This window comes from Aegilops tauschii, chromosome 5 (assembly GCF_002575655.3).
Source record: "Aegilops tauschii subsp. strangulata cultivar AL8/78 chromosome 5, Aet v6.0, whole genome shotgun sequence".
NCBI classification, from domain to species: domain Eukaryota; kingdom Viridiplantae; phylum Streptophyta; class Magnoliopsida; order Poales; family Poaceae; genus Aegilops; species Aegilops tauschii.
The window spans coordinates 93,909,900-93,981,988 of NC_053039.3; positions in this window are offsets into that span (position 1 = coordinate 93,909,900).

Genomic DNA, 72,089 nt, shown 5'->3' on the forward strand with positions numbered 1-72,089 from the left:
GTCGTCGGGCCTGCCTCCTCGCCCCTGCACCCTCTGTAAACCCCCCCAGCGCTCCTCCTCTCTCTGCTAGCTAGGGTTCTTCGGTTAATTTACTTAGGTTTTAGTTAGGGCAGTAGGTTAATTAGGTTATCTATTTAGTTATGAATTTATCTAGGTTTTTGTGAACCGTATGGTTTAAAATAGGACAGAAATTTAGGGCTAAGCAATTGTAGTTAAAAGAAAAGGCAGCATTTAAGAAATTGTCCAAATCAACATCCCTTGTTAAAGCAAATTTAGGTAGGCTGAATTTATATGCAAATTTGAACTGGACATGTGATGTTTTGGACATGTCATGTTTGGAATTTGGACATGTGTTGTTTTGGACATGTCATATTTGGAAAATGATGATTATGTGCAGGGTAAATGATCCGAGTGGCCTATGTTACGCCGGAATGTTGATTCATTTCCGTTCCGGTGAATTTCAGGTGCTCGATATGTCCATTTTTTAGCAAAGGTCATGCCGAAATTTTCCGTGAATTTTGGCATGATTTGTGCTAGATAGTAGGCATATCGAGTGCTGGGAGTTGCTGGGAAACGATATTCCGGCAAACATAGATTTCTTTTTTATGTCATTTATCATTTTTTTCATAGTCTTAGAATTAAACGAGGAGACTTTATCATAGGAAACATGTCGAACAACGAAGAAACTGGGCCTTCTGACCTAGATGCAAACGAGATGGATTATGAGGGTGAACAAGAGTACCTCGACTATTTGACTGCTAAGCAAGGTTTGCAGGTCGGCCTCGATGATGGTACTGACGCCGACATCGACACCGACGGTGCCGGCACCAATGGCGGCGCCGAGACCGACGGGGAAGGTACCGGCGGGGAAGATACCGGCGGGGAAGGTACCGACGGGGAAGGTACCGATGGGGAAGGTACCGGCGGGGAAGATACCGGCAGGGAAGGTACCGACGCTGATGCCGCTACCGAAAAGAAGAAGCAGAAGGAGCAGAGGATACGAAAACCTAACAAACTAGGGATTGGACGACTAGTGATCACAAAGATGGCACCTAGCAAGTTTGAGCCATTAGAGCCGGAAGAACCTCGCAAGTGCTATGGGAACCAAGTAGGATGCATCCTACGGGAATGCGCGAGCATCAACGACGATGACTTAAGGAGTAAAGAACATTTGACGTAGTTGCTCCTGACGAAGTTGCACAAGAGATTCAAGTTCCCCGACCGGGATGATAACATAGAACAACCATGGATGATCCGAAGATGAAAAAGATTAACAATCATGCCATGGGCATGTTCAGCAATGATTTGGCCTCCTGGAAAGGGAGGGTGAATCGAGCTATTGAGGCTGAGGAACTACTATCCAAGATTCTGGAGGAAAATCCAACACTTATGGAAGAGTAGTTCGAAAAGTTCAAGGACACTTGCGCTACCGAGGCAGCCAAGGCTAAGGCTGTGAAATTCAAGAGCCTTCAGCAAAGGAACACGGGGAAGCATCACCTGGGAAGCCGTGGCTACCTCGGTAAAAGTCCCATATGGGATAAGGAGGACGCGGAACGTGAAGCCGCGGGTAGCCCAGACCCCTTCGCGAAGTTCACCAACCCCTTGGAGCGTGACTTCATTAGGGCCCGCTACAAGTGGGACAAGGAAAAGAAGGTTTTTTACACGGACCAGATCACGAGGAAATTGATTAGACTACTGGTAGTTATTCTTTTACCACCTTACATTTAGCTCCATATCTAGTCGACTGCACATTCCTAAGCGGTTCACGCTCCTTCTGCAGGAGAAGCAACACCAGCTTGCAGCCGAAAGCCCTACTTCTCCGATGAGGCCCAAGTGGGACACCCCTCTCAACCGGGCCTTGAACGAACTTAAGGGACTCCCTTTGGGCCAGCGGCCGCAATATGGTCGTGTGCACGGCGCTGGAGACAGCGCCATGTGGAAGGTGTTTTACAACGAGGGCCCGGAGGCCAAGAAGCAGAAAAAGAAGTTTAGTCAGGCGGGCATCGACGCGAAGGTGAAGCTTGCGGTCGAGAAAAAAGTAGCTGAGGACGCGAAAAAAACAGCCGAGGAGAAAAATGAGTTGCTACAGCAGGCAGTCAATGCAGCTGTAACTGCCTGCAGAAATGATTTCGCTACTAACTTGGTTCCAGCTATCATCAACTGGACGAAGGAAAATCCAGACAAGACGGTACATGATTTCCCGTTGCCCAGTTTCGTCGGGAGCAACTCCATGAACAACAACACAACCGCACCATCACTTGCTCACGCAACCGGGCCTCCTCTCACAGTCGCTCCCGCTCATAGCAGCCCGTCCTCAGTCTCTGGCACGCTAGGTGGGCCTTCGTCTTTGGCTGAGCTCGACGCCGTCACGGTAATTACATGTAGCACCAACACACACACACACACACATATATATATAGAATATTCCATTTTCGTTGCCTTTCGGATGTTTTACACCACAGACATATGTGTCTGGAGGCCAAATAAACCCCATGCACCATACTCTACTTGATCAAAGGCCAGAAGGTGGACGTGGGAAAGGGGATGATAATGAACCTCTTGCAATTCACGTTCCACAACTAGCCGATCCCCGCTAGGCACTTCAGGGTTAGCTTGTCCAGTGTGAAATTGGGGCACGAGGATTTGCCTCCTCCAGTACAGCATGTGGGAGAGGACGACGAGACCCCGCCGCGGATTGGAAGCTGCAAGGGTTGGGTGCTGCTATGGCCGAAGAATCTTATTCGTCTGGAGCCGGCCGAGAGCACACCAATAACCACACATCAACAAGCATGTGCGGAGACCACCCCGCCTATGCAATTACCAGCTCCTGTAGTGCCGGGTGAGAGCGGCGGACGACGTGATGAAGGGGGTGCAATAGTACTGGCTGATGGAATTGGTCCTGTGGAACAGAGAATGGATGATGAGACGGAGGTCGACCCTATGGGTTTCCTCAATACAAACGCGTAAGAATGTGACATAGATATGATGAGTCAACCATATGACGAATCGGGCTATCAGCATGCTAATGAGGATATGGATGATCTGCCCGGGCAGGAAGGTCGTAGCAAGGATTGCAAAAAGACTCTCTTCATGAAATCCTCACGGGACACGCCTGAAGATGCCGCCTCAACACAGGCTCAACTAGCCGGGGGTCATACAGTGCTTAGCCCGGGAACACTGGGGCAGGGGTTAATGAAGGGTCTGGAAGGTGTGCCCAAGAAAAAGGAGAGGAAGAGATCGGGGAAGATAGATGCCTCCAAACAAGCCAGAGCACATAGCAGCCAGACGATGGATTCTGAAGAGCGTGTACCCGTGAAAGGTGCGGCCATGTTCCATCTCACGGGCGAGCCGATGCTACCGCCAAAACCGCTGGAGGCACTATCAGGGGATCTCAGGAGACTGCATGACCATGTGTTGTCGACTAAGAAAAGCCTACTAGCCTCAAAGGATCCAGGATATCCGACATACGCGGCTCGTGTGCTTGAGGGGAAGTGCTACGTCGACACACGGCCCACAGAGGTGTTCTTCCTACGGTTTGACCATATCTTTGAGATGTTTCTGACAAGGCAGCTCGATTTTACAATCGTCCGCCTTTTTGCGCTACATATGAGCTCCGTCACAAAGAGAGAAGAAGTCTCGCAAATCTGTGTGGCGGATCCGTACTACATGCACGAGTCTTTCTTGAGTCTCGGCGACTTTGAGCGTGAAACTGCTAGGGAGTACCTCCAAAACTTCATGGTACAGAATAAGGACCATGAAATTGTCCTCCTGCCTTATCATCCAAAGTAAGTCAGTTCCGGACAACCCTTTCGTACATTTCAATCATTCCTTCTCACTCATATGGAGAATAATTTGAGGTGTCTTTTCCCCGCAGCAACAGGCGCGCCGTCCTTATCGTTCTTTACCTGCGAGTCTCCCACGCCGTGTATTTCGACCCTTCCAGAGACTACGAGAAAAAGGACTACACCCACATATAATGAATATTCTAGATGATACTCTCCAAGGCTTCAGCATTAGAGGTGGCCACATGCAGATCAGGAAACAAAGGGACAAGAAGATGGGTTTCGCGCATAAAACTAACTTCTGTTGCATCCATGTCCCAAAACCAAGCAAGAAGGATGGATTCTACATCGTCCATCTCATGATTGAGTTCAGCAGGGATCACCAAAAGCTTTGTATGACAAGCAGAAATGATGATCATATCCACAAGTGGCTAGTATCTCATGAAGAAGCGGATTATAAACTTAGAGATGACTTCTTTCGCATCCAAAGGGACACTGCGACGATCATCATGAAATAATTTGTCAATGAGAAGGGGATGTTCCACCACGGCCCTATATCGCGAGCTGACGTCCGAACTCGCATAGGCATGCAACGTCTAGACCTCACGCAGTTCAAGAAGCTAGGTTCCATCCTCGATGATATGGAAGGATGGAACTTCTAGTGATTTACGATGCTGGTGATGATGATATCTGTCGGTTGAACTTGTATACTTCTGTAGGGATGAAACTTTGTGATGTCCACGGTCCCTGCCGAACTTGCATAACGCTACTTTGTTAGTTTGCGTACGATGACTTGCCTACCTCTAGTTAATTAGTTTGCGTACTGTATGTTGCATCTAGTTGCTAACCCTTTCTTTTTCGTGTTCCTCTAGTATATTTTTTGCATATGATTGTACATCTCTTGATGAAGATGCATCTCTAACAGGTACCTAGTTTCTTGATGGCCAAGTGCTATGTCGTGTACGAAGGGAAGGTTCCGGGAGTGTATGACGAGTGGCATGAGTGTCAGGCGCAAGTGCAGGGGGTCTCGGGCGCCAGCCATAAAGGCTTCAAAAGCAGACAAGAAGCACAAGCTAGTTACTTGAGGTTCAGGCGAGCGCGAGAGAGGACTCATGACCGCTGCCTCATGTACTACATAGTTCCACTGTCACTCATAGTGATAGCACTTCTCGCGTATATCATTGTTTAGATGGATGACGTTGTAGTTGCAAGTATTCGAGACTTGCATGTATCGCTATGTTTGAGATGATGACGAGATACCACTTTGTGTTGGATGATGATTATGATGAGACTATTTGTATGTATATGATATGATTACATTTGTGGTCTCGGAGCCATTTGTATGTGTATGATGATGACATTTGTATGTGCTAAAGATTCTTGTATAAAGCCTGTTCAAATACAAAACAAATATGCAGAAAAAATCAAAAACTACTAAAATTAGCAGTAGCGAGTGCAGGAAAGTTAGCAGTAGCGTGACTATAGCAGTAGCACGTTTGGCCAAAGCGCGCTAGAGCTATTAGCAGTAGCGAGCTTCCACGCAGCACGCTGCTGCTACACTTGTATAGCAGTAGCACGGGCGCGCACGCGCTGCTTCTATGGGTTAGCTGTAGCGCCTTATTAGTAGCGCCGGTCCCCGCGCTGCTGCTAGGCTTTTCCCTAGTAGTGCAAGCTGGATGGGCCCGAATTGTTCCTTTTGAACGGCTTCTTCCACTGGCCGGACTTGGAGCCACTGAATCCGGCGTTGACCGCTGTGACGTTGGTATTATCACCGTTGTTTTGGTGCTTGTGTCTGTTGCGTCGAGGCTTGCCGTTGCTATCTCTGGCTTCCACAGTGCCAGGTTCGTTTGCATTGTTATTGCTACGGGCTAGCCAGCTATCTTCGCCCGCGCAAAAGCGGGTCATAAGTGCCGTAAGGACTGCCATGGACTTCGGCTTCTCTTGGTCGAGGTGTCGGGCGAGCCATTCGTGCCGGATGCTGTGTTTAAAGGCCGCCAAGGCTTCGGCATCCGGACAGTCGACGATCTGGTTCTTTTTAGTTAAGAACCTAGTCCAGAGTTTCCTGGCTGACTCTCCGGGCTGTTGAATTATGTGACTTAAGTCATCGGCATCCGGAGGTCGAACATATGTACCTTGGAAGTTTTCGAGGAAGGCCTCTTCCAAGTCCTCCCAGCTGCCGATGGAGTTTTCAGGCAGACTGTTCAACCAGTGCGGGCTGGTCCTTTGAGTTTTAATTGGAGGTATTTGATGGCATGTAGATCATTGCCGCGGACCATATGAATGTGAAGAAGAAAATCCTCGATCCATACCGCGGGGTCTGTTGTCCCGTCATATGATTCAATGTTTACGGGTTTAAATCCTTCTGGGAATTCGTGCTCCATTACCTCATCAGTGAAGCAAAGGGGGTGTGCGGCGCCTCTATATTGGGCCACGTCACGACGTAGCTCGGAGGGAGTCCGTCTGTGGTTCTCGGCCTGGGCGTGAGTATGATTGTTGGGTCCAGCTAGGTAGCCGTTGTCGCCTGTCGGGGCACGTCCCCGTGATCCATAGATTGATCTGTTCTGACCTGCTCTACTATCCAAGTCCTGCCGTAGGTGATATGTGTGTGTCGGTGTCCTGGGAACAGGAGTCCCCAGACTTGCCTTCCTGCGGCCCACGGCGTGGCTCCCCCAGCGGCCCCGTACGGCCCATCTTCACCAACCAACACTCAAGACCCTCGCGAGGGGCCAAGCCTCGCGAGGCGGACGACACAAGACCTCCTTGGGAGTGGCCTCACCATGCTGGCTCGTGAGGGGCGGAGAGATCAAGGGAAGGGACACCTCGCGAGGTTCAAGTGACGCAAGCCATGACGACTGGAGCCAGGCGGGCGCCAGCACGCGCAGTGTCCTCGTTTCCTCTTTGGTGCAAAAGGGGTAAGCGCAGGCAAGGAGTCCTGAGGCATCAAGCAAAGGTTTCCATATCGGTGCAACGAGACCAAGACCAGCAGGATGGCAGGATGGAGGTCACCGTGGAGCCCAAGACGGCATCATCACCAGAGCCTTTGGCAGGCGAAGAGTACTTTTGTCAGGATAGCTTGTACTAGTTGTCCCCCTTCAAACTGGCCGTTGTGGCATCCCTTCCCGCTCAATATTTGCGAAGATGACCAAGGCCTTTATAAATAGGACTAGCCACCACAGTAGGAGGCAGCTGATTGAGACCATCCTCACCCGCACAAGTTCATCGAGCACAAGAACACCTCTCCTCAGGAGGCTGTTCTTCCCTTGTACTGTTCATCATCAGCCCAAGACGCAATCCACCACCACCACACTGGAGTAGGGTATTACACCACATCGGTGGCCCGAACCAGTATAAATCTTGTGTCTCTTGTGTTGTGAGTTCGTCGAGCTAGGCTTTGAGATTGCGGTGAGAATAAGGGTGTGATTAGGTAGGGGGAGATCTTCGCGCGCACCCCTGTGTTCGAACCTCAAGGGTTTTGCCGGAACCCGAAATCCGACATTTGGTGCGCCAGGTAGGGGTGCGCCGTAGTTTTCCTTCCGCCCATCCGTGTCCCATCGCTTCATCGCCCCCATATCGGACGCCCGTCGAGCCCGCGTTGATCGCAGGGCCGCCCTTGCCGCCCGCGTCGCTCAGACGGCTCCTGTCGACGGGCCTCCCCGTCGTTCTCCGTCGCCTGCAGCCAATGCCACCACCGGCCCGGCGGGGAACGAGTAGTAAGCATCCTCGCTACACCCCGTCCCTGACTCCGGCCGGCTCGTCGTCTCACGCTCGTCGCGCTCCCATGGACGCGCAGGCCGCGCTGCTCATGGCACGCAAGCTCCTGCGCTACCGCCCCGTCGACGACCTCCACGAGGACTGGCTCGACCGCATCGCCGAGCTCGTCAGCGCTGCCGGGGGCTCTCCCGTGCCATCTCTCTCGCTGGCTCGCCCTCCACCAGCTGCAGGTGACGTGGCCCACAGAGCGCCTCTAGCACCTCTGCCCCAAGACGGCGTCCTGGCGCCAAGGCGCGCGGCCCCTCGGCGCGACCCACCGCGTCCGGCGTCGGCGCGAGAGGAAAGAAGCTGCCAAGAAATCGCTCGGCCGCGAGAGAACATTCCCGTGCTCCCCGCACCACTACGACAAGATCGTACGTCGCTTGCGGTGGCGGTGCGCGGACATCAAGGGCAGGCTCCACATCAGCAAAGGGTCCCGGTGGCCACCGCGGGCTGTCGCGCCTTCACCCCCGAGCTGCGTAGCGTCGCGTGGACGGGCAAGTTCAAGACAGACCTGCCTCCTCGCTACGATGGCACCCCCGACCCCGCAGAGTTCCTGCAGCTCTATGAGCTGAGCATCAAGGCGGCCAACGGCGATGAGAAAGTCATGGCGAACTGGTTCCAGATGGCTCTCAAGGACGGCGCTCGTTCGTGGCTCCTGAACCTGCCTCCGGGCTCGATCTCCTCCTGGAACGAGATGGGCGATCGCTTCGTCGCCAACTTTCAGGGTACTCGCAACTGCCCTCCGACCGCGGGTGACCTACGCCGCATCAAGCAGCAGCCAGGGGAGACCCTCCAGAAGTACATCCAGCACTTCAACAACGTTCGCCTCAAGAGCCCCAAGGTGACGGACGAGGCCATCATCTCCGCGTTCTCTGATGGTGTCCGCGACATCAAGATGAAGGAGGAGCTCGCCATCCACGAGGAGTTGTGCACGACCTTGGAGCTGTTCAACCTGGCGACCAAGTGCGCAAGAGCTGAGGAAGGGTGCGTTTCCCTCCTCGAGCTCCCAGCTGCTGACCCGGAGGAGAAGAAGGCCAAGGCCAAGGACGTGAAGCGCAAGGGAGTGGCCGTGCTCGCGGCGGAGCCAGACACGAAATGCGGCGGGGACTATCCCGAGTCATCCAAGAGCAGCCGACCATTCTGCGCCTTCCACAACCTTCATAGCCACACCACCAACGACTTTCAAGAGCTCAGGGCCATTCAAGACGGACGCTTCGGTCGATGCCCCGAGCGCAACGACCGGGGCTACGGCCGAGGAGGAGGACGTGGCGGAGGATGCTGGGAATACCGTGGCCCTCGCCAGGAGGGGCGTGACCGGCCTCGTGAGGACCGCTGGCAAGATCAGCCTCACAAAGGTGCCTGGAGGGATCAACCTCGCGAGGACCGCCCCCAGGGCAACGCTGGTCTTCCTCCGCTGCCTCCACCACCAAGAAAGAACGACGACCACCCTCAAGACGAAGGGGCTGGGGGCTTCCAGGAGCCGCGTGCTATCGCCTGCATCTTGGGCGGAGCTCAAGCCCCAGCCTCTTAGTGTATCTTCAAGCAGTTTGCTCGCGAGGTGAACGCAGTTCTCTCCAAGCTCGAAGCCACATGCCCGCTCAGGTGGTCCAACTGTGCCATCACCTTCAGCTCGGCAGATCAGCTCAAGTGCGCGGCCACCGCTGGCGCCCTCCCGATGCTTTGCTCGCCCGTCATAAGCAACTTGCAAGTCACCAAGACCCTCATGGACCGCGGCGCAGGGCTTAATGTCCTATTCGTCGAGACGTTCGACAGCCTCCAAGTGCCATACGACCAGCTCCAGCCTAACAAGCCTTTCTCAGGAGTAACCGACGGTTCCACCACCCCAATAGGGCAGGTCCGCCTCCCTATCACCTTTGGACAGCGCGGCAACTACCGCACCGAGCTCATCGACTTTGACGTCGCCCACATCCATCTACCATACAACGCCATCCTCGGGTACCCGGCCCTGGCCAAGTTCATGGCAGTGACACACCACGGCTACAACGTCCTCAAGATGCTAGGAGGGATCATCACAGTCCCCTACGAAGAAAGAGATGCGGTGTGCTCCCTCGAGTGCGCCTTCCAAGCAGCGTGAATCGAAGACCTCGACAACAATGCAGCACAATACCCTCCTGAGGTCGCCCCCAAGAAGAAGAAGCAGCTACTCCGCGCCAGGCCTTAGGAGAGCGGCACCGCAAGTGGCGCCTCGTCAGGATCGGCTCCTGCGCCTGGGGCGCCTCCATCCCTCGCATAGGAAGGCGCGTCCAGCGCCCTCCTCGGGCAGGGCTCGGGGCTCTCTTCTGGAGGACCTCCGACCTTGCCAATATCACGAGGGAGGCGCTCAGGCACCACTTGGAGGCATGCTTCACGGCACGTTTCCCTCAGGAAGACATCGGGCGGGGAGTGCCCAACGCTCAGGAGTTCATTGCCAAGACCACTCAGGAACTGCAGGAAGCAAGGGCCATGCGCGGCGATCGCCGCTCACCTGGCGCGGCTCTCCATCCAGGCGAGGATGGCGGGTTGCGCGTCTGCATCGACATCCCAGGGCTCAACAGGGCCGCATCTCAGGAGCTCTTCTGGCCTTCGCGCGTGGGACGCTGCGAGGGCCCGCCTCACAGCTACGTTTGCATGCCCTTTGGCCTGCCGAGTGTGGCATCCGCCTTCCAGCGCAACCTGCGGAGCATCCTGGCGGCTCAGGAGGCCAGGCACCACGCAGTCCTGGTGGAGATGGAGACGGTCCTCAAGGAACCGCCTGGCCCTCCAGAGCCTCCCGAGGCTCAGGGGCCCGGTGGCTCGTGAGGAGCAAGCCCTTCACCACGCATCTTCAGCTGCCCCAACATTCCTTCAACAACTGAACCAAGTGACATCTTCCAAGTTCATTTAGCTGGGAGCGCCCCCCGGGCCGCATCATTCCCAGGCCGCATGGGTCTGTCCCTATGGCATGTACCCTTTTACGTCTTTAGCTTACCTTGTTGGGGGTGCCCCTCAGGCTGCATCATCCCCAAGCCGCTCGGGTCTAGCCCAGTGGCATGTATCGTTCTTACATTTATCTGAGCTAGTTCGCTTTCCATGCGTAATCTATCTATGGCTATCACCTCCTTGATTGTCACCCGCCATGGGAGCCGCGTGCCGAGTGTCTTTCTTCAGGATCCTTCGCATAAGGAGGCCAGGCACGGCGTCTGTGCTCGGGCCCGTCCCCGCAGCGTCGATAATCCAACGGCTGAGCTCTGTCTGGCGGGCCGGCCCCGTTCACGTCACCTCCTGGGGTCGTTGGTGCTTGGCCTTCTCATGCGATAGCCTCAGGAGATTCGTTCGGCGCAGGATGTCTAACCATCTCGCAGGGTCGCCACAGTCATCAAGAATCAAGACCAGGTGCAACCCGCCTTGAGGTAGGGCCTCGTGAGTCCCGCGCTGCCTCGCGAGTGCCCAGACACACCTCGTCTGGCCCTGCCATGCAAGCCACGTGTCAGGGCGGGGCTGTACACGCCCCGGGGGCTCTCAGCAGTAGGGATTCCCCTCCCACGTACCAATGGAAGCACCATGCTCCGCGCGGGCCGTCGACACTGCCGAGGAGCGGCTATGCCCGTTGAAGTGCGGAAGCGCTATGCTCCGCGATGGTGATAAACAACTGAGGGCGGCCCCACGGTCGTATCAACCTTAGGGAGCCCTTGAGCTCAGTGTCCGGCCTCATCACAACACCTCCCCTCAGGAGAGTCGCGTGAGGGGGCTGGGCACGGGGGCTGCGCTCGGGTCACGCCCAAGTATACGCCACCCAACCAGGTCCCCCGGACCTGGTCGTCGCGCGCCCCTCCCGAGCTGAGCCTCGGCGAGGGCAAAGGTATGAACGTCGTTTGCGCGTCAAGGGGGACTCCTGAGCATCGCGACTCAAGAGCCTAACTGGCCACGTAGCCCCTCACTCCTTGGTCTCGTCCCGGTCTCCGGACGACCCAACGACGGCTGAGGTATGCGCGGGGTCGGGCCCTGCCGACGTAGAACACTAAACCTACTCCTGTATCTCCTTCCTATAAGTTGTTTGCGCGTCAAGGGGGACTCCTGAGCATCGCGATTCAGGAGCCTAACTGGTCATGTAGCCCCTCACTCCTTGGTCTCGTCCTGTTGTTCTGGAAGACCCAATGGCGGCTGAGGTATGCGCGGGGCCGCGCTCTGCCGACGTAGAACATAAAGCAAATAGGAAGGAAATTGCAAAATCTCAAAGCAAATATTACAAGACATATTGTTCTCATGATACAAAACGCAAGTTTAAACGCCTCCACGAGGCACGGTGCATGTTGCAGGAGTTAAACAAGAAGGGAGCCGCAAGCAAGTCATCCCTGGACACTGCTGGCGCCCGCAAGAGGCGCTCCTTCCTTGATGGCGTCGCCTCCACCCGTACCACCGGCCGGGGCTGCAGGATTAGTAGCACTCCTGGTCAAAGGCGCGGGAGCGAAGGCGTGGAACTTCTTCAGCAGGGCCTCCACCTGACCCTTCATGGCTGCGGCAGCGGCTACGCAGTGCTCATCGTCCACAGGCTCCAGCAGCTCGTCAAGGTGGGCAGCAAGATCACGAAGATGGAGGTGGCTGAAGACGCGCGTCAGTGCAGCTGAAGAAAGGACGCGATCCTCTTCCTCTGCCATGGGGCCGATGCCACTCACGACTTCCTCAAGCGCCTCGACCAAGTAGGGAAGCAGCTGGGTGGGCCGTCCTCGTCGGTGGTCAGCGGCTTCTCCAAGCCCTTCTCATAGAGTGCCTTCAGTGCCACGTGAGACCTCTCCTCGAGGAGCGCGAAGGCCGCGTGGTCCTCGGACAAAACCTTCGCCTTGGCATCAAGTTCGGCCTTCTCCGCCTTCACCTTCTGCTCCAGTTCCTCCAGCCGGCCGCGCTCAGCGGCCTGCGCCTTCGCTGACTGCTCCAGCTCGGCGTCGCGACCCTTGATGGCGTCTTCCCGGGCCTTCATCTTCTCCTCCTCCGCCTCGCGGCCACGAGCTTCTTCTGCACGCTTGTCACGCAGGGTCTTCAGCTCGGCCTCCAGCCCTCGGCAGCGATCCTGGGCGACTTCGGCATCCTTCAGCACCACTTCGCGAGCAGCTGCGGCTTGGGCGGCGGCCTGCTTCTCCTTCTCGGGCAGACACGTCAGAATGAAGCCAGCCAGAGACCAGCTCAAGCCGCCCGGCTACCAGGTGGGAGTCGGCGCCCTAGAGATCTTCTCGCAGCTGGGCCATCTCCAAAAGGGCGCGCTCCAAGACATCAGGGGAGGCAGAAGGACCTGGAACCAGCGGTGCAGCGGGAGGAGGAGGAGAAGGTATCGTCACCACAGCCTGGGAGACTGGGGGCTCCTCAGCCTTGAAGACCTTAGCAGCCGAGCCGGACACCGGTGCCTCCGGAGCCAGCCGGGCCACGGGGGCTGACTCCTTCCGAGGATTCTTCCCCGGGCCTCATGAGGACGACCGGGCCGAAGAAACCTGAGCACCAATGCTGCCCTTCTCCACGGAGGAAGACGCAGCCGGAGCAGGCAGGCTGGTCCCGAGCAGCAGCACCGCCTCCTCCTTCCTTTTCCTCGCCGCAGGCGTCGGCCTGATCGCACAGTGGAGAGGCGTCAAGGACAAGCAGTAGAAGCAAGAACGAAACAAGGCGAGAGCACTTACTGGACCACCGCGGTGTAGTCCACCCTCCTCTTGCTAAGCTTGAAGCCCGAGAGCCTCCCAGCCTGGGGCGCGGGCACGCGGGCTCCGGGGGCGGAGGAAGGAGCAGCAGATGGACCAGAAGCAGCCGCTAGCGGCATCAGAACAGGTGCGTCATCTCAGGAAACCAACGCCGACATGTCCCTCGTCGGGATCATGGGCGGATCCCCTCTCTGGAGGTCATCGGCCTCGTCGTCGTCAGGCATGGTGCGGAGGAGGTCAGCCTTGCGCAAGGGGGAGGTCTCCCCCATCCCCTTGGGGGTCGTCTCTGAGTCGCGCTCCTCGTCTTCCTCCTCTTGCCCCTCCTTGCGAGAGTCGTCAGAAGACACGACCACCGGCGCCGCCACCACCGGGGCTCCAGGGGGCGCCGGCGGCACCAGCCCATGCCCATCAAAGGTGGGCATGGCGGCCGCAACCTGCGCCCCATCCTTGCGAAGGAACAAGGGAACGAAGGCACTCGGCGGGTATTCCTGGTCATCCCCGACTAGGAGGCGGAGAGCCGCCGCCAGCTCTTCGTCAGGCAAGGCTTCTGGGCTCAGGCGAAGCTTGTCTTCTTCGCCCCCAAGCCTCCATAAGGGGCACGTACGCACCTGATGCGGGGCCATGCGCAGCATCAGGAATTCCCTCAGGAGAATGGCCCCTGTCACCTTCGCCGCCCTCGCGTTGCCCTGCTTCAGGTCGGCTTTCATCTTCTCCAGCACCAACGTCGCCCGGTCATCAGTGAGCTTCGCACGAGACCACCCCGTGTCAGACTGGGGCATCTCCGTTGGGAGCACCAAGCGTGGGTGGATGCATTTGGCGTCCATCATGACCCACTTGCTCCTGAAGCTGTCGGCCTTCTTCCCAGCCTTCGAGAACGAGTTGGCCTTGCCGGCCACGATGAAGTTGGCGCACCCGGAGGTATGACCATCGTTGATGCAAAGGAAGAACAAGTGGTGCAGCAGAGCCACGGACGGCATCACACCGACATACGCCTCGCAGTAGAAGGCAAAGATCGACAGAAGGAGAACAGAGTTGGGATGAAGATGCAGTGGCTGCAGCCCGTAATGGCCAAGGACCTCATAAAAGAAGCCAGAGAAGGGGGGAACCAGCCCCGCGACGACGCTGCTCATGAAGAAGGGGAAGAAGGTGCTCCCCGCAGGCTCCGGCACAGCAGAGCCAGCCCGAAGCTCGGTCTTCCCCCTCTCATTGCTCTCTCCCGCCGTCAGTAGGCGCGTGACGGCGAAGTTCTTCTCTGAGACACTGGGCGCATCCAGCGCCAGCTCGTACCAGGCGGGCGACGAAGAAGCCTTGACCTTCCGGGGCACCATTGGTCGCTGATTCGGAAGGGGATGGGAGCAGATCTAGAGATTTCGGAAGTGAGGGGCGAGAAAGAGGATCTGGAGCAAGGCGGAAGAAAGCAATGAAGGAAAGTGTAGCCCGTGCCAGCCTTTTGTCAAACGGGCAGTTGCCGAGGCAGCGTGGAGAAGCAGAGACGCCCACGTCCAATCAATCGCCACGCGTCGACCAAGGCCGCAGGCTGTTGGGGCCGCGGTGCTCTGCACTTGCCCTTTGGCTTTGCCTCGAAGCCAATTCCGAGCGCGCCTTGGGCCCGGGGGCTACTGTCAGCGTCCTGGGAACGGGGGTCCCCGGACTTGCCTGCCTGAGGCCCACGGCATGGCTCCCCCAGCGGCCCCGTACGACCCATCTTCACCAACCAACACTCAAGACTCTCGCGAGGGGCCAAGCCTCGCGAGGCGCACGACACAAGACCTCCTCGGGAGCGGCCTCACCAGGCTGGCTCGTGAGGGGCGGACAGATCAAGGCAAGGGACACCTCGCGAGGTTCAAGTGACGCAAGCCATGACGACTGGAGCCAGGCGGGCGCTAGCGGGCGTAGTGTCCTCATTTCCTCTTTGGTGCTAAAGGGGCAAGCGCAGGCGAGGAGTCCCGTGGCATCAAGCAAAGGTTTCCATATCGGTGCAACGAGACCAAGACGAGTAGGACGGCAGGACGGAGGTCCCCATGGAGCCCAAGACGGCGTCACCACCAGAGCCTTTGGCAGGCGAAGACTACTTTTGTGAGGATAGCTTGTACTAGTTGTCCCCCTTCAAACTGGCCACTGTGGCATCCCTTCCCGCTCAATATTTGGGTAGAGTACCAAGGCCTTTATAAATAGGACTAGCCACCACAGTAGGAGGCAGCTGATTGAGACCATCCTCACCCACACAAGTTCATCGAGCACAAGAACACCTCTCCTCAAGAGGCTGTTCTTCCCTTGTACTGTTCATCATCAGCCCAAGAGGCAATCCACCACCACCACCACACTGGAGTAGGGTATTACACCACATCGGTGGCCCGAACCAGTATAAGTCTTGTGTCTCTTGTGTTGCGAGTTCGTCGAGCTAGGCTTTGAGATCGCGGTGAGGGTGAAGGCGTGATTAGGTAGGGGGAGATCTTCATGTGCACCCCTGTGTTCGAACCTCAAGGGTTTTGCCGGAACACGAAATCCGACAGTGTGTCCCCGAGATGTTTTATCTCTGCCTTTATGATGAGGTGGGTAGGCTGGTGTTCGGCTTGAGTTGCCGCTTTATCCCGACCACGTGGTGGTCGGTCAGCCGCATTGCGCAATGATGATATGGGCTCCAATGCCTCATCATCGAACTGAGGTAGCAATTTGCGCTTCGGGTAACTTTTGGCTGGGCGCTTAAGGTCGTATTCCTCGGCTGCCAGGACATCAATCCATCTATCATTGAGCAGATCTTGATCAGCTTGAAGCTGCTGCGGCTTCTTTTTCAGGCTCTTGCAGTGGCTATTAGCCAGCGCTTTAAAGCGCTCCTGCTCGAGAGGTTCCTTAGGCACGATAAAATCCTCGTTTCCGAGGCTCACCTCATCCTCGGAGAGCGGAAGATATTTACTATCCTCCGAGTCTTCGTGTATGGCCTGTTCGTCAGGGCTAACATGCCCATCTTCCCGATCGTCCTGTTCGGTAGTTTGCTTGTCGGGGTCTTCTCTGTCTTCGGCACTGTCCAGAGTGTTATCGTCTCCTGGGCCGGCGTTGCTGTCTTTGCTGCGGCGTGATTTAGAGCGGTGCCACTAACGTCGGTGCTTTGGTTGTATCTCAGGAGGTTCATCCTCAACTGGATCTTCCTTGTCATCGCCGCTATTCTCTTTTGGTGCATCCACCATGTATACATCGTACGAGGAGGTGGCTGTCCATCGTCCGGTGAACGGCGGGTTTTCGGCCTGCTCCTCTCCAGCTTCGTCGTCCATACCGTCGATGTCTTCGGAGCCGTAATCGAGCGTCTCAGTTAAGTCTTTGACAGTGGCTATTAAGTGGGCGGGGGGTGGGAAGCGAGATTCTCCGTCATCAACCTCCAGTTCGAACCGGATATAATTCGTCTGTGAGTCCCCCGCTAAGGAGAGTGTCTTTAATGAGTTCAGCACGTCGCCTAAAGGCGAGTACCGAAAGATGTTCGCGGAGCTGAATTCGACAATCGATGCCTGCTCAAGCTCGACGTGCGCGGATGCACATGGTTCGGAACTTGTATATGGAAGTAGGTCCGAGGTTCCGGTGACACAGGCCCCACTCAAGGTTGGGTCTGTGTGCGGCTCCGACGCCACTGAGTCTGCGGCTTCCGTGGTGGGGTTGAGCCTCCCGTCCTCGGATGGCGCAATCTGCTCCGGATCTAGGGCCAGAGCAGTTACAGGTGCTATCTCCTGGGCATGGTCCGATGATAGATTTAAATCATGCTCATCGTGGGTGACAGGGAGCGGCTGTCGTGGTCTCGAATCCGTCGAAGATCAAGTCTCCACGGATATCCGTGACGTAGTTCAAGCTTCCAAATCTGACCTGACGGCTAGGGGCGTAGCTATCGATCTGCTCTAGATGGCCAAGCGAGTTGGCCCGCAGTGCAAAGCCGCCGAATACGAAGATCTGTATGGGGAGGAAGGTTTCTCCCTGGACAACATTGTTGTAGATGATTGACGGGGCCATTGAACCTCTTGACAAGGACATAGCGGAACTCTAAATGAAAGCACCAATGTCGGTGTCAAAACCGGGGGATCTCAGGTAGGGGGTCCCGAACTGTGCGTCTAAGGTCGATGGTAACAGGAGACAGGGGACACGATGTTTACCCAGGTTCGAGCCCTCTCTATGGAGGTAATACCCTACTTCCTGCTTGATTGATCTTGATGAATATGAGTATTACAAGAGTGGGTCTACAACGAGATTGTAATGGCTAAAACCCTAGAAGTCTAGCCTGTATGACTATGATTATAATTCTGGTCTCTACGGACTAAGCCCTCCGGCTTATATAGACACCGGAAGGGACTAGGGTTGTACAAAGTCAGTTACAGAGAAAGGAATCTTCATATCAGGGCGCCCAACTTGCCTTCCACGCCAAGGAGAGTCCTATCCGGACACGGGAGGGAGTCTTCAGTCTCATATCTTCACAGCCCATCAGTCCGGCCCATGTACCATAGTCCGGATGCTCGAGGACCCCTTAATCCAGGACTCCCTCAAAGAGGACCAAGGCCACTACAAATATAGCTTAGCCACCACCATAGAAAGGGGAGGGACGAAGAACAAAGGGGGAACGGGCGGATCAGGCGGACCATCCGAACCCTCATCAGCTCGCACCAACACAAGAACACACCTCCCGAGGTTGCTCTTCCTATGTACTAGTTTATCCTCAGCCCACCTCGAGGCTAATCCACCACAAAGTAGGAGTAGGGTCTTACACCGCAAGGTAGCCCGAACCTGGCTAAACTGCCATGTCTCTTTCCTTTCCCATTCATCGAGCTAGGCTATGAGAGCGACGAGTTGGTAGGCTGGGGACATTGAGTTCTTCGCACGCTCCCCAGAGTTTGAATCTTTCTTGGGTCCACGGAGCCCCGAATCCGACATTTGGCACGCCGGGAAGGGGTGCGTCGGAGGCCTCTCTTCCGCCGGTCGATTCGCCACCGTTCCGCCGTTCTCATGGCTAATACTCGTCAAGTTCGCGCTGCGCGCCGGGCTGCCCACGTCGCCCAGACGGCACCTGCGGGCGATGGCGCCCCCCGTCGTTCCCCATCGCCCGCGGCAAAGGCCGTCACCAGCCCTGCGACCCATGAGCAGCAGGCTTCCTTGCTACAGCCTTCTTTGTGGCGTGTCGGGCGCACTGCCGCTCCATCGCTGACTCCGGCGGCTGCTTCGTCTTCTCATGCTCGTCGTGGGCCGGCGAACGCGTAGGCTGCGTTGCTCATGGTGCGCAAGCTTCTGCGCTATCCCCCAACCGATGACCTCAACGAGGACTGGCTAGACCGCATCACCGAGCTTGTTAGCGCCGCTGGAGAGGCCCTTGCACCGTCTCGGTCACTGCCCCCCACCGCCACTTGCGGGTGACGTGGCCCACGATGCGCCTCCTCCACCTCCCAGGCAAGATGCCGCCCTCAAGCCAAGGCGTGAGGCCCCTCGGCATGACCCGCCGTGCAGGGTGCCAGCGCAGGACGAAGAAAGCTGCCAAGTGGTGCAGCGACCCCAAGGAGAGGCGTGTGCGCTCCCAGCACCGCCACATCAAGATCGCGCGCTGCCCGAGGCAGCGGTGCATGAGGACCAAGACCATGCTCCCCCTCTACGGCGGGCTCCCATGAGCACATCGGGCATCCGTGCGTTCACCCCAGAGCTACGCCGCATCTTCTGGCCCGGGAAGTTCAAGCCAGACCCGCCTCCATGCTATGACGGTACCCCCGACCCCGCCGAGTTCCTCCAGCTCTACGAGCTGAGCATCGAGGAGGCCAACAGCAACAAGAAGGTCATGGCGAACTGGTTGCCCATGGCCCTCAAGGATGGCGCGCGCTCATGGATCCTGAACCTCCCCGCGGGATCGATCTCCTCCTGGGATGAAATGCGAGAGCGCTTCATCGTCAACTACCAGGGCACTCGCGACCGCACCCCTGTTGCGGCTGACCTGCGGTGCATCAAGCAGCAGCCAGGAGAGACCTTGCACAAATACATCCATCGCTTCACCAACGTTCGCCTCAAGATTCCCAAGGTGTCGCATGAGGCCATCATTTCGGCGTTCACTGATGGCGTCCAGGATGTCAAGAGGAGGAAGAGCTCGCCATACATGAGGACCTGTGCTTGGCTCTAGAGATGTTCAACATGGCAACCAGATGCGCGAGGGCCGAGGAAGGTCGCCTCTCCCTCCTTGAGCTCTCGGAGGCCGATCCAGAAGATCAGAAGGCCAAGGCCAAGGATGTGAAGCGCAAGGGCCTAGATGTGTTCGCGATTGAACCCGAGATGAAGCGCGGCTGCGACCACCCAGAGCCGCACCCCATACTTCTCGGTCAGGGGTTTAGAATACTGGGGTACCTCACCAGCCCACCGGTGATGGTAGCATCGCGCCCCCTTGAACCTTTGGTGCTCTACCTGGACGCCACCTCACTCTGCTAGCACGGCGCTGGTGGCGGTCCGGGTGGAGCACCAGGTCAAGGGCTCGCAGAGCAGCACCTCGCACCCGGCCGAGATGATGCAGCCTCAGGACGGCACTACTGAGGCCTCGGCCACCCCTCCGGTCAGCGGGACTCCTGAGGATGGTGCCCCAAAGGCCACGGTCGCCCCTAATGATGGCAAAGCTCCTGAGGTCCCCCGGTCTTAGGAGGTACAGGACCTCACCAATGCCTCCACCCTCGTCGAACATCCTGTGTACTTCGTCAGCACGGTGCTGCGTGATGCGCGGGCACGCTACCCCATGCCTCAAAAGCTTTTGCTCGCACTCCTCGTCGCCTCCCGGAAACTGCGTCACTACTTCCAAGGCCACTCCATCAAGGTTGTGTCAGCTTACCCCTTGGAGAGGGTGCTCTGGAGCCCTAACGCTGCGGGAAGGGTCGCCGAATGGAACATTGAACTACAGGCATTCCAGTTGGAGTTCAGCACCACCAGGATCATCAAGGGTGCGGCCCTCGCCGATTTTGTGGTGGAGTGGACTGACGCCCCTGACCGAGAAGTGGGCGAGGACCGTTCCCTCGTGCCCGGAAGGGAAGCACCGGATGGTTGGGTCATGTACTTTGACAGTGCATTCGGGCATCAGGGCGCTGGGGCTAGAGCCGTGCTCATCTCGACCACCCTGGACAAGCTCTACTACGCCGTGCAGCTCTGCTTCCAGCGTGGCAAGAAGGTCTCAACAACATCACCTCAGGAGGAGCTCCCCTCAGCACCTCCCTCGGGTGCCCCAGCTTGCGGCCCGACCTCGAGAGCCCGCTTGCTCCTTGTGCTCGAGCCTCAGGAGGGGTGCTGGACCGAGGAGTTCTAGGCGTACCTGCTCCGGGGCACCTTCCCAGAGAAGGAGGAAGACGCAGAGCGTGTGGCCCACCAGGCCAGTGCGTGCTGCATCCAGGACGGTGAGCTCTATCGAAGGCGCCTGAACGATGTTTCTCCACGATGCATCTCCAGGGAGCAGGGATGCGAGCTGTTGGTCTACATACACGGCGGGGACTGCGGGCATCACTCCTCATTGCGCACCCTCGTGGGCAAGGCGTTCCGCAACGGATTCTACAGGCAAACGGCGCTCAATGATGCCACCGAGCTGGTAAGATCTTGCGACGCCTGTCAACTCCATGCCAAGCAGATCCACTAGCCCGCTCAGGGCCTCCAGACCATCCCGCTCTCGTGGCCATTCGCGGTCCGGGGGTTGGACATCCTGGGTCCATTCCCTCGAGCGCTCGGGGGCTACCACTACGTCTACGTCGCCATCGACAAGTTCACCTAGTGGGCGGAGGTGGAGGCCGTCCGCACCATCCCAGCCGGCTCGGCCGTCAAGTTCATCAAGGGCCTCGTGAGCCGCTTTGGGGTTCCTAACCGCATCATCCCCGATAATGGCTCTACGTTCACGAGCAACCTTTTCAAATATATTGTGCTCACCTTGGAATGCAGATATGCTACGCTTCGATGGCACACCCACGGAGCAACGGCCAGGCCGTACGTGCCAACGCAGAGGTCCTGAGGGGCCTCAAGGCGAGGACTTTCAAGAAGAAGCTTGAGGCATGTGGCAAGGGGCTGGCTCGATGAGCTCCAGTGCGTCCTGTGGTCCTTCCGCACCACGGCAACCAAGCCCACGGGCGAGACTCCATTCTTCCTCGTCTATGGAGCCGAGGCGGTCCTCCCTCACGAGGTCAGGCATCGCTCCACGTGGGTCTTGGCGTTCGAGAAGGCATGCCAGGACGCCTCGCGGGGGATGGACCTCGTGCTGGGGGAGGAACGCCGCCGCCAAGCCTCGCTCCATGCAGCGAGGTACCAGCAGGCGCTGCAGCGGTATCACTGTCGCAGCGTCCGCTCCAGGACGCTCGAGGTGGGTGATCTCGTCCTTAGGAGGGTGCTCTCCAGGGAAGGGCTTCATAAGCTCTCGCCCATCTGGGAGGGCCCGTTCAGGATCGCCCGTATCTCTAGTCCTGGCGCTGCGCGCCTGGAGACGCAGGACGGGATCTCCATCCAGAACGCTTGGAACATCCAGCATCTCCGGAAGTTCTACCCATGACCAAGGCTCCACGCCTGTGAAGATCTCCGCTCGTGACACTCTCACATAATAATGAGTTGGGGCTGTACACGCCCCGGAGTCTCCTGAGTGCCGCCCTTGGGCCTCACGGTGGCTCCCACACACGTCCTAGTGGAGGCCCCATGCTGCGCGCTGGTGGGAAGAGAAGAAGACTAGTCTAGGTGCCGGACGCGGCTGTTCTTTTGCTTGTTTTCTGTAGCTAGGTTGCAACTTCTGGAGTGAAATTTGGAGTTTTCGCGTCTTCCATTCACAAGGGTCTGGAATCTCTTTCTTTTTCTCTCCTTGCAGTGTTCGCTCCTTGAAATTTTGCCTTAGGAAGAGTGGCAGTTTCCCGTCGCTCTTCCTCCCGCGTCCCGCGCGCGGCGGCTGGGTATGGTGTGTACGCTTGGGCTCGCCTGTGACCACACCCCGCCAAAGCCTTACTGCCTCAGCCTTTGGCATCTTAATCCTCGCAGGACGCTCTCAAATGAGCTCGTGGGCATGCACATCCCCTCAAGTCCGTGCCTCTGGGCATCGCGACATGACTTACTAGCCATGACCGACCTACGCCTGGGGGCTTGCGCGAGGTATGGCACATCATGAGGTCTTCTAACCCTGCAGCTACATGACGCCTCCTGAGGCTCAACGACCCCCGAGCCCTCAAGAAGGAAGCCCATGGAAGACGCCCCCAAAGTAAGGGGCACACCCTCGTAGCACGGGAGTCTACTACGAGCACATCCAGCTAAGTCGTCTTAACCACACCCAGTAGCAGCACGGATATCATGACATAATATAAAAATAACAAGCATAGCATAATGGCACGAGCGCCATGGTTCATTACACACCCCAACAAGGCCCTCTACTTTCGGTATAGGAGAAGGCAAGAAACAAAAGCAAGACGCGTGACCACAACGGCCCCTGAGGCCCGGCTCCAGCGGCGCTCAAGCTCAGTCGGAGTCTTCCTCCTCTTTCCCCGGGGTGCACCGGTGATGCAGCTCGTCGCCCTCCTCGGTCCGAGCCCGGCAGCATGGCAGCTCGTCGTATTCGCCGTCGCTCGTACTCAGCCCGGAAGAGGAACCCCCGCTGCTGGAGGAGGCATGGCCGTCGCTAAGGGCAAGCTCACCGCCAGCGACGGCGTCGTCGCCGTCGTCCTCGTCATCGATGTCGCTCTCCGGGCAGCATGCCGGGCGTCGACCGTCTTCCCCGAAGACCGTAACATAGAGGGTCGCGACACCATCATACCTGAAGTGGAGGGTGCACCTCCCATGTAGGCCATGCACGCGGGCAAATGGCTGCCACCCGTGTTTCAGGAACACATTGCCAGTGGCGGTGACTTCAACATCGACCCATGAGGCCTTGCTACAGCAGCCATCGGCCTCCAGCAAAAGGCCATCAGGCCCCCTGACCAGCAGCGCGCTCGCGAAGGAATGCAAAAGCTAGAACCAAATGTCCGCTGGCCTCTCCGACCACACAGCGAATTTCAGAGGTGCGTCAGCTGAGTGGGAGTGCGGTTGTGGCGGCCGGACAATCGCCGCACGCCTCCCCCCATCGCCGAGGTCGCCCTGTCTGCGGCAGCCCCTGCCGCGGGAAGAAGCTCCACCGCGGGCCGTCGGAGGCAGCGCCGACCGTTAAAGAAGCATGCCCGCGCCCCCGAGGGGCCGCCATCGGAGTCGCCGTGTCCTTTCGGGGCCACCCGCGGCCTCTCTTGGGCGCCGGCGAGCCCGGCCCCTCCTTGGAGGCCTTCCCCCTCTCCGCTGCGGAAAACCTCCTCACCGGCGCCATGGATGTTTCGGCAAGATGGCAAGACAAGGAGGAAGAAGGAGGAGCAAGCAGCGAGATGACGGAGACGAGCAGGGGGCTCCGCCCGCCCCCGCCCCATTTATAGCTATAGGGAGGCCAACCACCAGCCTCCACGATCCCTAGTAATGATGATCTTTTTGCATGCAGCAGGTTGTGGTCAAGTCGAACGGTTGCTGAGGCAACATGGGAAAGTGGAGACGCCCACGTCCCATCAAGAGCCACGTGTTGACTCGGTCCGCAGGCGATTAGGGCCCGCGGCGCTTCACCCTTGCGCTTTTGCTTTGCCTCGAAGCCAAGTCCTAGCGCGCCTTGGGCCCGAGGGCAACTATCGGTGTTCTGGGAACCAGGGTACCCAGACTTGCCTACGTGTGGCCCACGGCATGGCTCCATTGACGGCCTGGTGTGGGCCATCCTCAGCATCAGCAACTCACGAGGCGGACGGTGCCAAGACCTCCAGAGGGAGTGGCCTCCCTACGCCGGCTCCTGAGGAGCGGAGATTCCTATGCAAGCGCTCACCTCGTGAGGTTAAGGTGACGCAAACCATGAAAACCATGGCCGGGCGGGCACCAGCGGGCGCAGTACGACAGGTTTCCTCTTTGGTGCTAAGGAGGCAAGTGCAGGCGCGGAGTCCTGAGGAATCAGCCAAATGTTTCCATTTCTGTGCTACAAGACCAAGACCGCCAGGAAGGCAGGGCGGAGGGTCATCACCCAGCCCACCACGACATCACGACCAGAAGCTTTGCTGGCGAAGACCACCTTTCGTCAGGACAAGATGTACTATTTGTCTCCCTTCAAACTTGGCCGTTGTGGGATCCCTTCATTTTGGGGGAAGAGGACCAAGGCCACTATAAATATAGCTTAGCCACCACCATGGAAAGGGGAGGGACGAAGAACAAAGGGGGGACGGACGGATCAGGCGGACCATCTGAACCCTCATCAGCTCGCACCAACACAAGAACACACCTCCTGAGGTTGTTTTTGCTCTGTACTAGTTTATCCTCAGCCCACCTCAAGGCTAATCCACCACAAAGCATGAGTATGGTCTTACACCGCAAGGTGGCCCGAACCTGGGTAAATTGTTGTGTCTCTCTCCTTTCCTGTTCATCGAGCTAGGCTATGAGAGTGACGAGTTGGTAGGCTAGGGAGATTGAGTTCTTCGCACGCACCCCAGAGTTCGAATCTTTCTTCAGTGCGCGGAGCCCCAAACTCGACAGTTTAGATTGTTCGATATTTAGCTGTGAGTTGAAAACGCCACGCACTATCACATTATGGTATAACATGTCCAAAACCACACCACGCGTATCACCGCTATGTTCATGCATGCATATGTTTATAACACTATGATCTCCTATTCAAATATATGAATCCACTTTCATATAGAATTATGATCTTTGTTAGTCTCTTACACCTACACAATCCTCTAACCTTTGTAGCTAGCACTAACTTTCTCTCGTGCATGCACACGCCCTCCTCGCCCTCCCCTCCCTCAGCATTCTATCCATCGGGCACATTCATTTTTTTCTTGAGGTCGTTCTCCAGCGGTCTCCACAACTCATCTTCAACACACACCGATCGATAAACCTCTCGAGCGATGTCGGCCTACCACATACACACACACCTTCCATCTCCTGCTTTCTGTTTCCATGCCTCCTATCTCTCATAGAGTCCCACTGGTACAGCAAGGTGCTAAACAAACGGTTTTTATCCCCTTTTCGTGACGGCATCTGGAACCGTGCCAAGTGAGTGTGTGCGATAGGGTGTCACTCCCACACGACCCAGAAATCATCGGGGATAGGCCCTCCTGGGACCCAGGCTGGGGCCGTGTGCGATCGAGCGAGGCATCGAAACCCAATCATTACCGTAGGTATGTACATCCCACACGGTAATCCGAGAAAATCATTTCCGTAGGTATGTACATCCCACACGGTGAATCCTAGAAAAACATTTCCGTAGGTATGTATATCACACACAGTCAATCCAAGGAATTCGTTTCTGTTCTTATGTACATCCCACACAGTCAATCCAGGGAAAACGTTTCTGTTCGTATGTATATCACACACAGTTCTTTGGGTGGAAACATTTGTGCAAGGTGGCCTAACGCAAACAGTTCGCTGCCGGAAGCCGTGTGTGATCGTTAGTTGATCGAACACGCCTACTTTCTAGAAACCGTGCGGGTTGTTTGAGTTCATCGCCCACGGTGCTGTCTGAGTAACCGTCCGCAATAGAAAACCCCAATAAGCAGGGTAATTAGCCTATTATTGATAATCCATGTACTAATCAAACTGATATTTCTTATAAAACACGCCAGATATTTCATATCCGTATAAAAGCAACCAGGATTTCATAATCGAATTACATCAGATAGCTTCGGCACTCAGTTACGCCATTACACAACAGCACCAAGTTTCACATGCAACATCAAAAACCTTTGGAAAGTAGCATCATACACGATAAATAGACAGATGAATCTCATCTGGGAAACTGCAAAAGCGGAAGGCAAATATTGAGCCTTCAGTGATGTTGAATGTCCTTGCAACTTTAGGCCAGTGGCTATGGATAATTGCTGGCCCAACCTTCGTCCTCTTCAGCAAGACTTCAATATTCTACCGTGGGTGTTGAATGAATACCTTCCTCGCCTCTTGACCATGCAGGTGGTTTGGGAGGTAATCATCGGTGAACTGCTTTGAAAAGTACTGAAAACAAAGCTATGCATAAATCGCTGTTGTAAATTTTGAAATGGCGCAAGGGGTAAAAACAAGGTAAAAGAGTTTGGTACCATCCTATAGTTGACTGATGTCTTCTTCATTGTGCAAACAAAGATCTTGATGTTATTCGTCGCAAGTTTCTTCATCCTAACAATCTTTCTGAGTTTCTTGACTTGACTGATATTCATGGACATCTCATTTCCCCATATGCAAAATGGGTCGAACAGTGGGTCTAAGCCTCTAACAGCAGGACCTACATGTGCAAGACCAAATTGTAAGAAACCTAAATATTAGAATGATTCCTGCAACTGCACAATAATGTGCTATTAGCCAAAGGACCCTGCTTAAACAAACCTCGATGGTAAACCGCAGTGTCTCCCATTGTTTCCCTGCAACACACATAAGGAAGATATTGATCAGGTTAACTGAGAGTTGCCATACTATCAGTAGAATATGTATTGAGTACAGCCAAATTCGATTGGTGTCACATGCATAACAATACAAAATTGTACCCATAGCAAATGAAAATCAAATTGCAGAACTGAACCAAATAGTTAAATGGACAGTAGACCAAATGAACCAAAATAGTTAACTGAGCACGACATTGCAGAATAGAAACATGTACTAGAAGATAAGACAGTTAACAAAACAAAGAATGCTTGAGAACAATACTATGAAATGTAGCAATTGTTGGACCAAAGTGTTAACTGAACATTACATTTCAGAGGACCAAACGGTTAACTGAACATCATATTGCATATTAACATTACAGAGGACAAATCACTAGAAGGCACTGGCGGTGGCCTCAAGAAAACATCACGAATTGTATTTTAAAGTAGACAACCGCGCGGCGGTGTCGACGGTGACCTCGAAGACGAGGTGCTCCTCCAAGATCTGGCGGTCGACGCGCATGGCAGCCATAGCAACCTCGTTCGCGCGTGCGGCCGCATGCTACTCAGCTCCACGTTATACTGCGTGTAAAATGGCTATGGGCGGCGCTTAATTGGAGGAGGGGGCAGTGACTTTGGTGGAAGGTGTCGCTCCGTCAGTCGAGGCATGTCGGTTGGGAAAGGAGGAGGATCGTGTGGGTGGAGTGTGGATTACCTGACCATATCGATGAGGCCGCGCAGCAAGAAGAAGGGTCGGCGGCGAGGAGGCCGCGCGGCAAGAAGATGGGTCGCCGGCCAGGAGGCGGCGCTGCAAGAAGAAGGGTCGCTGGCGAGGAGTCGGCGCTACAAGAAGAAGGGTAGCCGGCGAGGAGGCGGCGCTGCAAGAAGAAGGGTCGTCGGCGAAGAGGTTGAGCTGCCAGTAAGCAGCAGTGAAGGTTTGAACTTGGAAAGCAAGGAGGAATAGTGGAAATGTGGCTTTTGGTAGGAGGGAGGGGCGGGGAGATAGATATTTCTGCGGTGGCAAGAAAATTTCACTCGGTGGTGCGAGAAACTGGCGTGCAAGTGTGGTTCAAGCGGGGGCGGTGGACTGTAGACGATGAAGCTTCCTGCGTAAGCCAGACAAGAGGGTGCGCCAAGATATTTTATATCGCATCCCACACGATTCTTTCTAGTAAACTGTTTGTGGTATACCTGATTTTTTTCATTATGTTTTCAAAGACAAAATGGTGTTACGAAGGGAAAGGATGGTGTTTGAATTGCTAGAACATTTACGTACAGTGAACATGCAACTAGTACATGAGTGTCGTGTTTGAATTTGGAATTATTCCGGGTTTGTTTGGCATTTTTATGCATTAATTGAGTTTCTAGGCATTTAATGTGCATAATTCAAATTTGAACTACAAGCACATGCTCCAATGCACCAAAGTTTGCTGAAAAATCACATGTGTGTCTTTGGGTGAATTTATAGGTCCCATGCAAGAAATGGGAATAAAATTCAAACACCTGGGTGTCGTGGCTCAGCCGGAATGATTGAGAAACTTGGTTTTTTAATTCCTGTAAATCCAAAACACGGCTGAAAATCACGAAACTTGGCATGGTGTCATGACGTGGCACCAACATGCTACAGTAAATTTTTTGGCCGAATTGGGACAAGCTTTGGTGTAAGCTTTTTTGCAAACCGGAGCTTCCCTCAAGAAGGCTCCTGGTTCAGAGAGGGAACGTGTCACCTCCGTGTGCGAAACGACATACGTACACTGCCTTCTGCCGCCTTACTTTTTGTACACTGGCAGATTAGACAAAATAGAAGTATCGTGCTAAATTTTGGAATTATTCCGTGTTCGTTTGGCCTTTTTTATACATTAATTGAGTTTCTGGGCATTTAATGTGCATAATTCAAATTTGAACTACAAGAACATGCTCCAGTGCACCAAAGTTGTTTGAAAAATCACATGTGTGTCCTTGGGTGAATTTCTAGGTCCCATGAAAGAGATGTGAGTGAAATTCAAACATCTGGGCGTCGTGGCTCGGCCGGAAAGATTGAGAAACTTGGTTTTTTAATTACTGTAAATCCAAAACACGCCTGAAAATCATGAAACTTGGCATGGTGTCATGGCATGGCACCAACATGCTGCGGTAATTTCTTTAGCCGAATTGGGAGATGCTTTGGTGTAGGCTTATTGCAAACCGGAGCTTCCCTCATGAAGGCTCCTGGTTCCGAGAGGGAACGTGTCACCTCCGTGTGCGAAACGACATACATACACTGCCTTCTCCCGCCTTAATTTTTTTACACAGGCAGATTAGACCAAATAGAAGTACCTACTAAATTTTGGAATTATTCCGTGTTTGTTTGGCCTTTTTTATACATTAATTGAGTTTATGCGCATTTAATGTGTATAATTCAAATTTGGACTAGAAGCACGTGCTCTAGTGCACCAAAGTTGTTTGAAAAATCACATGTGTGTCCTTGGGTGAATTTCTATGTCCCATGCAAGATATTGGAGTGAAATTTAAACATCTGGGCGTTGTGGCTCAGCCAGAAAGATTGAGAAACTTGGTCTTTTAATTCCTGTAATTCCAAAACACGCCTGAAAATCATGAAACTTGGCATGGTGTCATGACATGGCACCAACATGTTGTGGTAATTTTTTTTGGCCGAATTGGGACAAGCTTTGGTGTAAGCTTCTTGCAAACCGGAGCTTCCATCAAGAAGGCTCGTGGTTCCGAGAGGGAACGTGTCACCTCCGTGTGCGAAATGACATACGTACACTGCCTTCTCCCGCCTTAATTTTTTTACAGAGCCAGATTAGACCAAATAGAAGTACCGTGCTAAATTTTGGATTATTCCGGGTTCGTTTGGCCTTTTTATGCATTAATTGAGTTCCTGGACATTTAATGTGCATAATTCAAATTTGAACTACAAGCACATGCTCCAGTGCACCAAAGTTGTTTGAAAAATCACATGTGTGTCCTTGGGTGAATTTCTAGGTCCCATGCAAGAGATGGGAATGAAATTCAAACATCTGGGCGTCGTGGCTCGGCCGGAAAGATTGAGAAACTTGGTTTTTTTATTACTGTAAATCCAAAACACGCCTGAAAATCATGAAACTTGGCATGGTCTCATGACATGGCACCAACATGCTGTGCTAATTTTTCTGTCCGATTTGCGAAGGCGCACACATTAACAATCAACAAATTCATTTTGGAACAAGTGCTGTCACGTTATAAATCAGAAACACAAGTATTATTTAAACCGTGGGCGTTTAACTTACCAATTACGTGTGGCCACGCGTCCCCTTTTTTATTGGCTACTGGGAGGTGTCGTGCGGGGTAGCTATTTGAGTACGGCAGGCGTGCGATCAGACCCCTGCGCGTGCTCATCGGGAGGAGAGCCCTTTGATGGCTACCCACCGTGCACCTCCCTCCCAACGTCTCCATTAATGGCGCCAGAGCACCTGTTCTATGGCATGGCTATATGTCTCACTGGACTGAGATTTAAGAGAGAAAAATGAAAATCTGGAAATAAAGTTTTGCACGGATCTTGATGTAAGATCCGATGGACCTATATAACATCGACTGTGACTTATAGCAAGCATGATGAATGTAAGGACGATGACAGTGGATAATAATTGTCTTACATATTTAGAAACATAATTAAAAAGCCACATGCGGCAACACACGAAATACACAAGGGCAAAAGAAGTAGGAAGACAACGATCTGGCTCCCTGATCTCTACTTTCTTGATGCATTGCTGTAGGCCGCAGGAACTAGTCTCCGCGGCGAGTGGCGATGAGCTCTTTCTTGTCCTCAAGATGCTGGTTGAGAGCATCCACGGATTCCTCCACCAGCCTTCTGCGCTCGATGCGCAGCATGGCATTCTCGTCCATAAGTTTATCGACGATGACGCCGGTCCTCTTCAACAAGGCAGTGGTCTGCTCCTGCTGCTCCGCACTTCCGACGATCTTCGCCCTCAGCAGGTCGCGCTCAGCCCGGAGCTTCGCATCGCTCTCATTTAGTTGCCGGATGACGTTGGTAGACTGTTCAAACGAGGCTTTCAGGTCATCCTGCAACCTCGCCCACCTGGAGATCTGATCCATCTGCCTAAGGACGAGGGCACGCATGCGCCTGTAAGAGTTCTCGCCTGCCCGTGAGGCATTTTCCCAGGCCGCCGTGGCAAGGGAGGACATCTCTGCTGCATTCGCGGCGCGGCGGGACATCTCTTCTACTTCTGCGGCGCGGCCGGACCAGTCTGCTGCATCGACAGCGCGGCGGGTCCATCATGCTGCTTCGGCGGTGCGGCGGGACCTCTTTGCTGCTATGGCCGTGCAGCGGGACATGTTGGCTGCTTTCGCGGCGAGGCGGGACATCTCTCGTGCTTCCGCTTCCAGGCTCGCCTCTCCCAGGTGGCAATCCCTCGACCCAAAACTCACGCTGCCCATGGCAGCCACAAGGGAACGATGATGAATGCCTTGTTTGTTTTTGACTTTTTGTGGAGGAGGAGTTGAGGAGGAATGTGCAGTCATCTTGGAGTAGTAGTATTTATAACCGCGTAGTAATACGCTCCTAAGTGGGAAACTGTTTAGGTTTTGATCGGTGTGAACAGGTTTGCAATTTGGAATGTGACGGGACGTGGCCTCCCTGTTCTTCTAAAAAAAGTTGCGACGGGACGCATGCTCAAAATTTACTGACGGTTATAAGTGTGGCACTATTCCCAGAAGGCGTAACATGGGCACGTGCGCCTTCTCGGCCGCGTACGTGGCGGTTGCACCATAGGGTGCACCGCACTAGGCAATGTCAGCACACGTCTTGTTCCAACAACCGTGCGCGCTTGTTATTACCATCGCGCACGCTTCTTTTAATTAGAATGTGTGTGCCCGTCTAGCGCACACACGTTGATCTATCTAACTGTTTCAGTTTGTTGTGGCTAATCACAAACAGTTCATCCATGTGAAGTGTATGCCATCAATCGCAGACACTTTGATCTGGCTTACCCGTTTCTGTTCTGTTGCCTAATCGCAAACAGTTAATCCTTCTGAAGCGTATGCCCTCAATCACACACACCTTGATCTGGCTGACCGTTTCTTTTGTGTTGCCTAATCACAAACAGTTCATCCAAGTGAACCGTATGCTGTATATCGCACACACCTTCATTTGCCTGCCCGTTTCTTTTGTGTTGCCTAATCACAAACAGTTCATCCGAGTGAATCATATGTTCTATATCGCACATGCCTTCATCAGGCTGACCGTTTCTTCTGTTCTGCATCATCGCAAACAGTTCATTGGACTGAACCGTATGCTCTGGATTGCACACGCAACTAAAAGCTGAACCGTGTTTGATGCATCCTCCATTGCAAACGTTTTGCACCTTTTTGACGGGTTTTTTAGATCCTCGTTTGTGATTAATGCATCGCACACAGTTTCGTGAAAGGGTCTCTGATCGTAGTGTCGCGTTAGCAGCATCCCACAGTAGTGTCCCACACACGTGTAAACTCTCGCCCCTCTTTTCATCGATCTCACAATCGCACACTCCTCCCCCTATCTAGTTAGTAGGCCTCTCGCACCACCACCTAGCTCCATTCTCTCTGTCTATCTGTCTCTCTGGGCCTTATTTGCCTTTAACAAATGGATGTACACCTACCGATCTCCCGCTATACATATAGCTAGCTAGGTCATTATAACTCGTTTTTCCCACGCGCCGATCGATCTACCTCATTAGTTATGTCTCTCCCATCCTCCGACACACAACAATTGATCTATTGATCTAGTTAGGTCTGCTTAACAAACACGTGGCCCCCCTTCATCATCCATGCATGCCTCCCGATACATCTATCACGCAAACGCACACACAGAAACACATCCCCACTCTTCTTGATAATATTGCAGTTCTACCCTCAGTTTGTCTAGTAGGCCTCTCCCACCATCTTCGAGAAGCAACTCCACCACCCCTCCAGCACTCTACCCCTCTCCCTCTCTCTCTCTCTCCCTCTATCCCTCTGTCTCTCTATCTCTCTCTCTATCCCAACCTATTTCCCGTCCTTCACTTATGTATGGATGTCGACCGATCTCCCTTAAGACATAGCTGGGTCTCTCCTTCTCAACTCATATATGAGTCGATCTACCTCTCTAGTTAGGTCTCTGCCTCCCCCCACACACTGATACATCGAGCGCTCTAGTCATGTCTCCCTGCCACACACAAACTTGCCTTGTGCCCTCTGATGTTCTGATAGGTCAGTCGCCCTATACCTTTGACTTGCACACACACAATTTCGATGGCTCTCTTCACCGATCTCGCACCCACCCACTTGATCCTCTCTTCGACTCTATCGATATATATGACCCCTCCCTCTCTTCTCGTGGATCGCCCCCTCTATATATGATATAGATAGGCCTCTATTTCACACACATTCCATGTGTCAAATTTTTGTTTGAGATATCATCGACACATATTCCTACAAATAAATTCACGAAATCACCCCCCCCCAACAAAAAACACTCAAGAACACACACGCCATCTATCTAGGTTTGTATCTCTCTCACACACACCCACGTAGGTGGGGGACGTGCACAAAGAGAATAGGTGCACGCACGACGCACGTACTCCCGTCTCTTTCCCAACCACACCCGCACGTGGGTACATAGTGGAGCTCATTTCTGTCTGAAAATGCAGCCCACGTGGTAATTTGACACGTGTACTGGTTGTCCACTGGATGGAGGATCATGTACCACGGGTGAACAAACAAATTGCGACTTGATGCGTTATTTTAAAATAGAGGCAAACCATGTGGGGCCTACCTTAGAGGCAAGGTTCTATACACTAGAGATGCTCTGTACGTACTACTTTTGATGTGTCCCGTCAACTTGTAGAACAAGGAGAAGCTTGCTTAGTACGTCGTCTCCCCCGCCCATGGGCGCGGTGGCTCGTAGAGTCGCAGGACGAGGAGAAGCTTGCTTACTACGCCTACGCCCGCTCCCTCGCCCACGCGTGCGGTGGCTCGCAGGACAAGGAGAAAATTTTACTACTCCCTCCGTTACTCCTCGTCCCTACCTTGGTTAGAGAGATTATCATATTGTTTGAAATATATGTCTTTTAGTAGATTTCAATATAAACTACTAGTACATGCTCCAAACACTGATGTATATAGACATATTTTAGAGTGTGGATTCACTCATTTTGCTCCGTATGTAGTCCAGATTGAAACGGACGTACTAGTACGCACTCTCCCTTGCCCCTCGACCCTCGCTCGACCCTTTCCCACGTGGTGGACGTGCAGCAACTCATTCGGTCTCAGATAGCCAGAACAATATATTGTAGTACCATTATTGCTCGACTTCCCGAAGAGGCGAAGAGCCAAGCGCAAGGTTAATATTTTTGAGTTGCCAAGTGCAAGGTTTATAGGAGAACGAGTAGTAGTAGTACTAGTAGTACGTACCAATGGTACGTACTGTATGAGGAAGAAGGCAACAAGATGTATGTTTTGCGTGACAGTCTCTTCTTACAGGACGTGCTAGACCTAGTGGACCTCATTGTTGCAATGGGATTACTATCATAGATGGCACGATTCAGAGTGGTGGGCAGCAGGAATAATTCGGAGCTTCTTAGTCTTAAACCCCATCAAGAAGTCACATCAAAAGGAATAGCCATCCTCTACACGTGCTCCTCTGTAAAATTAGTAAATGAGACAAAAAGAGAAAGAGACAAAGTAAAAAAATCACCAGCCTTAGAGCTAGCCTTATTGTATCAGTGAATGATATTTCTACGTCGTGATTGACATCGCTATATTATTAACCATGCTGCGGAGGTAGAAGCGGATTTTTATTTATTTGCGGAGGTAGCAGCGGATGGATATTCAACAAGGAGTGAAACGATGGCTGCTTCCTCGGTCAAACATAGAGAAAGGTGGGCCTCGTGATTTGATGGCTTATTAGTCATTATTACTGCCTATACTCTTTGCCCATATAATAACCGCGTGGTAGAGTAGTGGGCTATACTTTTAATAACCATGCTCGAAGAGAAGAGGTCCACGCACCCATGCATGTAGTACTAGTAGTAGCACTCTTTGCATCTTTTGCGTCTTCCCCAACCACACATGTGACACGGTGGAGCTCATTTTTGTACGATGATGCAGCCCACGTGATAATTTGACGCGTCTAGTAGTAGTTACTCACTTATAAATAATGGAGGGTCGGGAACAACGCATGAACGGTGTCGCGTCATTTATAAATAAAGTTTTTTTCTTCAGTGGCACGTATGCAATATAAATAGGTTCATATGGAGAGAAAAAGAAACCGCTCCACTATATACATAGCCAGGATGAGCCTACACGGTTGCTTGTTGGGGTTGCTCTCTTCACACTCTCTCGCAAAAAACGACTGTGGCCACATCTCTAACATCCAGGTGGATCACGTCTGCCGGGGGAAGGGGTGGATGCTTTGTGTAGATGCGGTCGCCGTCACCGACGGCGAAAACCCACTATCAGCACGTCCCGATCAGGGGGCCCCGCGGTTCTCTCTCACAAAGCCGGTGCGGTTGCCTTCGTCCCTTGCTCACTGCCGCGACGTGGGCAGTTGCCGCCTCCCGCCGCCCTCCTCTAGGTTGAGCTACATCCCGACATCCCTCAGGTACAACTTCCTTTACAGCCGGCTTCCACCACTGCCCCAGCTGCCCACATCGCTCCATGTGGATATTTCTCTACTTCTTTGCCCCGCACGTACATCTACTGGCTTCTACTATATTTGTGATGAGTTTACGTCTCATCAACTAGTCCCATTAATCTTATTCTAATCACGCCTCTTCAATTTCTTTGCCACAGGGATGCTCATCTCGATTTTAGTGAAACTGCACAAAATGATTCGATGGTCAAAGGGTTGCAAACTTCATTTCTTCGGAAGGTTCAACGTCGCCAGCAAATTAAAGCCTGGTTAGGGTTTAGGGTTCAAGGGCTAGGGACTGCATGGATCATTTTTTTAGTTGTCTCTGTTCCAAAATAAGTGTCAACTTTAGTAGTAGTACAACTTTGTACTGAAGTTTGCATAAAGTTGAGACACTTATTTTGGAATGGAGGGTGTACATATTGGCTATGATCTGTCAATCATTGAGATGCAATAGCATGCATGTTAGTCTCCTTTGTATTTGATGAAATGTTGCAACGGGGCAACCTTGGATGCAAGATACATGAAACAGAAGCCGGAAGCTTCATTGCATTGTACAAATTTATCGCGCTGAGAAATTACGGTACATACTACTCCCTCCGTCCTATAATATAAGAACATTTTTCAAGCTAACATAGTTTGAAAAATGTTCTTATATTATGGGACAGGGGGAGTACTATGTAAAGAGTTAGGTGTCGCACGGTGTCCAGAAAATATGGTGATAGTGTGAGGTGGGCCATGTAATCACTGAGCTTGCGTGGTTTCACTGCTTTTGCACTCCTCCGTTGTAAGAATGGAGAAAATTGTAACCTAACTCCTTTCGCCGAAATGTGGGACATCCAGCAGCCGTACCACCTCAGTAATAATGACCAATGAGCCATCAAATCACATAGACCCAGCAGTAAGTTGGACAGACGAAGCAACCATCACTCTTGAATCCGCTTCTCCCTTCAACGCAGGCGCCAGTGAGAGGTCACGTCCGCTCTGCCCAGGCATGAATGCGGCACCGATTCTCCGGAGCAGCACTGACCGTTTCAGGCGGGAAGCATGCGCGGGCGATGGAGGGGCTTTGAGTTGGCCAGGCTGGTCAGGAGCGGGCGTGACAGCTGTCCTGACCGGACGCCCGGAAATGAGAGGATGCACCAACTCTTGCGGCTAAATCATACACTACACACCATCTCTCTGTAGGTGTAGGTCGATGTGTCGCTCTCTCTAACACACACACGCTGTTAAAACACACACACGCACACACAGGTTCATAGAATAGGAATATCGTGCGAGTGGGAAGCCACAGGAAGTGAGATAAATGGAGTACGTACAAGAAGAGAAGAGATGACGAATATTCCATCATACGTGGACTGAGGAGTAGTACTCCCTCCGTTTAGGTGTTAAGTCATCTTACGAAAATCAGATATTCCCAAAATGTTTAGGCGTCGTCCATTAACTTCACATCTCAATCCCCTCCTAGCCTCGTTGCTAGTGAGCGTTACTTACTCTCCCTTGTTATCTCCCCTGGAAACCCAATGCATGGAGCGCAACTATGCGTTGATCAGTCAAGGAATCAAAGTCGGCTTGCATGCGAGTTAATATGTGGCCCTGCATGGTAGCTAAAACGGCATCTCTTAATTGTTGTGATTAATTGTTGCGTTTAGATAGAGAAATCGAGGCTTTGATTGGAGGAAGGACCGGTCAAGTTTCTCCTTCTCCTCCAATCTGCTTGCACCTTGGTCCCGCTGCACCTTCTAACGTGACTTATACACCTAGATGGAGGGAGTAGTACGAGATATGGTGGCACATTGACTTAGGTCGAATACAAGTGCCCAAAATTATTGGCAGAGAGCAAGGTGTACAAACTAAATAATTAAAATTGAATTTCTCGTTTTTTTTGCGAAACGGAGGCAATATATTTGCCTCCTCCACTAAATAAGAGGAGCATGGAGTTTCACAGTTTGCAAGTGACCCAACAAATAAACGGCATGGCAATTACTCTCAATACACCCTTAGTACATACGGTGGCACACTGACTTAGGCCGAATACTAGTGCCCAAAATATTTAAAATTGGAGGATGGTGCAGCCCACCTTTCCGATATTTTGACTGTGTGTGGTTCAATGTTGTTCACTTCAGAGGGTCGTGTACCACACATGAACGTTAGTAAGCACGACCGGGAGGCGTGCAGCGTTAATTGCGAGTTGGCTCCTTCGAGCGTTAATTTTTTTCACGTATTAGCATTGCCCCTAGTATTTTTCTTCACTATGTTAAATAAAGAGTTCTGTTTCGTGCACAATTTAAAATGAATTTTATGGAGAGAACAAGAAAACCACTCCATCTATATACATTGCAGCCTCGGCGCTTGTTTTCTAGGGTTTATTCTCTTCACACTCTACTATATATATACACGCTGGAGCCTCAGCGCTTGTAGTTGCTATCTTCACACTCTCTCACCCTCTCCAAATCTAAACAAGACTTCGTTGGCCTCTCTCTCTCCCCTCACTGCTGGTCAAAGAGCCGGCAGGATCCGTCTGCCGGGAAGGGAAGGAGGCTTAACGTTGTCGCCGTCGGCGAGGGAGGGAATCCACTACCGACGCAACTATTCTCTTTCACCCAAAGCGGTGTGGGAGGGCCTCCGACCCCTTCTTCCTCATTGCCGTACATAGTGTGGGCAGATCGGCCTCCGGCCGCCCACTGAGCCACACCCCGAGAACCTTAAGGTATAATTTACTTATTCCATATGCATTGCTCTAGCTGCATGTGGATTTTTTCCGCTTCTGCACTCGAATCTAGGTGTTGGATCAAACAGGAAAGTAGTGGGGAAAGTTGTATAGCATGAATCTAGGATGTGGTTCAAAGAGGAAAGGAAGGGGGAAGTAGTACAGATTGGCTATCCGGCACCTACATTGGTTGAAAACGGAAAACAATGACAAACATAGTACGCACATCTGTAACGAACTGATCTTTCAATTGGTGGGGGACAAGGCTGTAGAGTTTGCGCAGGACTAGATTTGCTGCCCTCACATAGGGAAAGGTGTATAAAGATAACAAAACTGGGACCAACTCAAATATGCTTATTGGTTGTTTGTTCTTTGTTGGAACAGACTATGCATCACCCCTTTATACATCGGTAGATGCACATGGTGCTGGTGTGTCCACTGTCCCGTACAATTCTTTAGCTGTTGTTAATCTAATAATGCCGCTGGAAAATTGAAGCAATGCCACAGTTAAAAGCAAATTACATGTTTAACGAATTTTATTGTTAATATAATCTCTCTTTTAATATGAATCAATGCCACTATTTGAGAAATGCTATTATCTTGCTTTCTTTCCCATTTAGATAAGTTAGATGCTTCTTTTTGTGGGCTTCTGTGTCATCCACTGTTATTGACCATTAGTTGTTTCCTTTGCACCTCTGTGTAAGCAGGGTTATCTACTTCACCTCATTGCTATTGCGAACTTTTGTTGCACCGCACAAAACACATTTGATTTAAGAGTGTTTTGTGCAGTTCAACCAAAATGTCACACCGACAACGTTGCTTGATTGCTTGATTTTAGTGGAACTACACAAGAGGAGATCTGACTTCCTATCCGTGTTAGCAAATTGGTTTCAGATCTTATTCTTGTGAGTTAGTTGAATTCCGCGTCATAAGAGGTCAGTAATAGCCTTCTTTCACATGATTGTGCAGTGTGCTTTCATATGTTGTGCTACTTATACGGTAATGTTTCTTGATTTTAGTGAACTGCACAAATGGAGACAAGACTTCCAATCTGTATATGCACCGTAATATCCCATTGAGGTAAGATAATGATATTTCACAGCTATTGGCCTGTATTTTGCTACTATCATCAGAAAATTAATGTCGTTGTTTAGTGCTATACTTGTGCTCCCTAATTGGCATGCCAAATCTTACATTGAAGGCGAAGCTTGTCTGTTATTGAACCAAGTGATGAAGGGGAAGAACAATTGGAAGAAAAACAAAAATCAACTTCCAGTGCTGTAACGAAGCACTGGAACTATGATGACACAAGTAATGATATAGTTTTGCATCTTAATTTATTGGTATGGCTGGAACGAGCAATTTTTTTGCCACTGATTTGATGCCACTCTTAATGTAATATGTAATTATCTCTACTTGTGCAAACAGGGATCTTCTTTGAAGATAACATATATTTTAGTGGAACTGCACAAGAAGATGTTGGAAACATTAAACTAACCAAGGAGTATATAGTAAGCATGGCAACCACAGTACATAACAACAGATGGTTCCCGAGAAGTGCTTCATTTGTATGCTCTACAAAATGAGCCTCCTGACAAAGGTCGGTAGCGGCCCACGGATTTCATCCATATGATTGAGCTTTGTCATCTATATTGGTGGTGTGCTACTATTTAGCTACTGTCATGAAGTGCTTCATCTGTGTTGTTTTAAATAGTTCCTTTCCTTTTTTTCGAGCAAACAGGGATGCTAGCATTTAGTTGTCCTCTTGTCTTTGCACAACAGGATCATCATCCTCTGAAGAAGAATATGGAGTACGTGAAGTGCCTAGTTTCGATTATGCCAGGATGAGGAAGCCAAGTCTCTCTTCTTATCAGAAGGGGGCATTTGAAGGATGGCTACATTATTGCCCACAAGAACAAAATAATTTCAGCTCCGAAGGACTCACGGATCTCCATCTTTGTTGCTGTGATGGCCAATACAATGTTGTCTTAGGATTCATTCCGGTGAGTTCCATTTTTTAAATGTGTGCTCTGCATGGATCATGTAGGTTGCCTGTTTAAACTGTCATTTCATAGTACAGTTTGCTTTATACTAATCACTCTTTTTTATTTATGCAAACAGGGGTGCTCAGCTTGATTTCAATGGGAACTGCACAAAATGTTCTCGGATACATCGAATATTCTCGAATCATTCATTTCCACCAAAAGAAAGGAGGTGCCAATATGTTCAAGGCATTGCAACATATAAAGGCGAAATCATACAAGCTACGCGTGAATTTGGTTGATTTTGGTGGAACTGCACAAAAACAACAACTGGTTTATTTAGCACGAGGTGCCATGTCAATGTCTGAACTGATAGCAAACCCTGCCCATTCCACAATCGTAGGCATTTGATCTTTTGGAATGGGAAAACCTTGTCAAAGTTTGCTCATTCATGTACGCAAAACAATACGCATTTGACATTTTGGAATGGGACAACCTTGTCAAATTTTGCTCAATGATGTTAGCAAGAAGACATGCGTTTGATATTTTCGAATGGGACGCCCTTTGCAATCGGCAGCATCGATCGAATTTTCTTTATTCTTTAGTTGTGAAGTAAATATTGGCTCTGACATGTGAATCGTTGAGATGCATAATCATCGATTATTTTGAATGTTCTCAATAAATTGCTACGCCTGTGTGTTTGATTGCAATGTATAGGAACGCTAAAAAGCTGCTCAAACTTTTTGTACTCCCTCTGTTCCTTTTTACTTCTCATATTAGAATTCTTTAAAGTCAGTTGATTTTACATTGTGAATGTTGGTACTTTTTTCTATAAGAAAGGTCAAAGTAGAGATACTTTGACTTCAGACAAAACTTATATGCATACTAAAAAGGACCGGAGGGAGTACGTGTGAAACTGCTGCAAACGAGGTGATCACCCGGGGAATAATGCTAGTACGTATTGTTTTGCATGTTCATCCAATGCCAGTGATACAAGAATTCGAACTAAATTCATTCATACACGGCCGGATTTCATATAAACATGTTGGATTTCATTACATTTCATACATTCTTCAACTAAAAACCGGTGCGCTAGAGGTATAATTAATTAACCGAAGCTACCCACCCGTGTCCGGCTGAGCCGAACAGAAGCTTCTTCTCTAGCACAGCTCTCTCACTGCACGTTGCCGGCAAGAAGCTAATCGGCTTTCAATGGTCAACCCGCCAAGCTTGGCTTCAACCGGAGTGTAAGTGCATCTAGTGCCCCTTAGTGATTTTGCTGTATTGAAGACTTGTAGGTTAAGGGACTAATGCGTTTGTGAGTGTACACAGGTCTATAAGTCTATGAGGAGTTTGATATTTATAGAGAAATTCGACCCCTAAAAATGAATGTCTTCATCTAAAGACTTTGGCTTTCTGAAGACTTTGAAAGTGAAGAAATTGGTGTGACCGTGAAGACTTAATATTCATGCGAGGAATATGGAGCGTGAAGACTTTTGTTTTCGTAGTTTCATTTTCTCTTTCTTGAGTCATAGGAAACACCGTACTATTAAAGGGGGTTGAGGAAAAACTAAGGAAAAGTTTCCAAGTGATGCTCATCTCAAAATCCTACACCTACCAATCCTTTCAAGTGAAGCCATTGGAAATCTCATATAGTTCAGTCAATTTCTTCAGTGACAAAGACGAGGAACTTCTGGTCTCTCAGGAATTTGTTCTGACTGAGGAGTTAGGAATTCGACAGTGCGGATTGCTTACAAGGGAGGAACATGATAGCCCTGAGGAATTTGATAGTCAAATTTCCGACCGTTGTTGTGCTATGTGCCAGCTGTCCCAAAATATCGATCCACCTAATGGTCATATCATTGAAGGGCATTTATGTCTTATCATGTCGGGCTGCTCCTTAGGCTATAAATAGCCACCCCCTACAACCACTAGCTGGTTGGATGCTCCGAGAGAAACTGACACTTGTCATTAAGAGCATCCCATCCTCCGAGGACTTTGAGCGAAAATCATCAAGTGAGGAAAACCCAAACCCAAACACCTACAAACCCAAAGTGATTGAGCATCACTGAAGAGATTGTTCATGTGTGGATCCGACGCTTGTTACCTTTGAAGACTGTGCATCTTCCAGACGGTTAGGCATCATGGTCTAGAGCATCCAAGAGGAAATTGTGGATCACCGAGTGACCGAGTTTGTGAAGGTTTGGAAGTCACCTGAAGACTTACCACGAGTGATTGGGTGAGGTATGTGTGACCTTTGCTCAAGGAGAATATGGTGAGGACTGTGTGTCCTCAGGTTCAAATACCTAGCCGCTCCAACCAGACGTACAACTGTCAGAGCAGTTGGAACTGGTCTACCAAATCACTGTCTTCACCAAGCTAACTGGTTCTATTTCCTCTACCCTTCAATATTACTGTGTTGTGCACTTGATCGCTACTGATTGAAGACTTTGACTGAAGACTTTCTCAATTTCCTCAGTCCAATTTCTTCAGTCAGTCTGTCTTTAGCCTGCTTATCCTATGTTTACGCATTCTGTACTCTATGCCTGTTTTCATTTCTTCATGATGATTGTGCTTCTGTTCTGTTATGTTTGCATCTGAGTACTTATTCCGCTGCTAGTCGTTTGTGACTTAGGAATTTCCTCACCGTGAAATTCCTCAGTGACGAATTTGTAAAAATTGCCTATTCACCCTCCTCTAGTCGACTTAACGCACTTTCAATTGGTATCAGAGCTAGGTACTACCTTGTTCTGTGTGATTTTGGTTTAACCATCTGGAGTTTCAGTTATGTCGACTGCAGGTATGATCAAGGTCTCTGCTGGGTGTCCTACCTTCGATGGGACGGACTACCCCTACTGGAAGAATAAGATGCGAATGCATCTTGAAGCAATTGACAACGATCTCTGGTATGTCGTTGAAAATGGTGTTCCCTCTGTCACTCCTACCATCAACGCTGCTGACTTGAAGAGATTCAAGCAACTCGACTCTCAAGCGGAGAACATCATATGTGGTCATCTGAGCAAAGGGCAGTATGGCAGAGTGAGTGCTTTGGAGACAGCTAAGCTTATCTGGGATAGGTTGTCCAAGGTCAATGAAGGAGTCTCAACATAGCGTGACTCTTGAGTTGACATTCTTCGCAATCTCTTCAACTGCTTCAAAAGACTCGACAATGAAAATGTTCAGCAAACCTTCGATCGCCTCACTGACATCTCAAATGAGCTTCAAGCACTTCGTGCCACTGACATCACCGACCATGAGGTGGTAAAGAAATTGCTAAGATCGCTTGATTCCTCATTTGACACCCTTCCACTGATGATACAAGAACGTGGAGACTACAAGTCACTTGATCCCGCTGATATCCTTGAGAGGCTAAACACTCATGAGTTCCAGCTTGCTGAGAAGAGAGATCTCTATGGGCCGAGCTATGGCAGATCACGCGCTCTGAAGGCCAAGGAAGTATCTGAATCTGAAGGTGAGGATTCTGGTAGCAGCCTTGGTGATCCTGAAAAACTGAGCCAGGAGCTAGCAATGCTCGTGAGGAAATTCCAGAAGTTCTCAAGGCATGGTCGCTTTGGAAAATCCTCAAGAAGTGATGACGTAAGATCAGATTCCTCATCCCATGACTACAAGAAAAGAACTTGCTACAAATGAAAGAAACCTGGTCACTACATTCAAGATTGTCCTCTTTGGAAAAGGAATCAAAGAAGAAGAAATACAAGGATTACAGTTATGATGACTCAAAGAAGAAGAAGAAATCTTCTAAGTCCTCATCATCAAAATCCTCGAAGTCTTCATCTCACAAGAAGAGCAGCTCCAAAAAGGCTCTGGCTTTCATTGGCAAGGAAATGGACTCTGAAGTTGAATCTGAGGAAAATAAGGAAGAGGAGGCATCTGAGGAGCCAGAATCTGGTATGGCGAGTCTAGCCCTAGCTACTGCATTCGTCAGCAAGTCCATCTTCAACTCTGAGGAGAATGGCTTCCCCAACAAGGCTGACGACGACGATGATGACTACGCTCCCACCTATTGCTTCATGGCAAAGGGTGCCAAGGTACTCAAATATCCCTCCTCTGAATCAAGTGAGGATGAATCTGATGAAAACCTCAAGCCTAGCTACTCTAAACTTGCTAAGATTGCTGTGAAACAACAAAATGCTTTTGAAAAGGTTCAAAATATGCTAGACAAAAGCGATGACCTATTGGGTGAAGAAATGGATCGCACTCAAACCTTGACTGATAATCTTTAAAGACTTCAGTCCAAGTTTGATAACCTTCAGAGTCATCATAACACTCTCTTATCTGATCATGAGAAGCTTTCTTATGAATTTCTTCAAAGAAAGCAAGATCTTGAGAAGCTAAGGGGGAGTTATGAAGATCTTCAGAAGGAACGTGATTCATTGCTTGCTCAATAGACCAGTGCTGCTCAGGAAGAATTCATACCACCATGTTTGAAGTGCATTGAACGTGAATCTGCTAATTCTTCACCTGAAAGTTCAAATGCTTCTATTGCTGCAATTTCTTCATCTGTCTCTGCTATCACTAATTCCTCATCTAAGGATATTGCTAGTATCACTGACAATGCAGGGCTGAAGGAATTGTATATGACAGGCATGTACAACAGCCTCAAAGGGCATCAGGCACTGTGTGATGTGCTTACAAAGCAGATCCTCAATAGGAACACTAGGAAAGAGGGTATTGCCTTCGAGAGGAAACTCAATGCCGATGGAACATACTGAAAGCCTGAGCAGTATCCCAAAACCTCATGGGTTGCTGCAAAGGGACCTCCAGTAGATCCATCCACCTTATCTGGCTTTACATGTGAATCTTCATATTCTTCTGTGAGTCATTTGACTCCAACTAGAAGTTGTTTAAAAATCAGAATGGTGAAGTATTTGCTAGATATGTTGGCACTTACTGCAGGAACGGTCCCCCTATGAAGAAAATCTGGGTTCCCAAAAGGTGCCTTGAAAGTCTTCAGGTGAATGTCATCATGACACCACCTGTGAAGAATAGGAACCCCAGATCAAATTCTTCATATGGACCCAATTCTTCATATGGATCCAAGTCCTCATACGGACCAAATTCCTCTTGTGGATCAAATTCCTCAAATGGATCAAAGTCCTCATATGAACATCATCGTGCTAACACTTCTGTTTCGTATGGAAGATCTAAGGGCTATGATGTGTGCATTATTCTTCAAATCATTATGTTCATAAGTCTTCGAAGAATTTCTCTACTTATTCATATGCTTACCCTAACTACTCTTATGTGAAACGAAGTGGACTGGCTTCTATGCCACCTTTCTCTTATGGATCTCACAGAGTGATGAACTCTTTGCCACCCCTCCAGATGTGGGTGGTGAAGAAAAAGAACTAATCTCTTGTGCAGGGTTAGGTCTCCAGACGAACTTAAACGTCTGAAGAATTTGCTTGAGACCTGAAATATGCTTGAAAGGACGCAAGCTAATCATGAAGAAATGAATTTTCATTTCTCACGTCCTCATACTGCTATACCTGTTATCTTGCTTGATGAAATTGATCTGATGAATTTGATGTCATATTCTTCACTGATGAAGTATATGAGTTCGTAAGCTGCACTAATTCATCTGCAGGATGATCAACCCAAAGCCACTGAGTGGGTCCTCGATAGTGGATGTACAAATCACATGACTGGTGACAAGAACTTATTGATGGACGCTCCCTTATCTCCATCGCATCTGAAGCATATCACCTACGCTGATAAAGGAAAAAAGCAAGGTATTGGGTCTAGGTAAGGTTGCGATCTCAAAGGATCGACACATGGACAAAGTCGTGCTTGTCGAGTCCTTAGGATTCAACCTCATGTCAGTCTCAATGCTTTGTGATCTTGATATGGTTGTTATCTTTGGCAAGTATCGTTGTGTTGTGATCATGGAAGCTGACCATTCCAAAGTCTTCGAAGGCTTTAGGAGAGGAGATCTGTATATTGTTGATTTCTCTACAGGACCTCAACCTGCTATATGTCTACTTTCAAAAGCTTCAGAAGGCTGGCTATGGCATCAACGACTCGGTCATGCTGGCGTGAGGAACTTGCACACGCTCGCGAAGAAGAAGCACGTCATTGGCATTGAGAATGTCAAATTCCTCAAAGATCACCTGTGCGGAGCCTGTGAAGCTGGAAAGATAACCAAGGCCAAGCATCCCGCAAAGACTATCATGACTACCACTCGTCCATATGAATTCCTTCATATGGATCTCTTTGGTCCTAATCATTATTCTGCATTCACTAATGAAGCATCTTTATATGGATTTGTTATTGTTGATGATTACTCTTGCTACACATGGGTGCATATCGTCACTTACAAACATGAAGTGCAGGAAGTCTTCAAATGATTTTCCTCGAGGGCTTCAACCAACTTTGGTGTGAAGATCAAGCACATCAGAAGTGACAATGGAACTGAGTTCAAGAATACTGGTCTTGATGACTATCTTGATGAACTTGGTATTACTCATGAGTTATCTGCTACTTATACTCCTCAGCACAATGGCATCGTGGAGAACCAAACTCTTGTTGAGACGGCTTGCACTATGCTTGATGAATTCAAGACGCCTCGTCACTTCTGGATTGAGGCAATTGATACTGCGTGCCACATCATCAACAGGGTATATCTTCACAAATTCTTCAAAAAGACCGCATATGAACTCCTCACTGACAAGAAACCCAATGTGAGTTATTTCAAAGTCTTCAGTGCTAAATGTTGGATTAGAGATCCTCATCACAATTTTAAATTTGCACCGAAAGCACATGAAGGTTTTATGCTTGGTTACGGAAAGGACTCGCACACCTACAGAGTCTTCAACAACGTTCACCACAAGGTTGTTGAAACTGTAGATGTGTGGTTCGACGAAACTAATGGCTTGCAAAGAGAGCACCTACCTCCTGGGCTAGATGAAAAGTCACCTGAGGAAACCATCAAGTTCAAGGCTATTGAGGATGTTATTCCTACTGAAGAATCTGCTGAAGAAGTCATCCCAGATCGTGAAGAACATCATGCTGGTGCCCCTGAAGAAAATGGTTCTGAAGAAAATGAGCAAATTCCTCGTCGTCAACCTGCTCATCCTCGCATCGCAAATGAAGTGCATATTGAGAAAATCACCAGCGATATCAACGCACCAGGTCCTCTCACACGCTCAAAAGCTTCACATTTGTGTAACTTTTGTGGGCACTTTGATTTCGTCTCTATCATAGAGCCCACTAAGGTAGATGAAGCATTTCTGGATCCTTAGTGGATTCAAGCTATGCAAGAGGAATTACATCAGTTCGAGCTCAACAATGTCTGGGAACTTGTCAAGCGACCAGACCCTCGCAAGCACAATATCATCGGCACCAAATGGATCTACCGCAACAAGAAAGATGAAAATGGCCTTGTGGTGAGGAATAAGGCACGGCTTGTAGCTCAAGGCTAGACACAGGTTGAAGGAATTGATTTCGATGAAACTTTTGCACCTGTTGCTAGACTTGAGGCTATTCGCATATTGCTTGATTATGCTAACCATCATAATATCATCTTATATCAAATGGATGTGAAAAGCTCATTCCTCAATGGTAAGCTTGAGGAAGAAGTATATGTTGCTCAACCCCTAGGTTTTGAAGATCCAAAGCATCCTGACAAAGTCTTCAGACTCAATAAGGCCCTCTATGGCCTCAAGCAGGCCCCTCGGGCGTGGTATGATACTTTGAAGGAATTCCTCATGAGGAAAGGCTTCAAACCCGGTTCACTTGACCCATCTCTTTTCACCAAAACCTATGATGATGAATTATTCGTGTGCCAAATTTATGTTGATGATATTATCTTTGGTTGTACTGACCAACGTTATAGTGATGAATTTACCTATATGATGAGTGAAGAATATCAAATGTCTATGATGGGAGAATTGAAATTCTTCTTAGATCTTCAAATACGTCAGCAACGCAATGGCATCTTCATATCTAGGGAGAAATACCTCAAGGACGTATTGAGGAAATTCGGCATGCAAGATTGCAAAGGCGTCAAAATCCCTATGCCCACAAATGGCCATCTATGCACTGATGAAAATGGTATTGACTTTGATCAAAAGGTATACCGCTCCATGATTGGCTCTTTATTGTATTTATGTGCATCTAGGCCAGATATTATGCTTAGTGTTTGCATGTGTGCCCGCTTTCAAGCTACACCGAAGGAATCACACCATAAGGCTGTGAAGCATATTCTTCAATATCTAGCTCACACTCCAACACTTGGATTATGGTACCCCAAGGGCTTGGCTTTTGATCTCATTGGATATTCTGACTCTGGCTACGCTGGTGATCGTGTGGACCGCAAGTCAACATCAGGCACATGGCATCTCCTCGGACGATCCTTGGTATGTTGGTCCTCGAAGAAACAGAACTGCGTATCACTTTCTACTGTTGAAGCTGAGTACATTGTTGTTGGTTCGTGTCGTGCTCAATTAATATGGATGAAGCAAATTCTCGAGGACTATGGCATTAATGTGATGAATGTGTCTCTCTACTATGACAATGAGAGTGCCATCAAGATTGCTCATAACCCAGTTCAGCACTCGAAGACAAAGCACATTCATATTCGTCATCATTTTCTTCGTGATCATGTGTTGAAGGGTGACATCTCTATCGAGCATGTGAAGACTGAAGAACAACTAGTCGATATCTTCACAAAGCCCTTGGATGAGAAGAGACTTAGCAAGTTGCGGTGTGAGCTAAATATCTTAGAATCTTCGAATGTCCTTTGAAAAGGACACACATCCTAACACTTATGCAAAATTGATGACTTAGACGTGCAACACACGAAGTAACATTTTTCTTCAATCAATGAAGACTAACCCTCTAAGTGTGAAGAAATTAACAAAGAATTTGATTCTCAGAGCCCTACGACAATTGTACACGGTGTCTGAAATCATCATTCTTATACGGTGGGTCACACCACCAACAAAAGTTGAAAATCTTCAATTCGAGTTTTTCTTCAGTTTTTGAAATTCCTTAGTTGTTAAATTTCTTCAACTTTGCATTGTCTTCCCTTTTTCCGTTAATGTTTCTCATTGACTATATATATATATATGTGAGTTTATGTCCTCTACAGCGTTCACTTATTGCTATTTCTTCCAGTTTCCTTTTCTGCTAAGTGAACGTGACCGGACCCTTCCCCCTCTATGCTAAACTCAACCCAATCTGTTCACAAATTCTTCATGCGTGTTCTGTTTGAAACCCGTTCAAAATCTTCACTGTGTCCTTGTCAGCTGAAGAATTTGCAAACGAAACGTTAAAATATTCTAATCTGAATTTTTGGCTTTTGCCGCTCAAACCGTTCCATATCCCACGATTGGATTTATCTATTCACCCATGATCTCACACGATCTCCACCGCTCTGTAAGTGGGTGACACATGTCGCTAGGATGAGAAGGGTCAGGGGCACGTTCGTCCAATTTCCTCGGGCGAGCGGTTTTTCACCTCGGCTATATATACCCCTCACCCTCCTCAAACTGCATTTACCCCGCTCGACCTCACTCCCCTCGCTCGAGCTCTCAAGACCTAGCGCCGCCGCTACTTCCATCGTTGCCGGTGAGGAAGAGCTTCACTGCCTCGACCTCGTCGCTGTCGTACTCGTGTTGGTCGTGGATTTCTTCTCTCCGCCGCCGCCGTAGCTGTCTTACTCTGCCAAGTTAGGGCGTGGAAGATCTGGACTGACGAACTTCCAATCTATCACTCCCAGTTCGTCGTGTTCTTCATCAAGGGTAATTAAGAGTTACTTTTACTGCCCTTGTTGATTCTGATGATTTCTACAAAATCTTCAAAAGGTGTTTATTCTTCAATTTCCACACTCTAAACACCTTACAGAAGCATTTCCTCTTGATCTGTTTCTCTAAGCTATATTTTTCTTCAAGATTCCTCAATTGTGTGGATTTTCAATCTATACAACTCTGGAACCTAAGTCAAAAACGCTTAGTGAAATTCCTCAAGACACCTCTGGTCAAATTCCTCAAACTTGTTCTTTTTGCAAAAACTTCTGAGAACGCATATGACCTCTCCAAATTCTTCGCACATATACTCTGTTCACAGGTACACATGTCCGCTGCTGAATCACTAGGTTCTCATCAACTTAACTCATTTGCAGCATTCCGCGAAGACAAGTTGCATACCTCTTCAGAGAACTCAATTGTTCAAAATCCTCAGCTGAAGAAAATGGCAGATGGCAAGAAACCTCAGAAGGAGGCAAGAAACTGGAAGTTAACACAGCATTTGAGATCACTGATGACATTTATGAGTAATATTGCACTCCTAATGAAGCCAAACATGGCAAGGAGAACAAAAATCAGCGCAAAGTGTGCATACAAAGGATAGAGAGGAGACGGGCACGGGAATGGAGGGAATACCGATATGTCACTCCAAAGTACATGAAGAAATTCGCTCTTCACCCTCCTTGCCCAAGACCTCCGTTGGCACCTGGCCAAATTGCTGATCCCACTAGCCTCAAGCGTGGTAAGGACCATCCTGACGAATGGGCTAAGAAGCAAGCTAAACTGGCCAAAATGGCCAAGGAAGTAGTGAGGAAATTCAACGAAGACTCTGTTGTTGCCGCTGCTGTGGCCTCTGCTAGCAAGCCCAGGAAGTCTATGCAAAAGAAGTCAGCTCGCAAGCCCAGTGCTTCGCCAATGCCCTCACGGCCAAGCTCATCCATGCCCTCACGAAAAATGCCTCAAGCTGCTCCAGTTCCTCCAATTGCAAAGCCCTCAGCTCCTCCGGCAAAGTCCTCAGCACCTGTGCATCTCGCCTCGTGTCAAAGGACCACAGGCATCTCAATTGCCTCAGGAACCTCTGCAAGTTCTTCTGCTCCTCCACTGTCCTCAACAGGCCCCACTTTGCTGAAGACCAAGGCCACTGCTGGACGAGGCACTAGACCAAGTCCTTAGAAGAAGCAGGTTGCCTTCCAAGTACCGTCCAGTGAAGACGAAGCTGATGATGAAGAACTCGCTAAAATCATCAGAGACAAATAGCAAAGGGCCGCTAGAGCCAAAGGCAGTAATGTGCCATTGATGCTGGATCCAAAGTTGATACTAGACTTCATCGACATATGGCATAAGGACCCCAAGACTCCTTTGCTTGAGTTGAACCTCACTCCTGGTTAAAGTCATATGTTGATTGCCTTCATTGGTGAGGAAAAATGGAAATTTGAACTGGGGAGGAAGGTGAAGGAAGTTCAGTACAAGAAATAGCGCTCTCTGAAGAAAAATGTTTTGAAGCTATCACCTAATGAACTTGTCGCTCTGCAATCAGAAATCAAGAATCTCGGTGATGAATTTGATCGATACTATGCTGACTAGATTGGAGCCAAAGTCAGATTCGTCAAGATGACCAAGGGATTCACCTCAAATGTTGTTGCTTCAACGCAACCTGAAATTCCCCAGGGTGAAGCATCTGCACAGCCTACTGAAGAGCATGCCAGCACCACTGATGAAGATCAGGCTGCTGAAGAAAATAAGAGTACCAGGGCTGATGAAGCTATTCCAGCCGCTGATGAAATTGTCAGGGCAACCACTAGTGTTGCGCCTGAAGATTAAGCCAGGCCAACTGAGGCATTTGTCGCTGAGCCTGAAGAAACTGAACAAGCCAGGGCAACTGCATCAGTTACGCCTGAGGAAACTGCACATATTTACTCTGCTCCTCCTGCACCAACACCAAGTCCTACCCTTCCTTCTGCATCAGAAGCGAAGAAAATCAAGGCTGCGGAGCGAGCAGCGGTGAAGAAAAGGAAAGTATCTGCTTCCTCAAGAGTCTTCTGCACCGAAGAAGGTGAAGACTTTGACAAGCTCCTAGGACAATCCTATAGATGCTATTCCTCTCTCAAGTATGCCATGAAAGGAGATTGTTCCCTTTGGTGAGGATTATGAGATCCCAAGCGGATCAGATGAAGATGTTCCTTCTGCTGCTTCATCAGAGCAGTTGGACGAAGAAATTAAAGTGGATGATGTCCCTTCAACCCCACTCATATCATCGCCCATGCCTCAGTTCATGGCTGAAGAGGCAGGCGTTGAAGAAATGGATGAAGAAGAAGAAGATGTGGACATTGGGTGCACCACTCCGGTTCTGAATGATGACTATTGGGAAAGTCATCACCCCAATTCACCCATGTTCACCCCTCTGCAACAGATTCCTCGGTCCCTAGTCCAAACTGAAGAAGTTCAAATGGGCTCTGATGAACCTCAAGCTTCACTTCTTACCATCCCTGAAGAAATTCCAGCCACTAGTGCTAATGTCAATGATGCTGAAGAGATGGAGACCCAGGCTGCTACTGAAGATGTTGAAACTGAATTTCCTCAGCCTGTGGCCCCTGAGACTGTGATTCAAGAGGATGTGAAGACATTGACTGATACTCCTCAGCCCAAGCCGAAGAATCCCTTCACAAAGAAACAGAAGTTCAAAGCTGATGACTTCTTTCATGAGCATGTGTTCTTCACTGACTACAACCCGTATGACTCTGCTTGTCTTTGAAGGAAGCGTTTCTGGACAGCTAGCCAGACGAACTTCTACTCTTCACTGCTATTTGATAAGGACAAGATCTTTGACCATGAGCATATTCCTCATGTGGATATGGAATCGCTGCCTTGCTTCACCCTAGTCCTCAGTGTTCTTCATGACGCTGGGCTGCTCAACTTCTGCACCGATATATGCGACTGGAATGAAGAGCTCCTTCTTCAGTTCTATGCTACATTGCACATCACCGGCAACGCTGAAGATGTGAACTCTTGGGTGTTGGACTGGATGATAGAGAACACACATTACAAAGCACCGGCCTCTGAATTGCTATGCCCTGCCTGTTGGTCCTCCCCTTGAAGGTGCGCGGCTCATCTACCATGAACCTGAGCTATTCGATCATTATATGCAAGTTTTGATGAAGCCTCTGAAGCCTGGTCAAGCCCCAAGGACCAAATTCCTCGTGAAGGAATTGCTATATGTGACAAGGACTGTCTATAGAATTTTGACCAAGACCCTGAGTCCTATCAAAGGCCACGACTCTAATGAAGAGGAGGTCGTTGGCATCATGAAGAATCTGCTATTCAACATCATCCATGGAGTTCCTATCAACTACCATGATTTCTTCATGAGGACTATGGCCAACGTTCCTCTTTCACCGTTTGAATTGAAGCCTTAAGCTCCCTGGATCATGCGATTCATCAGATCAAGGTCTTCAATCAACTACAAGACTGACACACTTAACCATGGTAGCTACTTGCCCCCTATTGAAGTCCTCAAGCGGACATTTTCCTTAGCTGATGAGAAGGGCAAGTCCACTGTCGTTGATGAAGGCATTCGTCAATTGAATGGACAATTCCGCAAAGTTGCATCCTACTCCACCAATGATGACTCTGCCACTCATGACTCTGCCGCTAATGCTTCAAAGCAAAATCCTCAAGGCACAGCTCCAAGGGTAATGACTAATCGTGAGCTTCTCCTCAGTCTTCACCAAAAGGTCGATCACAACCACAAATGGGTCAAGCGTCAGTTTGGTTCAATTTTCAGAATATGACCGTAACTCAGAATTCAGTGAAGAAGAACCATTACTATCTGCATGAAGTATTTGATCGCACCTGGGCTGTTCTGTCTCATCTCTATGGTGAAGAAGCTCTTAAGCAGATGGGCTTCAAGCAGGACTTTGACTCGTCTCAGCCACCTTCGAAGAAATTCAAGAAGGTCAAAGTTCCTCACTTGGTGGCCAGCTCTTATTCTTCATTGCGCGAGACGGATGAACATGAAGACTTGGACGACACTGCGGCAGGCCCTACTTCAACAACCGACCCCAACAATGCTGGCACTCCTCCATCGACTTCGTGATATTTCTTCAGGGGCGTTAGTCCTCATTTTTCATCCCTTTTGGTCATTCGATGAAAAAGGGGGAGAAATTTGAATTAGTCTTCAAGCGGGTCTATATATGGGCATTTTTTTCTAAGTTACAACTCTCGTTCTTTTGAAGTTTTATTGAATCAAGTTGTAAACTTAAAACCAATGGTGGACTTTGCTAAGTTTTTCTGCATGCTATTTCCTCAAATATGTTAATGCACGCATGCTGAATTACATCAGTCACCATATTTCTTCATGCATTTCAAATTCTTCATATCATATGTTAAATGCGTGTATGAATTACAAGATATATGGGAGATCTCCATCATTCTACTCTTGAATGTGCATTGCTTCACAAGAGCAAATTCCTCACATATGAACATCTCCAGGGGGAGTTCTTCTATATCTTCCTATCAAATTCCTCAATATCAGTATTTACACTTCATATGTTTATCCCCGTTGAAAACATAACCTATATTGTCATCAATCACCAAAAAGGGGGAGATTGTAAGTGCATCTAGTGCCCCTTAGTGATTTTGGTGTATTGAAGACTTATAGGTTAAGGGGCTAATGCGTTTGTGAGTGTACACAGGTCTATAAGTCTATGAGGAGTTTGATATTTACAGAGAAAGTTGACCCCCAAAAATGAATGTCTTCATTTGAAGACTTTGGCTTTCTGAAGACTTTGAAAGTGAAGAAATTGGTGTGACCATGAAGACTTAATATTCATGCGAGGAATATGGAGCGTGAAGACTTTTGTTTTCATAGTTTCATTCTCTCTTTCATGAGTCATAAGAAACATCGTACTATTAAAGGGGGTCGAGGAAAAACTAAGGAAAAGTTTCCAAGTGATGCTCATCTCAAAATCCTACACCTACCAATCCTTTCGAGTGAAGCCATTGGAAATCTCATACAGTTCAGTCAATTTCTTCAGTGACAGAGATGAAGATCTTCTGGTCTCTAAGGAATTTGTTCTGACTGAGGAGTTAGGAATTCGACAGTGCGGATTGCCTACAAGTGAGGAACATGATAGCCCTGAGGAATTTGATAGTCAAATTTCCGACCGTTGTTGTGCTATGTGCCAGCTATCCCAAAATATCTATCCACCTAACGGTCATATCATTGAAGGGCATTTATGTCTTATCATGTCGGGCTGCTCCCTCGGCTATAAATCATCGACCACTAGCTGGTTGGCTGCTCCAAGAGAAACTGACACTTGTCATTAAGAGCATCCCATCCTCCGAGGACTTTGAACGAAAATCATCGAGTGAGGAAAACCCAAACCCAAACACCTACAAACCCAAAGTGATTGAGCATCACTGAAGAGATTGTTCCTATCTGGATCCGACGCTTGTTACCTTTGAAGATTGTGCATCTTCCAGACGGTTAGACGTCATGGTCTAGAGCATCCAAGAGGAAATTGTGGATCGCCGAGTGACCGAGTTTGTGAAGGTTTGGAAGTCACCTGAAGACTTACCACGAGTGATTGGGCGAGGTCTATGTGACCTTAGCTCAAGGAGAATACGGTGAGGACTGTGTGTCCGGGACTGTGTGTCCTCAGGTCTAAATACCTAGCCTCTCCAACCAGACGTACAACTGTCACCGCAGTTGGAACTGGTCTACCAAATCACTGTCTTCACCAAGCTAACTGGTTCTATTTCCTCAACCCTTCCATTTCCTCATTACTGTGTTGTGCACTTGATCGCTACTGATTGGAGACTTTGACTGAAGACTTTCTCAATTTCCTTAGTTCAATTTCTTCAGTCAGTCCGTCTTCATCCTTCTTATCATGTGTTTACGCATTTTGTACTATGTGTCTGTTTTCATTTCTTCATGATGACTGTGCTTCTGTTCTGTTATGTTTGCATCTAAGTACTTATTCCACTGCTAGTCGTTCGTGACTTAGGAATTTCCTCACCGTGAAATTCCTCAGTGATGAATTTGTAAAAATCGCCTATTCACCTCCTTCTAGTCGACTTAACGCACTTTCATTGAGGATGGCAGCGGTGGCCTTACTTGGACCCGAGCGGCGGCGACCTACCGTATTCTACTCTTCCTAGTTTTCCGTCTGGCACGGCCTCGTTGGCAGCGGGGTGGGGCCTCGACGAAGCCGGCGATGTCCACTGTCTCGTTGCTGGCGGGCGGCGCCTCGGCGGAGCGGGGGAAATCCTCCCCCTCATTGCCGGCAGGGCGGGGCCTCGATGGAGCAGGCGATGTCCTCTGCCTCGTTGTTGGTGGGGCGGGGCCTCGGTGGAGCAGGGCCTCGCTGAAGCCAGCAAAGTCCTCCGCCTCGGTGCCGGCGGGGCGGGGCCTTGGCGGAGCCGGCGATGTCCTCTGCCTCGGTGCCGGCGGGGCGGGGCCTCGGCGGAGCCGGCAATGTCCTCTACCTCGTTGTTGGCGGGGCGGGGCCTCGGCGGAGTAGGGCCTCACCGAAGCCGGCGAATTCCTCTGCATCAGTGCCGGCGAGGCGGGGCCTCGGCGGAGCCGGCATTGTCCTCCGCCTCATCGTCGGTCTCGCCAAATAGCGCCTGGCCTACTTCATCATCCTTTTTGTAGGTGGCTGCAACCTCCGCCACCCGCATGTGGTACTGCCAGCGTGCGAGGTGGCTCTCACGGGTTGAGCGGTACAACTCGAGCAGCGCCTCCTGCTCCGCCCGCTCCGCGGCGATATGCTTGTCCACTTGCTGGCGTTCCTAGAGAAAATGGTGGTTGTAGGCGGCGGCGGCCTGCGCCTCCCGTAACTGCTCCTCACGCTTCTGCCTCACCTTGTCCATGTATTGGGCACGGGCCTCGCCGATGGTCATGGTGCAATCACTACAAAAAAAGACACATCCGTGACATTTTGGGCCGAACGAAAAAAAATTATGCCATACATATGACACTTCTATGACGATATTTGTGACAAAACCCGGTATCATCATAGATGTGGTGGGCTCCTACTTCTATGACAAAAAATCATGACAGAAAATGGGCTTTTCGTCCTGGGCGGGCCGGAGATGCAGCTGCATGACATTCTTTGGGCCATCCATGACGGAAAAACCATGGTAGAAGCAAGGGCGAGGAAATTTTGGGGAGTTCCCGGTTACGGTGGGAGGTCGGGGGCCGAGCGATGTGCGATTCTCTCGTACACGTACGCGCGTGTGTGCGAGGCGTTGGCTCTAACTGAACCCGTGCGAGGCATTGGGCTCTAACTGAACCCGAGCGACTGCACTGGAGGCTACGCGTTACTGAACCCGAGCGATCGATCGATGGCTGTTAACTGAACCCGATCGAGCGATTCCTTCGCTACTGCTGCTAACTGAAGCCGATCGATTGGATGAACAGTGAGCGTTGCGGGGGGGTTTGGATGAACAGTGAGCAGTGGCGTTGCCTTTGGATGAACAGGACCCCGTGGTGTGGAGGGCTGGATGAACAGTAGACGGTGGAGGGGTGCCCGTGCAGGGGTGGTTGAACAGGACCCCGTGGTGTGGAGGGCTGGATGAACAGTAGACGGTGGAGGGGTGCCCGTGGAGGGGTGGTTGAACAGTAGCCGGTGGAGGCTGGATGAACAGGAGCCCGTGGAGGCTGGAGGAGGTCGACGGTGGAGATGAACAGTATCCCGTGGAGTCCCGTTTTGCGGTATGCCACACCCCTCCCGATGAACAGGACCCCCGTTTCGACCGTAGGAGGTCCGTTTCGTCCGTTTTGCGGTACGCCACACCCCTCCCGATCAACAAGACCCCCGTTTCGACCGTAGGAGGTCCGTTTCGTCTGTTTTGCAGTACTCCACACCCCTCCCGATCAACAGGACCCCCGTTTCGACCGTAGGAGGTCCGTTTCGTCCGTTTTGCGGTACGCCAGACCCCTCCCGATGAACAGGATCCTGTTTTGAACGTGGCCGGTCGAACACAAGGCCGTTTCCTCCGTTCTGCGGTACGCCAGGCCTTGTTTCCATCGCCTGTTCCATCCAAGCCCTCCCGATGAACACGACCACGCATTCCGTTCCGACCCAGCCGGTTGGCTCCCACGTGTTCCGTTGCCTCCCGATGAACACGACGCATTCCGTTGCCTCCCCATGAACACGACGCATTCCATTGCCTCCCCATGAACACGACGACGACGCTGTTTCTCCGTTCCGACCCAGCCATGTCAACGAGCCCTCGCCATACGTATGCGCGAGTAGGCGTTTGAGACCCCGCCCGTATGTACACATACGTGGCCGTATTTTCTTTCTTGCACCCTGGCCGCTATACGTACGTGTACATGCTACGTGCGCACCTCTACTACGACACGTGCGCGCCTCTACATCCACCAGTATATATGTACGTACACGTTCGCGACCAGAATGACAACGCTACGTACGCTTCGACCAGGTGGGTCCCGACTGTCAGGCACTTCCTTGCGTGCGAAGATGTAGCTGGTGGGTCCCAGCAGTCAGGGGGGCGAATCGTTTTGTTTTTCTTTGCCCGGACGCACTTCCTTGCGTGCGAAGGTGTAGCTGGTGGGTCCCAGCAGTCAGGGGGGAAACATTTTTTCGCGAAATACGGTGGCCCATCCGGTGGGTCCCCGCTGTCAGGTGGAGGAATAATTATTTTGCGCGTAATAAGGAGGCACTTCCTTGCTACGGCCGTGGACCCAGCTGTCAACGTCTCCACGCACAGTACTCTTCCCGATGGAAGTCGGTCGTTCACCACATTGACCACGCCGCGCCGAGAGCACCACGGCGGTAGACGACGGCGAGGCCTAGGAAGGGGACGATACGGAGGCAGGGAAGACTCGGCAGTTGTTTCCCATGCGGAGGGGAGTACGACTGTACGAGGGTTTACTGGTTCGTCTGCCGTCGCCGGAGAATAACAGTAGGTGTGGGTGAGTAGAGGGATGGCTAGGCCAGCGATGGGAGTACGGTGGGGCGGTGAGGCCTGCGCGGCAGCACAGCCGGCCGCGGGGAGGAGGGAGCAGGCAGTCCCGCCGGCGCTTGTTTGAGCGGCTGGAGCAGGAAGAGCAGAGATTGAAGAAGCACGACGGCCGTTGGATGGTTGTCCAACAGTCAGTGCTTGTGCGTCAACCTTTTTTTAGGAAAGCCTCAAATCTGTGGAAAACAGCATACAGCCCATCTGCCATTATTTCTAATAATTTACAGCCCATTTGCTAATTCTTAAGGTTTTTTTGGAGCCCATACTCTTTTTGTTAGCATTACATCCCATATTGTGGTCACGGCTAAAAAATTATACGAAATTTTGCATATTTTGGTGCGGTCCGAACTGTTTTTAATCCCGAAATTTGGACTCACATTCAAACTGATTTTAAAAATAAATGTATATCAATATAAAATCCAACAAATTCTCCACGCATAAAAATTAATGTAATTTAAAATCTTGAAATGAAAAAAAAGATATTTGAAATTAATTGCCGGTTTGATGTGTTTTAAAAATGTACAACCCATTTCTCATTACTGATGGGCCATTTTCTCGGCCAGCCGAATGAAAGCTCTCCTCGTCTTCAAAGATTTGCAGCCCAACAGGCCTGATAAAGCGACTTACTTGGCAAATCACAAAAAAACTGGGCTGTGGCCGTGGACCCAGCTGTCAGCCTCTCCACGTATAGTACTCTTCTGATGGAAGTCGTTCCTTGACCACGTTGACCACACCGCGCGGAGAGCACCACGGCGGTGGACGACGGCGAGGCCTAGGAAGGGGACTACGCGGAGCCGGGGAAGACGCGGCAGTGGAAGCCCGCGCGGAGAGGAGTACGAGGGTTCACTGGTTCGGCTGCGATGTGAGGCTGTCGTGGCCGCAGGGCCTGGCTAGCGGTGGGAATAGTAGGGGGCGGTGAGGCCTCTGCGGCAGCACAGCCGGCCACGGGAGGCAGGAGCATGCGGCACGACTAGCGCTGCTTCGGGCGGCTGGAGCAAGAAGACCAGAGGTTGAAGAAGCACTACGGCCGTTGGATGGACATCGTACGGTCACGGCAGCTAGAATCGTTCATATTGACTAATTTGACAAGACCCTTCGTCCCCGTCAACTTAGTAGGCCCACAAGTCAGCCTCCAACCAAGGTGGGTCCCAGCTAGCCGGGGGAGTATTCATTTTTTGTGCGTAATAAGGAGGCCCTTCCGGTGGGTCCGAGCTAACAGCGGGGGGAACGTTTTTTTCACGAAATACGGTGGCCCGTCCGGTGGGTCCCAGCAGTCAGGGGGAAATGATTTTTTTCGCAAAATACTGGGGGCCCGTCCGGTGGGTCCCTGCTGTCAGGTGGAGGAATAATTATTTTCCGCGTAATAAGGAGGCACTTCCTTGCGGCTGCCGTGGACCCAGCTGTCAGCCTCTCAACATACAGTACTCTTCCGATGGAAGTCGGTCGTTGACCACATTGACCATGCCGCGCCAAGAGCACCACGGCGGTGGACGACGGCGAGGCCTAGGAAGGGGACGACGCGGAGCCGGGCATGACGCGGCAGTGGATGCCCACGCGGAGAGGAGTACGAGCGTTCACTGGTTCGGCTGCGGTGTGAGGCTGCTGTCGCTGCAGAATAACAGGGGGTGTGGGTGAGTGGAGGGATGGCCTGGCCAGTGGTGGGAGTAGTATGGGGGCGGTGAGGCCTCCGCGGTAGCACAGCCGGCCACGGGAGGTAGGAGCAGGCAGCACGACCGGCGCTGCTTTGGGCGGCTGGAGCAAGAAGACCAGAGGTTGAAGAAGCACTATGGCCGTTGGATGGACATCATACGGTCACTGGAGTATTGACTAAGTTGACAAAGCCCTCCGTCCCCGTCAACTTAGTAGGCCCACAAGTCAGCCCAACAATATGGTGGGTCCCAGCTAGCAGGGGGTATTCATCTTTTTGGGCGTAATAAGGAGGCACTTCCTTGCGTCCGAAGATATAGCTGGTGGGTCCGACCTGTCAGCGGGGGGAACGTTTTTTTCATGAAATACAGAGGCCCTTCCTGTGGGTCCTAGCTGTCAGGTGGAGGAATCATTATTTTGCGCGTAATAAGGAGGCATTTCCTTGCGTGCGGCCGTGGACCCAGCTGTCAGCCTCTCCACGTACAGTGCACTTCCGATGGATGTCGTTCATTGACCACGTTGACCAGGCCGCGCCGAGAGCACCTAGGCGGTGGATGACGGCGAGGCCTAGGAAGGGAACGACACGGAGCCAGGGAATACTCGGCAGTTGTTTCCCACGCGGAGGAGTACGAGGGTTTACTGGTTCATCTGCCGTCGCCGGAGAATAACAGCATGTGTGGGTGAGTAGAGGGATGGCTAGGCCAGCGATGGGAGTACGGTGGGGCCGTGAGGCCTGCGTGGCAGCATAGCCGGCCGTGGGAGGAGGGAGCAGGCAGTTCCGCCGGCGCTTGTTTGAGCGGCTGGAGCATGAAGAGCAGAGATTGAAGAAGCACGACAGCCGTTGGATGGACATCCAACAGTCACTGCTCTCGTGTGTTGACTAAGTTGACAGGGCGTTGCGTGTGCGTCAACCTTTTTTTTATGAAAGCATACGCGTCAGCCTGTAGTAGGCACACAAGTCAGCCTCAAATCTGTGGAAAACAGCATACAGCCCATCTGCCATTATTTGTAATAATGTACAGCCCATTTGCTAATTCTTAAGAATTTTTTTGGAGCCCATCTTCTTTTGTTAGCATTACACCCCATATTGTGGCCACGGTTAAAAAGTATACGAAATTTTGCATATTTCGGTGCGGTCAACTGTTTTTAATCCAGAAATATCGATTCACATTCAAACTATTTTGAAAAATAATTTATATAAATATAAAATCCAAATAATTGTCCACGCATAAAAATCAATGGAATTTAAGATCTTGTAATGAAAAAAAATTGAAACTAATTCCCGGTTTGATGTGTTTTAAAAATGTACAGCCCATTTCTAGGCAAACCGAATGAAACTCTCCTCGTCTTGAAAGATTTGCAGCCCAGCAGGGCCGATAAAGCAAGTAGGCCTTGTTTGGGTATTTCTTTTTAAAAAATAGAACTGGGCGAGCCATTTTCAGCAAGAAAAAAACACAACTGGGCTCATGATGTGGTAAACATAAATAAAACTGTGGCTAGACGGGCCACAGCCCCCGCACAGCCCCGTTGTTACGCTGATCCGTCGCTAAAACTAGTATAAATAACAACTGCTTGTTCCTCAAAAAAGAACTGCGTGACTTGCTGGGTCCCTGGTGTCGGCCGCTCGTAGTGTAATTCTCTCGTTTATTGACTACGTTGACAATGGCGTGAGCCCCAGATGTCCAACCATTAGGAGGAACCATATTTTTGGGCTTGTACTATAGAGGCACTTGCTTGCGTACTGCCATGACGCTGGTGGGTCCCTACTGTCATCCTCTCCACGTACAGTCATCTCCTTGTTCCTCTCGGTTGTTGACGAAGTTGACAACGCAAGAGGGCGGCGCACCGCGCACGGCGAGCGAACCAAGGCCGCAAGGCGGAGGACGACAGCGTGGCCTCGGACGGAACGAACAGGAGCCGTTGAAGATGCACCGGTCCAGTCGCAGGCAGGGGGAGTACGAGGGTTGACTGGTTCGGGCGCGGGTGCGTGTTGGAGCTGACGTCGCTGGAGAATAACAGGACGTGTGGGGGAATAGAGGGAGGGACTGGCCAACGTTGGAGGGTACGTACGGTAGGGCGGCGGAGGCGCAGCCAGCCATGGGAGGCGGGAGCAGGCGGAGCCGACGGGGTGGTTTGGTTTGGGTGGATGGAGGAAGAAGAAGACAAGAGATAGAAGATACACGACAGATGTTGGATGTCAATCCAATGGCTGGTAGGCAGAATCATTTGTTTACTGGCTAGTAAGTCGACACCACCTTGGATAGGCTATTTCCTCGCGGGTCCCAAATGTCAGAATCCAAATCTGTCACGGTCATGCAGCCTTTCCTATGAAAATTTACAGCCCATTTGATGTGCTAGTTCGAAATAAGTTTGTGGGTGCTGGTGGGGGCTAATCACTTGGCTTCTGTAATACACAGTGAGCTCAAGCAGCCGGCGAGAGTGATGTTATTTCCCTTGGTTGGGATTTGTTACAATATTTCACTCTAAATGAAACGAATGGCAAGCCATTTGCCTTGTTTCAAAGAAAATATGACAGTCACAGCCGAGTTGAAAAGGGCGGGAACATCTAACTCCAGCTTACAAACTGTACAAAAGCACGAGGGTTAATTGTTCATCAGGTTTACAAAAAAACCAGATTGAAAAGGGAAACAACATCTAACTCCAGCACTGTTTTCGGCAGTCACAGTCAAATGGATCGGTCAGGTCCATAGAATGAACATCCTGGGTCGTAAAATTTACTGGATTATGACCAAAATATGTTGTAAATAGAAGCCCGGCACGTTCAGAAGCTCTTTTGCCCACCTGAAACTCCTTTTTTGCTCTTCGACATACCCATCCGTCAAAACCATGCTGCTGATAAACTTAAGCCTGATGGACAATAGTAACCTCGCATTCAGCAGGAAGAATGTGACAAATCTTGTGTTTGCACGGTTGGCTACATATCGTTCTAGCGTTATTGTCTTCAATCGAATCTCATGAGAAGTGAGAAAATCCCGATGCTTACGAATCCACCGATTGGTTATAACTTTCTTACCCCGTCCTGTTGCCTAAATAGACATGAAGATTGAAAACAGTTAAGGTCTAAAAGAAGAGTGTCGAAAGAGCAACAGCTGAACGGTTAATTCTAGTACACTATATGCGGGCTTCATTTGTGCGTGAAATTATCACCTTTATATACAACTTCTCCAGACATGGAAAGCATTGCAGCAAGCCAATAATCTTGTTCAGATCAAAACTATTCATTTGGATATATAAGATCTTGACAGAATCCAGCACCATTGATAGGACATCCATGGAGAAACTCTTCAGTGAGCATAGAACATAATATTAGTACAAAATGTGTACTCCAAGATTATATATAAATTATGCGCAGAAATTTAAAATGCAGCTTATGGTTACAAGTGTAGATGATAATATAAAGTACCTGAAGAACTGTGGAGCCAAACACCATATTGAAATGAGCACAGAGATCATGTATTACACCCAAGGTCTCTAGTTTAGGCGCAGAGAGGACGGTTATTTGCAACGGTGAATAACTAGAATCAAGGATCAACCTTTGAAGTGAAGGGGCATCTTGGATGATGAGCTGCCTTCCGTCAAAAGAAATTCCAATTCTTACAAGGTTAGGCGACTTTATTTGGAGACAACCGATTCTAACTGTGAAAACAAGCACCAAGCACTCCAGTGCAGGGCAACTGGAGAGGATGATGTTGTGCAATGAGGCCTCCGATATACGAACCCGCACAAGTGAAAGTTTCTTGAGAAATGGGAGTCGAAGGTTTAGTACCAGATTGTCTGGTAGGTAGCACAGCGCAAAGGTGGTGGTGTGGAGAGAGGATGAAAACCGCGAGATGGACATCGGTGCTGTGGGCACAAGTTCATGGCGTTCGGTATGTGGTATGTGATTTCCAGGGGAATAGTACAACTCAAGCAGTTGTAGTTCTGTGAATTCAGGGGATTTCAGCCAGGCGTCCACCGTGCAGGGAATGGTATGCTTGCTCAGGTAGCATGACAGGATGCAGAGGCTTTGAATGGAGCCCTGGTGGGAGGAGATGATGGCTCTGGGGATTTCAAAATCATTGAAGAGAGATAGCTGACGACAGTCGAGATTAAGGGGCACGGCGCGCCATAGCGGGCGCCACCGAATTGAGAGGACTTGGGTGCGGCAGCAATCCTTGGTGGGGAGAAGTGAGATGATCTCCCCAAGGACGGCGTTCGGGAGATCGCTGATGCGGTCCACCCGAGATTCTACGGGTTCTTGGGATCCGGTGGGGGCGGGGTCGCCACTTCTCCCTGCGCTGCCGGGTGCGGGATCTACAACAGGCGTCGCTGCTGGCGGGAGCCTCATCTTCTTGGCGCTGGGGTCGGCCGACTCCATTTTCCTCGAGGGCGTCGCGTCGCGCTCACGGATTTGAGAAGGGTAACGAATGACAAGCCTAGTTGTAGTGCGAGCGAAGAAGAAGGGGAGCTGGGGGTTTTCTGTAGGAGTGAGGAAGAAGGGGAGCTGGGGTTTTCTGTAGGAGTGAGGTGAGGAATTTGGGGGTACGAGTGGAGCGAGCTGACGTGAGGTGGGTGGGAGCGAGGAGGAAGAAGAGCACCCAGTGTGGATGGGCTTTTGAATTGATTTTACAATTTACTAGTGTGGATGGGCTGTTTTGTCTTGGGCCCAGAGAAACAATTACTACTAGTACAGTGGAGACACTCTACCGCTTCTGGCTCCTCCTAGGTCATTGAAACGTCTCCCTCTACTGAATGTTGTTATACTTTTGTTCACCGACATGCGGGCCATGCAGCGCGCGGGCCCAAATGCCATCCACCAAATTAGAAGGTAGTATGCAGGCGGAGAGTCACCCCGGTCGTAGCGCGGCAGTAACGAGCCGTCGTATCACAAAACCCCACCTCCCCGCAGTCTAAGTTTGACGGACGAAGCAACCATCATTTCACTCTTCGCTGAACCCCCTTCTCCCTCGGACTATCCTTCTCCCTCACCGTCTTCAAGAAAGGCAACACTCGCATCTGCCACTGTTCTTCTCTCCGAACGAAGGGAAGGTAAGCGGATCCGTGATGTTGGTATATTTTCGTTCAGAGAAAAAAAAGAACTTTTGCAAAGCAGTAACCGATCCTCACTCTATTTTTTGTTTCATTGTCATTGTGATTGTGTTTTCCTTTCAGTGGTCTCCTAGTATTCGTCAGTTTCATGATGGACCAAGGAGAACCAGGCAAAGATCTGCCTATATTGGAGCAGACGCGGGAGGCTGATCCCCACAAGACAGAGAGCTCCAAGAAGATGGAGGCAACCACCGAGCTGACCCCAGATACGCTCACGGCCACTACTGAGATGGTCAATGCCCCGTTTGAGGTTACAGCCCCCGTGGCACTGCAGGAGCAGCTTTCCCCCTTCGAGGATGTGCCCCCCCCCCCCCCCCGCTGAGCTTCCCAAGGTGATTTCCTTCTTTGCCGTTCTCGATTGTGGTTTTTCATCTATGTGGTGATTTTTTTTAGAAAAGGAAGTATGTGGTGATTAATAATGCAAAATTTTATTAGCTTCGATGCCATGCTATACATAGTGGTTTAAATAACTTGTGTTTCTTATACTGAAAAGTAATTCAGAATTTGTTTCTGTTTCAATTAGAGCCCTGATGCAGACAAGGATTGTGTGGTTGTACATGTCACTCGCTATGAGCCGGACGACCTGAATATACGCACTAGGAAAACAGAGTTCTTAGGCTGTTGGATCCTGGAAGCCATTTGCGGTTATACCAATGAAGAGTTGTATTCCAGCCTCACTGTTGTCAGGCGTGTTGTCCAGGGTGTACTGAAGCACAAGAAGTTCAAAGCTACTCCTTCGTTTGTGAGGCATAGTGTTCTTCTCAAGCTTATGCAGGAAGATGACGTGGCATGCCTCCACAAACAAGTTTATCAGTGACAAGGCCATAAGGTTGTCTTCATGAAGGTTCACAGGTTTGAGCTGCTGCGGGACGTCCTCGATGATGTTCATGGCAAGGTTCGTCTTGTGTCCAGCCCAAAATAGATCGAGGCATGAAATAGTTGCCCCAACTAGTGTTTAATAGTAGTTTCGATTGTGTCTAACCTTGCCTGTTATCGACCCCTCTGGGGCTAGTACTCTATTTGAATCCGTCTATGGGAACTGCTGCTACTTTTGTGTGCCCGTGAATCATGTGAGAACCATCGTAATTGTTGCCGAAACAGATGCGTCCTCACTAGTTTTTTCATGAATATGGCATGGTAAGACATAAGTTGTCACGGTTTATCATACGAGCAGTGTGTGTTTTGATGAAATAGAGCACTCATTCGAGAACCGTGCACCGACGTATACATAAGTACTTGTAAACACTGTTGGTGCTACCCCACTTGTAAGCAGTTGTGCAAAACACGGCACATTGGCTCAGCTCGCTTCAACACTAGGCTATCGACCAGCTAACAATCAACAATCTGTTGTCTGACATATAATCAACTATGTATCTTGTTACAGTGGTTCATGCAGTTAATTGAGGCCACAATGTAATAAATTCCAAACGTTCACACGCTAGTCCAGCGCTCATGTGGAACACTCACATTAAACTCGTCTTCATAAAAAACTTGAAAAGCATAAGTTAAGCAATTTTATACATCTTAATGATTCATAGAACATAACAAACATATACTAGTTCACAGCAAAAGACAAAGTTGTGAGAAGGTTTACAAATCAGGAAAAAACAAGCAAGGCTTCTCTGAGCAAAGGGCCTCCCGGCAGGCTTAAATTTCCTAGAGTTCACTCTGGTTTTTTCTTGTTGCCACCATTCAGGGTTAGGTTCTCTCATTCCAGAATAACCAATTATAATTGTGGTCTCAGCTGGAATGCTGAACTGAACCATGCAGTGTACTGACCAGCTAAAATTCTTGTGCATTTCACTAAATTTAAGCACCGCTATTTGCAGAAATAAGCAGACCACAATGCCTCTTGTCCGCGCACCTGTCCAAAAAACCGCCGTGCAGCCGTGCCAGCTAGTCCTCGGTCCATGGATGAACTGGTAGAAAGTGCATTCCGGACTAGGATGTAGTTGTTTTCGCTCGTCCCTGCACTACAATCAGGAAGTAAAACGTATGAATCAGCTTCTTTTAGATTGCGTTGGTCATTCTACCTTAGTTACTAGTACCAATGTAGGGATACCTTGAAGACGGGAGGTCAGACAACGGCAACGAGGGATAGCCATCTCATTTTGCGCAGTTGTACTAAAACTGAGGTGTGTGCTTTTGATTGCGCGGATAGAAACGATACAGAGACAGACATCCCTGTTTGCGCAAATACGAAATACGGTTATTTAAACAGTGACAGATATTACTACTTTCCCCCGTTTCCTCTTAGAACCAAGTCCTAGATTCATGCTACAGCTTTCCCACTTTCTTCCCTGTTTGAACCAACGCTTTGAGTCGACTGTATGAACTAGCTTTAGTTCTAATAATAGTAGAAGTCTAGGTCGCTTTGGAACAGCGGACGGAAGTAGAAAAGGATCCACACGAAGGGAGCTGGGGCAGTAGAGCAAGGCAGGTTTCGAAGGAATATATACCTGAGGGTCGTCGGCATGTGGCAAAGACGGCGTCGGGAGGCCGCATCTTGGCCACAATACCGCAGGGAGGAAGAAGGGGTCGGAGGCCCTCCCGAGCCGGCGCTCTCTCGGAGAGAACGGCACGGCCGCCGATCGGGACGCGCGGGCAGCCGTTGGTCTCCTCCCTCGCCGCCGACGATGGCGTGAACGATGCACCTACACCCCTGCCCCGGTCGAGGTTGTCCGGCCGGATTTGTGACCAGCCGTGAGCTGAGAGAGAGTGTGGCCGCCTATGTGTTGCTTAGATGTGGAGAGCATGAGAGAGTGAACGAGAGGAACCCTAGTAAAGCAAGCGCTAAGGCTCCTGCTTTTATATATAGTGGAGTGATTTTGTTGTACCAGCTTCAAAAAAATGCGCTCCTACGTGTACCCGCGAGTGGGTGTGAGAGAACTAGTGCGTGCGTGCACCGCTTCTCTTCGTGAGAGTACAATATACTATGCCTAAAGAACGTTCGCCGCAAGAGTAATAGTATAAGTGTGTGACGTGTGAGCTAAAATAAAATGTGCGCGCCGTCTTTTGTTTTTTAGAAATTCTGAGGGTAGGGTGTGAAGAGCACATATGTGCATGACGTCTACCTGCAGATAGACGGTGGGTGCGACGTGCGAGTCTGCGAGAGGACTCGGGAGAGTCGTGACTCGTGAGGGTGCGTGTGCGTGAGAGAGAGGGGGGCACGTATCAATGCAATGCATGTGTCCGTAAATCATTATCCAACAAACATTCGCCACAAGCCTTTTCCTGACAAACGCCGTAAGAACCATTAGATCGGCATCCGATAGTGTCAGTTTTGCCATGTCATTTAACAGAACAGCCACTCCTCCTACACACAAATCTTCCACGTGAGTGTTAGCAACTGTCGTATGCTCCCTCCGTTCCGAAATGCAGTGCATATAGCTTTATTGAAAATTCGAACCTCGCAAACTTTTACCGAGTTTTCGTGTACCAAATTGCACATGTAGAATACCATGTATATATCATTTCATTCATCTTCGAGAGGTAACTATAAAGATGGGTGAGGAGTCTACAAAGAAAGACCATCGTATCACCCGCAGCAATTTCAAGCATCCTTTAGTGTCGAGGAATATCATAGGAACTCTATATGATATGATTTTTATAGGATTTTTTCCTTTAGAGCCAATTGGTTCATAGGAATAGATTCATATACTCCACATTTCAAAGGAAATAAACATGATATCATTTCTATAGCTTTAGAGCCACTTGGTTCATATGAATGCATTCCTATACTCCCTTAATTTCAAAGGAAAATAAACATTAGCGTATATTCAATAGAAAAGTTCCTATGATATGAACCAAATTACATCTCTTTTCTAATCCCTCCTCATAGGAATTGAGATACATGTCATCTCTAGATTCAATAGAAAAGTTCCTATGATGTGAACCAAATGACATCTCTTTTCCAATCCCTACTCATAGGAATTGAGATGCTCCATGTCATCTCTTTCCCTACAACTTCCATGTATACATCTTCTATTCCTAAATAGATAGTACAACCCACTAGTAGCTTTTTTCCAAAACATGCAACTATGACACAAGAACTATATAGTGTGCCAATAACTTTGAAAGATGGTCGCTGGATTAAGCTAAACCGACAGTGCAGAGATAGGCAAATCCGAGCACTACTGGCCGTTGGATATCATCAACATTCCACCAAATCTGCCACATGTACAATTTAGAAGACTCCATGGTTGAACTTAAGCATAATGCACAAACCTCAAAACACAAGCACTTCTCCTTTGTTCTAGAATCTTCTGTATCATAATTGATTATTTTTTTCTAAATGAATTGCCATTATTTGTTTTTTACTTTATGATTTACAATGCCCATGAATCTTAACATTTTTTATAAAACTAATTGATTTTGAATGAGATGAACTATAAGAACTAAACGAACATCTACATCATGCATATATGACTCAAAGCTTTACATGCTATAGTGTGTATTTATTCATAATTTGGTTTCGAAATCTCATGCGTTCAATACATGTGTACCTTACTAGTTTTGAGTAGAGTAGCAAATTTCACGCGGCCCCGGGTATATCAAAATGCAGGGCCCATGCATCATTGCCTTTCGGTCGAACCTACGTCCACAATTTTTTGTACATACTATATCTCCACTGGTCCCTGAACCCAAAATGCTGCCTCGTTCCCGTAAAACCAAGCGGCCCACACATATTTAAGGCGTCGACTCGAACCCGTTTACTACGACGTGGCCCCGCACACCGTAGTACTCCTACAAACCCTACCGCCGCACTCATCATCGGTTTTCTTCAAGAGGACGAGGGAGAAGCCGATTTGTAGTGGAGGCGCTTTAAAAAAAAGGATCTGTAGTGGAGACCCCTACCCTAGGGTGCCCTAGGTAGCTGCCGCACACATCATTGTTTTCTCTTTTCTTTATGCTCTTGCGCCCTAGAGTGAAATGGTGGTTGCTTCATCCGTCCAGCTTAATGCGAGAAAGGTGGGGCTTTGTGATTTGACCCCTCATCGCTCATTTTCTACTACTGTGGCGCTACGACCGGGGTGCCTCCAATTCCAACCGCTGCTCCGAACTGTAATTTGGTGCATCGCACGTGGAACAAGACAGTGGATGATCCACATGTTGGCCAAAGGGGTCCTGTTAAGTGTGTCGCCATTTCGTGTGCGGACTGGCCCTGCTTGAGTTGCTACGCCAACACGACAGGAGCAGCCTACCACTTGGTTTTGCTCCTTGGTGAATCCCGACTATATTGATCTAAAAAGATACGTGCTGAACTACCCTCTCTGTCTCGGTTTTTTTATTTTTAGGCATCTCGGTTTATAGGGCCTCCACGTAGTTCTAGGTCATCCATTTGACTAACTAAATATGAGTTACTATGTCACAAAAATTATATCATTGGATTCTTAAGCGGATGTAGTTGTATTTAAAAGTCGAGGGCGGGCTTTTCCTGTGCGGTAGGCAGGGCAGTTCCGCCTAGTCGGTTCGACAGAGACGCGAGAAGACGAGGGAGTAGGCTGCTGCAAACGTAGGGCTGTGTGATTTGACAGCGAGTTACTGCTGGACAGGTGGGGCCCCGTGATTTGACTTGCCATTATCATTTTAACTGCGGCGCTACGACCGGCGTGAGTCTCCCGATTCCTGACCACCTCCATACAGGTGCCTCTCCCAATGCTCCACCATGTAGTAGAGGCTGGCTCTTGCATGAGAGCCCACTTCTCCGCTTTTTCCTTGCCTCTCTTTCCTCCACATATGCAAAAATGCCATGTAAACCGCACTATTGTACTTACTTTTGCTTGCTCCTACATGTGCTTAAGCTTGCCACATAGGCATAAAGTCTGATGTGGCAAGTTAATCAAGAAGAGAGAAACTAGTTTCGTGACCCAAGGAAGAAACGGTGCTAAGCGCGTGTACCTAGGTGAAAAGACAATTTTGAGTCTATAGCTAATTAAATGAAGCAAACTTAGCAACACCATTTCATTGGAAGAGGTCACTCCTTGGCAAATGCAATAAATACTAGTACTCCCTGTGTCCCATAATATAAGAACGTTTTTGGCACTACACTAGTGTCAAAAACGTTCTTATATTATGGGACGGAGGGAGTACGAAGAAAGAGATAGAGAGGAGTAAAAAAATTACACTTATAGCCAACCTTATAGCCAACCTTGTTGTAGTATGAGTGACTAAGTGATGACTATGTATGACATGCCAACATCAGATAGCCTAACGCACTGTGTTAAATCTCCAAGGGCGCGACCGCGCGAGCGACGCGACGGTCGTGGTAGGCGCGACCATGATACGGGCTGCTGGTAGCCCTTGGATCTAAGATCAAACGATCGCATGCTAAGTTGCTGAAAATTTGCAGAATAACCCTCCAGGATAGGATATTCACCCATAGGTCTAGAATCACGCCATGCAACCGTTTGATCTCAGATCCAAGGGCTCTCGGAAGCCCGTATCATGGGAGAATGGAAAGCACTACCCTGTCATTCGCACGCTGGCAGTTCGCTCCTACTCGTCCCCGCACGTCCTTCAATACTACGGTGGTTCGCTCCTAGTCGTCCCGTCCATTCACATTACGGCAGTTCCACTAATCCTAACCCTCCTCCCAAATCCATGGCGTCCCAAATCTCCATGATCGGCGGTGAGTA